This window comes from Biomphalaria glabrata, chromosome 11, assembly GCF_947242115.1.
Source record: "Biomphalaria glabrata chromosome 11, xgBioGlab47.1, whole genome shotgun sequence".
Classification (NCBI taxonomy): Eukaryota; Metazoa; Mollusca; class Gastropoda; family Planorbidae; genus Biomphalaria; species Biomphalaria glabrata.
This window is the reverse complement of record NC_074721.1, coordinates 43,026,465-43,098,553: the sequence shown is the minus strand read 5'-3', so window position 1 is coordinate 43,098,553 and position 72,089 is coordinate 43,026,465. Positions and strand designations below refer to the sequence as shown.

General features: G+C 35.8%; 1 protein-coding gene and 1 long non-coding RNA gene across 8 annotated transcripts in view; both read right to left on the bottom strand.

The window, feature by feature from the left end:
* LOC129921644 (uncharacterized) overlaps positions 1–24,389 on the bottom strand; it is a 26,093-nt gene extending 1,704 nt beyond the window's left edge. The window contains exons 1-16 of one of the 2 annotated variants that reach the window (XM_056003775.1): positions 24,292–24,389; positions 22,743–22,885; positions 20,814–20,967; positions 18,651–18,710; positions 18,433–18,492; positions 16,426–16,548; positions 15,023–15,047; positions 11,093–11,147; positions 10,512–10,571; positions 9,049–9,120; positions 8,733–8,795; positions 2,676–2,780; positions 2,443–2,514; positions 2,103–2,177; positions 1,813–1,875; positions 1–325 (exon numbers count right to left, since the gene is read on the bottom strand). The exon at positions 1–325 is cut by the window's left edge and continues 1,704 nt beyond it. In XM_056003775.1, coding sequence (XP_055859750.1) covers positions 302–325; positions 1,813–1,875; positions 2,103–2,177; positions 2,443–2,514; positions 2,676–2,780; positions 8,733–8,795; positions 9,049–9,120; positions 10,512–10,571; positions 11,093–11,147; positions 15,023–15,047; positions 16,426–16,548; positions 18,433–18,492; positions 18,651–18,710; positions 20,814–20,967; positions 22,743–22,757 — 1,026 coding nt within the window. In that variant the 5' untranslated portion in view covers positions 22,758–22,885; positions 24,292–24,389 and the 3' untranslated portion in view covers positions 1–301. Of the gene's footprint in view, positions 326–1,812; positions 1,876–2,102; positions 2,178–2,442; positions 2,515–2,675; positions 2,781–8,732; positions 8,796–9,048; positions 9,121–10,511; positions 10,572–11,092; positions 11,148–15,022; positions 15,048–16,425; positions 16,549–18,432; positions 18,493–18,650; positions 18,711–20,813; positions 20,968–22,742; positions 23,090–24,291 lie in introns of those variants that run through there. The other variant, XM_056003776.1, reaches the window with a different exon arrangement.
* A 21,356-nt stretch (positions 24,390–45,745) lies between these two features.
* Positions 45,746–62,091, bottom strand: LOC129921648 (uncharacterized). 6 transcript variants are annotated; one of them, XR_008773604.1, is made up of 8 exons: positions 61,696–62,088; positions 57,888–58,060; positions 54,961–55,384; positions 50,782–50,931; positions 49,723–49,807; positions 48,805–49,150; positions 48,164–48,273; positions 45,746–46,143 (listed from the first exon to the last, which is right to left on the bottom strand). It is a non-coding gene; the product is annotated as an uncharacterized LOC129921648 (long non-coding RNA). The 6 variants fall into 6 exon arrangements; XR_008773605.1 differs by lacking the exon at positions 54,961–55,384 and having other exon boundaries at positions 61,696–62,091; XR_008773606.1 differs by lacking the exons at positions 54,961–55,384; positions 57,888–58,060 and adding an exon at positions 53,629–53,714 and having other exon boundaries at positions 61,696–62,089.
* Between the last annotated feature and the right edge of the window lie 9,998 nt (positions 62,092–72,089).

Genomic DNA, 72,089 nt, shown 5'->3' with positions numbered 1-72,089 from the left:
GTATCAAAAGGAAATATCTCTATGAAATACTGAACAACTTAACAAGACTTATGCATATGAAATTAAACAACTCAATTTTACAGTGATAACATATAGATCTAAAACACACAAAAAAATTATTTTAAAATTAAAAAAACACAACAATCATTCAAAAAGACCTGATTCAGACATTTTTTAAAAATTGTCCCAAACTTGTTTTTTTTTCCATATAATTGCCCAAAACTTGTTTTTTTTTCATTCTGAAGGAAGTTACATTTTTGTAGAATAAAATTTCAGTATGTTTAAGGCTGCTCAAATGTTTTCATTTATTCCTTTCATTGACAGTCTGTGGATAGTTTAAAAACAAAATTTAGTGATATCAAAGACTCCAATAAAAGCAAGTCATTTTAATTAAAAAAACAAACAAAAAAAAACATAAAATATACTTTAAAAAAAAACAAAGCTTATATTTAAGTGTGATTGTATCAGTTAGTTTGGATCAGTCATGTAATTATATGAATGGCCAAGACATAGTAAATCTGTGCAATTAGAAATATTTTTACAAATTGCTTTTGTTTAGCTTTCTCAATGTGCTATGATCCTATCACTTGTTTGGACCAGTTGTGAAAGGGGGAGGGACTATCTAGGTGAATGATTCCATGATTGTTATCTAAATGCATACAAATAATTTTCACTCATGTCTCAGGAGTTCTGAGGGGGACTAATTCAACTTATACCACAACATCTGTCAAGTAGGATTTCTTTTTTTTGCTCAAGATACCCAACAAAATAATTAATTACAGTAGCAATAGTTAATTAACTAATTGGTTCATTTTTTAAAATTGATTCTTGCGTTCTCATGTAAAAGAAATAATTTTGCAAAATTTCAGCTTGACCAGAGATTAGGTGTACGAGAAAAAATGTGTACAAACTTTTTACCATACAGACAGATGGAGTGAGTGTAAAAAAAAATAACATATAAGTGACATCACGTTTAATTTTCTATAGAGTAGCAGTTAATTGGATGGGTACTTGGTCATGTGGTACACACTCTGAACAGATGTCATGATGGTCCTATGCACAAACCTGGCCCATCCCCTTGTCATCCTGTAAGATTGGACTAGGATGTCGAAATAATGTTTTAATGTTTAATGTTTGCAGTTAAATTTTTTTTGTCAATGTATATTTTTTTCCACCTCATCTTAAGGAATAAATGTTTTGAGATGACAGGGCATTTTGTAAAGAACTCTTTCTACACTATAAAATCGTGGAATTGAATAGCTCTTTTTTATATACACATACACACACAATAATGTGTAGTGGAACATGTAGCCGTCTAGTAACCATCATAAAAAGGGCATCAAAAATTACACTCACAACATTGCCACATTTAAAGGTACTTTTTGAACAAAAGTGTTTAAGGAAAATCGAAAAAATCTTGGAAGACAACAGCCACCCGCTCCATCAGAACTATGTCAGGTCGTCGTGAAGTGGGCGACTACTGTCAATCAAAACAAGAACAGAGGGGTACAAAAACTCGTGTGTACCTCACTCGGTCAGACTATATCAATGCCACTCATTCAGGAAACATGAATAGGACCAAGATGCCTGTGTGTAGTCGCTGAATGAACTTTCTATGTTGTGTCTGTTGTATTTATGTGTATGTTTCTGTTGTGTTGTCTTTATATGAGAAAAAGAGTCCTTGTAATCACAACAAATTTCCATTAGGATCAATAAAGCAGTCTTAGTATTTCTTATAATTGTGGCATATAAAAATAGTAGCATGTTTATATAAAACTTGAAAGACTTTACAAATATTGTTAAATCACTCACAGTTTGGCAAGCCATATTAATATAAACTGGATCAGTTTCAGTTGGGCATTTGGAATCATTAAGCTGTGGAATGTTCAAACAAGAAAATCAAAGAATGGAGATTAATTCACTGAACAAACTTTAGAGAACTCAATCCTATAAAATCATAAAAAATGATAACTTCACTTTGTGCACAAACACAGTATTATGTAGGATTTTTTTTTATATTAGCCTGAGGCAAATACAATTATAAAAAACAGCATGTTGATAAACTTGAAATAAGACTTTACAAATATTGTTCAATCACTTACAGTTTGGTCAGCACCACCACAGGTAGAGGTTCTACTAATAGTTGCAGTTTGACACTCTGAAGTCTTGGGCTGGAACTGGAATGGTCAAATAAAAAATTTGAGATCACAAACACTCTAATGAAAAAGACAGTCATTTTAACAATAAAATAACATGAAAACTGGACAGCCATTAAGAACACTATCTATCCTATAAGATTATTAAAAAAAAAAATAAACAACTACTTTACACAAACACACATATTACCCTATAGGAACTTTTTTATAATAGTTTGTAGCATATAGAATTAATAAATATAGCATGTTGATAAATTTAAAATTAGGATTTTTAAACATGACTCACAATTCGGACAGCATTGTTTGTAGGTATTTTATAGATGCTTTCAATAAGGCACTCTGAAGATTTGGGCTGGATCTGGTGTTGTCAAACAAAAAAAAAAAAGAGAGCTCAAACATTCTAATAAAAAAAAACAGTCATTTTAATAATAAAAAAAAAAAATTGAAATATAGAAATAATAAAATAGCATGTTGATAATAAGCTTAAAATAAGACTAGAAATATTGTTAAATCACTCACAGTTTGGCAAGCCATATTAATATAAACTGGATCAGTTTCAGTTTGGTCAGCAATACGGGTGGAGGTTCCATTAATAGTTATAGTTAGGCCCTCTGAAGTCTTGGGCTGGAACAAGAATGGTCAAATAAAAAATTTGAAATCACAAACACTAATAAAAAAAAAAGACATCATTTTAACAATAAAAATACATGAAAACTGGAGCTCAAACATTCTAATAAAAAAAACAGTCATTTTAATAATTAAAAAACAACTTTAAACTCATTTAAGAACTCTATCCTATAAAATCATAGAAAATTATAAATCTACTATATGCACATATTTACAGTATCAATTTTATTATACAAGTTTGTAATATATATATATATATATAGAAATAACAAGATTACAAAGAGAGTTTGTGTGATCCCCCATTGAAGTCACCAATGGACCAGGAATATTTAAGCCATAGTCTTGTTTTGATCGTTAAAATTAATAAAATTGTAAAAAAATAATTTGGCTTTATTTCCACAAACAGGACACTTCATCTTTGATAAAACTCTTCTGGAATAAGTAGAGTAGAGATCCAACTGATCACCTAAAAACAGAATGGAAACCTCCCAGACAGTGTCTGTGGCACCTGGTGTGGTAGCTCAGGGTGTCATCCCTTCCCATCAACTTTCTTCAAATATGTTCCAATAAACACTATAGCTGGTTAGTTCTTTTTGTGGAACAAATAGAGTGAGATGATTACCTACTATTATTGATTTTTACTCAAACGTAAAATGAGTCTCAATTCTTTTATAAAATCCCAGTTTATGACATTTATTTTACTCAAAAGAAGCTATTTCCTTGTCCCATGGATATTCCGGTTACAGTCTTCAGACCTAGATGTTTCCTTTTATGTCAGTATTGGAGAAAATTGCCAAGACCGAAAACTCCCTTAAAATGCGGGGACTATATATTTATATATTGTAAAAAAGCCTGAGGAAACACCCAGCCTACACTAAATGCCAAGGACTTTAACGAAAAATCCATAGGAGCTCAGATGTCGCCTCGTAAAAGGTCTGCGCATGGCAGTTTCTTCCAGGACTGCCTGTGATAAGTCAGCTACTGGAAATAAAAAACAGACTAGCAGCAAACACCTTCTAAACCTTTTGCAACTCAACATCTTAGGCCTACAAAACAAGACAACAGAACTCCAACACATACTCAAGAAGCATGATATACACATAGCGCTATTACAAGAAACACTAGTGCCCAAGAAAAAAATAAACATCACAGGCTACACACAGTACATATGCCTTTGCACCAAATGCCAGGGAATTATGACCCTCATAAGAAACGACACACAAGCCACAGTAAAACAAATACAGAACAATACAGACATCGACACGCAGGAAATACTTCTTTGGAGAGGAGGAACAAAGTACACCATCAAAAACTACTATTGCCCACCATCATCAACAGCAGAAATAGACATACAACTACCACACTACAAAAGGACAATAATAGCTGGCGACTTCAATGCACACACACCTTCCCTAGGCTACCCACACTACAACAAGCGTGGCAAAGAAATAGAGGATGTAACAAATGCCTCTAGCCTACACCTTCTGCAAAACAAAACTACACCTCCAACTTTCCTCCACAGAGCACACAACACAACTAGCAGACCTGACCTAACTTTTATCTCTACAGACATTACCGACTCTTCTAAAATAACAGTACTCGAAGACATAGGTAGTGACCACAGGCCTATACTCCTCAATATTGGAATGCCAGGTAGATATCAATCCAACAAAACAACTAGATGGAACTATAAAAAAGCTAACTGGGCAGCTTTTTCACAAGAAACAGACACAAGACTATCAAGCATAATTGAGACAGACGTCAATTAAACCTACACAACTATAGTCTCCAACATCTTACAAGCAGCAAAAAAATACATCCCTCGAGGCCAAGTTAAGAAATACAAACCTTTTTGGACACCTGAATTAGATAAATTAGTAAAAGAAAGAAACATGGCCAGGAAGACTATAGAAAAAAATCCTGCTAGAGAGAACAAGACAACGTACAACAAATTGACAGGGCTTATAAGATACAAAATTAAAACAGAAAAAAAGAAAAAGTGGACCACAACATGCGAACAACTAGATCTAAACAAGGATGGTCAAAAGGCCTGGACCCTTCTGCACCGGCTAGCAGGAAAGAAACAAATAACAAACCCCCAACCTATAAAAGACACTGACGACATAATAACAGAAAACCTTAAAAAGGCTGAAACCTTCAATAAATATTTCGCCAACATTAACAAGTCAAAGCCAAGAAAACAACTGGACCAGGCCTTCAGTAATATCTTAAAGAAAGAAGAAAAAGCTCCAACAGTCAACTGTCAGATCTTTGACACTCCCTTCACTCTACATGAGCTCAATACTGCCCTAAAAAGCCTCAAGTCAAGAAAATCCCCTGGACCCGATAAAATAACAAATGAAATGATTCGGGGACTAGGACCACAGGCCCAAAACTGTATACTTAACTTTATCAACCATACACGGAAAACTGGAGACATACCACAGGAATGGAGAACCGCAAAGATAATACCCATTTTAAAGAAAAATAAACCACCTGGAGACCCAAAAAGTTATAGACCAATATCTCTAACATCCAACATTGGCAAAATGGCAGAAAAAAAGATCAATAACTGACTTTATTGGTGGCTAGAAAGTACTTGCTCACTCCACAATGCACAAGCTGGCTTCAGGAAAGCAAGTAGAACAGAAGACCACCTCTTTCGTTTTATCCAGGACACAGTAGAAGGGTTTCATGAAAACAAGCACACTACAGCAGTATTTATAGATTTGCAGCAAGCCTATGATAGAGTGTGGAGAAAAGGTCTATTTTTGAAGATGAAAAAAATGGGCATCCATGGAAAAATGTACAGCTGGATCAGAGCATTCTTAAAAAACAGAACCATCCAAACCCGATTCGAAGGTGCCATCTCTAGTAAAAAAGGTTTGGAAGAAGGACTACCACAAGGTTCAGCCCTTAACTGCACTCTCTTTCTAATCTTCATGAATGACCTCCCGGACCTCATTTCGGTCAATAAGGCACTTTATGCAGACGACCTTTTAATTTGGACTACAGAGAAATATCCAGTGCTGACTAGATCCAAACTAAATAGAGCCCTCACAACTATCTCCACATATTCAAAATTATGGAAAATGGAAATAAACAAAGAAAAGTCAGTTTATTCAATCTTTAGCCACAGCAACAAAACAGCAAAAAGAAACTACATCCTAAAAATAGACTCTCAGCCAATAAATAAAGAAGAAAATCCAACATATCTTGGTGTAAAACTAGACCAAAGACTGTCTCTAAAACACTTTATGGCAGATTTAAAAGAAAAGGCATCACAAAGATTAAACATAATAAAACACCAGCAGGAACATCCTGGGGAGCTGAAAAGAAAACCTTAAGACAGTTATACACTGGATATGTCAGATCTGTAATGGATAACTGTCTCTCCATACAAGTAGTTGCCAACAAAACCTATCAATCATCATTAGATACAATCCAAAACCAAGCCTTGCGGTTAATTAGTGGAGGTATGAGAACTACTCCCACAGCAGCCTGTGAAATAGACTCCAATATTGAACCTCTTAAGTTAAGGCGCAACAGAGCAGCATTAGAAGCTATTGAGAGATACAGAAGGTTGGAGGACGATCATCCAAATAAATTACTAACACAGAGAAATAGGAAAAACAACCAAAAAAAAGCAAAGGACTCTGATCCAACTTACTGACGAACTAGCCCTAAAACACCACCTACCCAATAACAGAGAAAAAATTACCAGGTTTTCAAACATTACACCCGGACTAAACTACAAACAACCAACCATCAAAACACATTTACTAAATAACACCTTAACAAAAGAATCAAAAACACTGGAGCTCAAAGTAGGCACGCTTGAAACAATCGAAAGCTATCAAAAAACAGCTATCCATATTTATACAGACGGATCGGCTTTCAAAGCTACCATCAATGCTGGTCTTGGTGCCTTCCTGGTCTTCCCTAAAAATAAACACTTTGAGATAAGCGCACCCTGTGGTGATTACTGCTCAAACTTCCAAGCCGAAATTGAGGCAATTACCATAGCACTCCAGACAGTGGAAAACAAATTATATGAATTGAGTGCAACCACCATCAGATATTGTTGTCTTTACAGACTCCCAATCTACTCTTCAAGCACTTAACAGCAGCACCTCAAACAGCCCAAGAGAGTTGACAACACTCATTGTGATAATCCACCAGATGATATCAAAATTAAATATCAATATTACACTACAGTGGATCCCTGGACACATTGGCATCATGGGAAATGAAAAGGCAGATAAGCTATCAAAGGCAGGTTCATCTATGGAACAACCAGATAGACCTGTTAACTACCTCACCCTAAGGTCAATGTTAGTCAACAATCACAAAGAGGAGTGTTTCAACCAATGGGCATCAGGAAACACAGGCAGAGCCATGTACAGAGAAATGACTACGCCTAACAAACTGGACAGTATTAACTTCCTCCCCCGCAAAGAACAATCTACAATCTTCCAACTAAGAACAGGACACACACCACTATTAAATTAACACCTGAACAAAATAAACTCCACACAACTACCCCTTTGCAGACATTGCGCCCACCCCTTTGAAACCGTAAACCATATCCTCTTTGAATGCCCCTCCCTAATCCACCCTAGGCAGACCCTACTTCCACTACAGCCCAACATAACCAACACCCTGTACGGCAGTGCTGAACAACTGAAGAAAACAGCACACTTTTTTTCCTTGGCACAGTCTGCAAAAGAGCTCACAGCTCAGCAGCAATAAAGTTGGCTAGAAGAAGACGAAGAAGAATGGAATCTAAAATTAAAAAGAGGGGGGGGGGGGCAAAAATTGGCTGTTCTAAGCTAACTTTGTACAGATCTAGATCTAGTATTTCACAGCCTACGATTCTGTGGGGTTGATAAAATACCTTTAAATATCCCTATGCACATTAAAAAATAACTTTATGAAGCTGCTTACAGATCTAGATTTATTCTAGATCTGAATTAGATTTTTTTTTTTACATGAAAGTGAGAAGGGCAAAGGTTTTCATTGAAGAAATATTGGTTGAGCTTAATCTCTCTTTTAACATGATAAAGGGAATCAAACTGATGTTCCCTAACTTGCAGAATGTATCTTCTGTGGTAGCTACTGGAATAGTCACTAGCGACTATCTAGGTTCCATTACTTATGAAGGCCTAAATTCAAATAATGAAATCAGGGGCATTTTAGGCAGACTCAATTACTTTTTTTATATTAGAAACAAGTTCAATGACTAATTAAAATTATCTGCCTGAAAAACAAATGTTTAAAATGTTTGTTATTAGTGATTGTAGAGGATGCCAAAGCTTTCATAGCTAACTCTGCAAAAAAAGGTATGGAAGAAGAAAATCTGAATGATATATTTCCAGTGTTTGGATACCTTGTAAAGAAATTGCCTATCAACAAAAATTTTTTTTTTACAAAACTAGATGTCACTGATCCAGCTAAGCAAACCATTACATCTGGTTTAAGTCTATATTCACTTGTAACAAAAATTCTCATTCTTTTGAATAAATTTTCTGTTGCTGCTATTATAGAATGTGAAGTACGGTACACAAGAGGCATTAGGATCAGTAAATCATTGCCAAGTGACACGAACGTTTTCATTCTAACATAGTCTAGAAAAGTCTAAGACAAAGACTACAAGTGTAAATATTTTGACAAATGTACAAAATGTCTTATGTAACTTTATGCTGTGTTAACTTTAGGATTGCTGCCTTTTGTGTATGTTATGCGCTTGAATGATTTAATTTTAGTCTATCCTTAGTATATTTCTTGATATTTAAGAAAATACACATTTGCCCCTCAAAATACACATTTCCAGGTCTGGGAATACACAATTCCCTTTTGGCATGTAAGCATCTCTGCATATACAAACATTAAAAACAGAGTGTTGATAAACTTGAAATTAGACGTTATTAACATTGTTAAATAACTCACAGTTTGGTCAGCAATACTGGTTGGGATGCTTTCAGTTAGGCTCTCCGAAGTTTCAGGCTGGATCTGGTGTGGTCAAACAAACAAAAAAAAATAGAGCTCAAACACTTTAATAAAAAAAAAAGTCCCCTTAATATTAAATAAAAAACTTGAAAAACTGAACAGTCATTAAAGAACTTTATCCTATAAAATCCTAGAAAATAATAAATCTACTTTATGCACATACAGTATTAACATTTTTATATTAGCTTGTGATATATAGAAAAAATAAAAACAGCATGTTGATAAACTTGAAATTAGACTTTATTAAATGACTCACACTTAGGTCAGAAATACTTGTAGCATTTGAATTAATCGTTTCAGTTAGGTCCTCTGAAGTCTTGGGCTGGAACTGTAATGGTCAAATAAAAAATTTGAGATAACAAACACTCTAATTTAAAAAATAAAAACAACATGAAAACAACTGAATGTTAAATGTTGTTAAAAACCTCAATTAATTGGATGGCTACTTAGTCTAGTTATAAAAACATATTGACTAATAATGTAGTCAATAATAATGTAATCTTTTTTTATACTATAATTTCTTGTTTAATGCTTGCTTGGCCAGTAATTTTAAAAAAAAAAAACTTTCAAAAACCAAATAAATATATACTAACTAAAGTTGGGCAGAAAAGCGCTTGGTTTCTGAACTGGGGATCCTGGGTTCAAATTCTGTTGAAGGCTGGGAATTTTAATTTCGGGATCTTTGGGCACCTCTAAGTCCACCCAGCTCTAATGGCTACCTGACATTAGGTGGGGAAAAGTAAAGGCGGTTGGTCGTTGTGCTGGCCACTTGACACCCTCATTGACCGTAGGCCACAGAAAAAGATGACCTTAACATCATCTGCCCTATAGACCACGAGGTCTGAAAGGGAAACTTTGTAGTCTAGTGATAAGTGCTAAGTGATGATGGTCGCTATATCAAACCCACCTAACGGCGGTCATTCCCTTGCCATCCTGTAGAAGGTTTGGACTAGGATTTAATAATCTTCATTTCTGATGTAGTACCCAAACTACAAAAACAGTAAAAAAAAAAAAAAATTTAGTTCAATCTTCCTCCATTGTCTGGTGTGAATTTAAACTGCCTATACAAGTTTTGCTTTATGTCTTGGATGTGAAAGTTTGTTAGTTAAAAAAAGTAAAAGGTTTGCAATAGCATTTTTTTAAATATCTTTTTTTTTTTTTCAGTTCTTTTTAGGGATGTAATGTCTGGAGATTAATTAAATGGTCGCCCTGTAAAGAACTTTTTCTATCCTATTGAGGATTTTCATACATGGCAGAACAACTAAATAGCTAAGTGTACAAAAAGAAGGAAGTTTTGATCAGTTTTTGTTTTTTTAAATGTATAAGTACTTTTTAATGCAGCAGAATGAAATTTTCTTATTTTTCTGCTTGTAGCAAAAAATAATGTCAATATGGAAGGACATGTAGACTTCACTCTATGACTTAAAAGTATTTAAAACAAGAGGGGATCTAACGTAAGATAATGTAATTAATATATTGTTAAAATTATATCTTAATCCTTTTTTTAGAGTTGGCAACTGTAATATCCAATTAAGCATTCTTGACATTGTTTATTTATTATAAAAAATTTTCGGTAAACTATAAATTGTTATAGAACTAATAGCTCTACTTTCTACAGGCACAAATAGCCTTACAAGTATACATTTCTTTGCACCATAGAGAGATAATGAAAGCAATAAACTTGAAATAAGACTGTTCAAATACTATTTAATGACTTACGGTCTGATATCCTGTATATATTACTAAGTCATAAACATGGTTTTCTTCTGTACTGTTCGCCTATGGAATGAAAAAAAATCTAATAAAATTTTAACAAGTTAAATATAAAAACATTTTTCTTAAAAAGCCATGCATCTCAAATAGCCTCTGAAAACCAGACCTTGGACCTGGTCTAACTATTTATCACTAACAAGAGAAGGGGAAAAGGCGAGTACTGACACTTAAGCAAGTAAGATTTGGGTAGGGAGGGGCTAATTAGCCTGGCTGGTTACCCACATGGAGAGGGTGGCATCATTCCATCCAGGATTAAGGCATAAGCTTCATCTCACTTCCATAAGATGATCCATTGTCATTTCTCGATTTAAAGAGGCCATACATATGGTTGACAGAATCAATGTAGGCAATGACCAGTTGAAAATTCTTTTAATAAGAACTCTTTTTTCATCTCTAAGCTTTTCACATGATGAATCTCTCCCCCCCCCCCCCCCCCCCTCATTGCAATTCTTATATGTTTGTGGAATACAGAAATTAAAAAGTAAATAATGTTGATACAAAATTTTAAATGGTATTTAAATACGTACAATCTCTATTTCTTCAGCAGCATTGGAGGTGCAGACCACAGCATTGCTTTGAATACTGAAAGAATAAGACCATTTTAAAATTGTTAAAAAAAAAAACAATAAGAAAAATGTTTAGTGTTAGTGTTGTGCTGGCCACATGACACCCTATTTGTTAACTGTTGGCCAAAGAAACAGATGACCTAAACATCATCTGCACTATAGATTGCTAGGACTGAAAGGGGAACTTAACTTATTCTTTTTTTAAATTGCCATTCAGGGTTTTCATTATACTTGTTTTCTTCAAGGGGAGATAATATGGGACATTTCAAGAAAGATGTTTGACATCCCATAAGGATGCAAACTGTGAGCGAGTAAGTAAATAGAATTCCATTTATTGAGTATGAGTACTTATTGAGTACTTATCTTCTCTCTAAAGTAACATCTGTCTCTGGACACAAAAAAATGATCCTTATTAAATTAGTTCATCTAATAAGAGAAGAGACAATTCTCCACACTTTATAATGTCTTATATTTTGATGTTATTGTTCTCACATCATTACCTATATGTAACTATACCGGCAACTCTTGCTAAATCTAGTAAATCTAAAATAACCAAGTAAGTTAAAGCTAAAATAGCTACACATCTTAAGACTACAGAAATAAACTTTCTAAGTATTCAAAATAAATCACCAGCTTTAGGAATTTTATTATAAAACGAATGGCAGGAACAGAAACTTTGACAAAATCAGACAATTTAAGTTAGAAAATTCTAATTGGTACTATGAAATTTTTTGTACAAAATTTGACATAATCGTAGATGAGTTCTTTTAAGCCATAAAAATATAAAAAGCACAGTAATAGCAGAAGAAATTACTTCATAATATTGAGTACACAGATCATCACACTCTAGCTTAAGAGTACATGCAAGAACTATGTAACCAATTATCAGAACTGAAATTAAACATAAAACGTTTTTTTTAAATTATGGGTGGCTGCAGTCATTATGACATCAATGGGAAAATATTGACCATAGACCAACATAAAACCTTAGGATATGAATGAACTATTTTATAGAGACATTACACCATTTAAGTTCATACCAAATTAAAAAAAAAAAAAAAACTAGACTAAACAATATCAGAGAAATTAAGCACTGGTTGTGTGTGTGTATATTTCATGTTTGATATTGTTAGTTTTTTTTTTTTTTATATCTATTTTGTTATTGTAATAATACTGAGGTAGGCTATTGAATTGAATTTCCTTTCTCTCAGACTAATACAATTATTCTATAGTATCTTACAGACATGAACTAGTGGTAGATTATGACATTATAGAAATTAACATTAATTAGTACATGGATACACAAACAAGGATGTACTTATCTTATCTATAAAGTAACATCTGTAATTTATAAGATATTCTCTCTGGACTATCTGACCATGATGTCAATAATACAGGGTGCGTCAAAAAAATGTATACACACTTTGAACTGTCACAGACAATTTATTTCCCCTTCTACAATCCTAAATTTCTTGACATGGAAAGCTTAATGTCCGATTGGAAAAATTAATGTGAGTAATGTTCAAACTGGTGGCCTTCAGCATTGCTGAGTATGAGTCAACACTGATTTCGTACATCGTACCAAGTGTCCACCGAGATTTCTGCGCACACCGCCTGAATCTCATTCCTCAGTGTGTCCAGGTGACATGGTTTACGTTTGTATGCCTCATCTTTAACTGTGCCTGATAAGAAGAAATCCAGAGGAGTGAGGCCTGGAGAACATGCAGGAAACTTGATTGGTCCCCTGCATCCTATCCACTAGCCTGGCACATTGTGATCCAGGTATGCACGTACTTCCCTATAATAGTGCGGAGGGACGCCATCTTGTTGGTAATAAAACTCATCACCGTATAATGCACGAATGGAAGGGAATATGGAGTCAGCAAGCCAACGTCTCCAGTGTCTTTGAAACGCAGCTACATTCTCAAACTTCCAGTGCCACATCATTATCTGCGTCCGCTCTTCAAAACTCAAACGCACGTCCGCCATGTTGCGGTTACTTCCTTGTCACTGCTGCAACTTGTTGAAGAAACATAACATTACTTTCTCACAGAAATTTAACCTTGTAGAACGGGAAATCAATTGTCTATGACAGTTCAAAGTGTGTATACATTTTTTGACGCACCCTGTATATATTTTCAAATAAAAGCAGTTATGACTTTAAGAAATTTAAGTCATGTGAAACTCAACTAATAGTTCTTATTGATGGATTCAAGATTTCCAGCTAGGCAGAGAACTAACTGTACTAATGGCAATGTCTTCGATTCCCAAGATTAAGGATGAGTGCTGTGTAATAATATGAAGGCTCCAAATCTACATCAATAACATTTAACTCAAGATTAGTATGAGAAACAGTCTTAGGCACACAACTGTTTCAAATGTTCTTAAATGATCTCCTTAATTATAGAACAATATAAACAACACAATATGACAACATGATGAATTTTTACATTATGGAACTAGATACCTGAATCAACCAAGAAAAACCAAAGTCTTATCTAGTTTAGATGAACCAAGAAAACTGAAGCCATAGCTGAATGTCTGTAATATATGTCAAATGAAGCTCAGAAGATTATAATAATATGTGAGATGATTTTTTTTTTTTAACATGAAAAATTTATTAGATTATGCAATAGTTAATTTTTGTAAACCAATTATTCTTTGAATTTACAGATGACAAAAAAAAATTTGAAAAGAAGATAATCTTACTAGACATATCTGCCCATCTACCCACCCATTTTTATATTTGCTAATTGCATTTAACAAACAACATGAAAATAGTGCAAATAAATGTGAACATCATTGTTACGGTCGTAGCGCAGCATGGTGCGAAAGGTGCAAATTTGGGTATTGAATGGAAGGGATGTTGAACAGGAGCCGGAAGGAGATTTGACAGGATGAGAGATGAAATGTTCATATTCCCGTAAATTGTTATAATATTAAAAGTACTTCTAGAGTAAAACCTGAGAGTGTCTTGTTACTTTGAAGAGTCTTGTGTCGTAACAAGTGGCACCCAACGGAAAAGGCAAGACCTGCATTATATCAGTATCTAATTCCTGTCTACTGAGGTATTACAATTACTACAAAGTGTAACAAAATCTATAGATCTCTAGATCTATTAAGATTGAGAGAGTGAGCGTCATCTAGACCTCTAAAGCTACGTGCCAAACTCACTGGTAAACATAAACCTTTAGTTGAAACTTAACTAAAAACATTATTGCTGAATTAATCAATTGGCTTAACATTTAAATCTAGATTTATATCATTATAATTATTATGAAGGCCAATTTGCTACATTCACCAATTTGAAAACATCAGGGATTACCCACTGTATTTGGATGTGTTATGAATTTATTGTAGGTGTTAAGGTCGTAGCGCAGCATGGTGCGAATGGGAAAAAAGGTGCGAATTAGGGTATTGAATGGAAGGGATGTTGAACAGGAGCCGGAAGGAGATTTGACAGGATGAGAGATGAAATGTTCATATTCACATAACTTGTTATAATATTAAAAGTACTTCTAGAGTAAAACCTGAGAGTGTCTTGTTATTTTGAAGCGTCTTGTGTCGTAACAATCATAAAGGCCATCTGTTTCTGTGGCCTATGGTTATCGAAGGTGTCATGTGGCCAGCACAATGACCAACCATCTCTACTTTTCCCCAACTAATGTCAGGCACCCATTATAGCTGGGTGGACTCAGAGGCGCTCGAAAATCCAGAAATTAAAAATCCCAGTCTTCACCAGGATTTGAACCCTGGACCCTGGTTCAGAAGCCAAGAGCTTTACCGCTCAGCCACCATGCCTCCAAATATGTCATTGTACATTGTTCAAATGATTCATGCATAAGTTAGGTTTGCAAAAAAGAAACATTAAAAAAATAAATAAATTCTTACCTAAATTGAACAGCTGTTGGGGAGCCTGAGAAATGAAAAAAATGAAACAATATTGAAAGAATCTTTTTTGTTGTTATAAAATTGGTTTCAACCAAAGTAACAGTGAAAATATATTGTGAATTTGTTAACCGGTACTTAAAGTTTATTTATAACTATAATTTTTTTTAACAAACAGTAACTAATAAAAATCAAACAAATCTTACATTACTAAAACAGTTAGAGACAAAAGGGCAGCCACAAAGTTTTAAAAGTAATGTAAAAATGTAAGTAATGCATATAAATATGTAAGTGCATCTCCTGGGGAGATAGCGTCTCCAATCAGGAGTTTTGAATTTGGCCTAAATATATAGTGTTTTTGCTTTATAGAAACTTGAAACAGAACATTATGCTAGTTTAGACATTTCACCTAGATGCATGTTTAATATTTAAAGAAAGGGAACAGACTAAAAGCAGCTGTCACATTTTTTTTAAGCACATTTAAGGCCATGGTGAAATAAGTTTTTCAATAGCATTTCTAGTTTCTGAGACATTAGCATGACAATAAGCACAAAAGGCAGCTTTTCAATATTGGTGCTGTTAAAAATGTACATGAATGGCTGACTTATGAAACAGAAGGTATTGATATACAAAAATTCGTGAATGATTTAGCTAACTTAAACAATGCTAGGAGGATTCTATCAGCTTTGAAGATATAGGATGATGAATATGTTGTATTTAAGCAAAAAAAAACTTCAAATTTCCTTTTGCTTTTATTTTAGTTGAACAAAAAGGAATTATATTTTATTAATATCAAACTTCCGCGAGTGATATCTTAAACAGCTAAAACCCTTTCCTTCAAACGTCCTGGTGAAGAATCAGTGGATGGACGTTGGGCTTATATTTGACAAGTGGCTTCCTTAAATAATAAAAACACGCACTAGGTAAGTTGGAAAAATTTAACCCAAAATCAGACATGATTTTCCATTGCGCACATAAAAAAAAGTTTATGGTGAGTAATACATTTAGCATCATTGTGAGAAATAGGAACTAAAAATACAGAGGACTGCTCTAGTTTTTCCAGCCAGCTTTTTGCCCTGAGTTCTTTTGCGGTCTGTACCAAGGATGAATAGCATAATTTGTTTTTTTTCAGCTGGTTATGCTGGGTTAATGTGGTAATAGGATTTGTGAATTAATTAGGGGCATTTAAAGACTAAGAGGGCCTGGTTTAGAGTTTTATAAAGATGGGAGTAGTGTCTACAAAGGGGTGGGTTTATTTATGCCCAAATAGTAATCATCTTCTTTTTTGAAGTACTGTCTGTATTTATAAGTACCAAACATGGGAAACATAAAAAGGATGAGAAAGTTGATTTAAAAATCAAAACAAATGTAGCTTATAATCCTTTAAATACAAAAAATAATTTCACCGTAACCGACATTGAATACTCTTTTCCAAATGTAAATTAAAATGCCAGTACAAACCAATGCAACAGCAATCAAGAAAGTTGAGCAAATTGAAATGACCATTAGGATTTTTTTTTCCATTGAGCCTAAGAGAAAAAAAGAACAAAAACAATATTATAATTATGAAAAACATTTAGAAAAAAGTAAAGTAAAAAAATAATAATTCTGAAATCACAATATTTGTCTTAAAATCTCAACCAATCTATAATACTCTTCTAAAAACCAATTGTCAGAGAAGTACTACACTGTTGCTATTAATGACTGTGGTGTGTCAGTGGTGTGTACTTATATTTTCTGGCACCAAATCTTTTTGTGTGCTGACTCCTAAAACACAATTTTGCTGCTGTATTGCTTTTAGTTATAGACCCTTGTTCTCACTATGATAAATGTTGGTTTGATGGCTCTATAATGGTACCTTACACACTTTTGCTGCTGTATTGCTTTTTGTTGTAGACCCTTATTCTCACTATGATGAATGTTGGTTTTGTGGCTCTGTAATGCTATCTTACAGCTCTGTTGGTTTTGTGGCTCTATAATGCTATCAGTGATACATATTGGAAATCACACACTTACGGTGGCGCAGGAATTCACATATTTGCGAACAACAATAGCCAGCAACCTAGATTTAGACACTGAGCTGGCAAAAAGAATAGGAAAGGCTTCTGCAGTAATGGCAAAACTCTCCAAGCATGTGTGGGAAAATACCAAATTGACCACAGTAACAAAAATCCTTGTCTACAATGCCTGCATTCTGAGCACACTTCTTTATGGCAGTGAGAGCTGGGCAACTTACATGCCTCAAGAACACAGATTAAATAGCTTCCACCTACGCCGCCTGCGACGCATAATGTGCATCTCCTGGAGGGATCAAGTCACCAACCAGGAAGTTTTGACACAGGCCAACATGCATAGCATCTATGCTCTCCTTAAACAGAGAAGACTACGCTGGATCGGTCATGTCACTCGCATGTCAGATGGAAGAATTCCTAAAGACATTTTACACGCTGAGCTTGCAGAGGGAGCCAGACCCAAGGCTAACCTACAGAGATGTCTGCAAGCAAGACATGAGAGCCACGGGCATTGACCAAAGTGTGTAGGAGGAGATAGCCCAAGACCGGACAGCATGGAGACAGATTGTACATGCTGGTACGAACTTTGCCGAATGCAAAAGAAACTAAGCTGCGTCAGCCAAGAGAAAGAAAAAGAAATCTGCCCTGTCAGCTAGCCCTAGGACAGATGTATATACATGCATGAACTGTGGCAAACTCTGCTGCTCTAGAATTGGCTTGATCAGTCACTCCAGATTCCGCACCATATCAAGACATAACCAAAGCCAGTGACTCATCTGGGCACATCCATTGTCTTCTGAGACAGAAGGAGCTATATATATAATGCTATCTTGCAGTACTGTTGGTTTTGCGGCTCTATAATGCTATCTTGCAGTACTGTTGGTTTAGCGGCTCTATAATGCTATCTTGCAGTACTGTTGGCTTACCCTTGTTTAATGTGAGTATGCAAACTGTTACTACAATCTTGCAGCAGTTTTGATGCCATAGTTTTGTACAATAGTATTGCAAGGATATTGCCTTTTGCCTCTCTAAAGGGACTGAACTTTAGGCTTGTATTGGAACTAGAGGTGGCTCATGTTTGTTATTTTTATTATCATGTTACAATCTAAGAAAGGATTGTGAGTCTGTATCATCCTTACTACTTCTGTGAAGAATGCTGTGAAAGGTACACCCATTGTTTTAAGAGCATTTTATATAGTGATTCATTGTTAATACACTTTTACATATAGTGTGATACATTTGCATCACACATGAAAGTCACCACATGAAATATTACAATGAATTTGCTATCACCTTGTCCATGATTCATTATGAAGCATGAATGTGTACTAGAATTTCCGGGGTCTAAGAAAATAAGGTAAGGCTTAAACATAGATTTAGTAGATAAAAAGTAAAACATACCATCAGCATTAGTTGAATAGGTTGGGTCAGTGGTCTCATTAAGTCTGGTTGTGTTTGAGGCTATGAACAAAGAAATTGAATAATTGTGTTTTATTTTAAATCAAATATCAATTAATTTAATTTTTTTTATAAGTTTGCATCATTACAAAGTTGAAACATTATGGCTTTCATTTTTCTAGCTTACTACATAGACTTTGTAGATTAAAAGTAAAACATACCATCAGCATTAGTTGAATACATTGGATTTGTAGTCTTGATAAGTCTAGTAGTTTTTGAGGCTATAAATAAAGAAATTGCAAGTTTCTAAATCAATTTTTTTAACTATAAAAAATGTATTCCAAAATAACACTATTGGTGCAAATATCTTTTCAATAGTTTGCTACTGTTTTTATAATTTAGAGAAAAAGAATATAAGGTTCCAGTTTGTTAAAGGTTCTAATGTTTCAAATGCTTTTTTGCTATTGCCAGCTTTCAAGCAACTACCGCTTATACTTCGCTGGTCAAAGATTAATTTTTCTTTTGTTGACTTCATTTTCATGCATATTTCTTTGTTGGTTGAACTGCATTCTTCTGCCAGAAAGGGATACACCTTTTTTTTTTTTTTAGTTCTCTACTTCCATTACATAAATCAAGGATGTTTGTGTAACCCATGGCTTAATTTTCCTTTGCTTTGTTCCTATGATCTCAGAGGCTGACTTGTGCAATATTTTTCTGATAGTATCCATGAGTTAATATCCTCATGTACGGTTTAAGGTTGAGAGTTCAAATTTACTAATACTAGGTCTGGGTGGACACAGAGGCGCCCCAAAGATCCAGAAATTAAAAATCAAAGTCTTCACCAGCATTTAAGCTACAGGACCTGCAGTTCAGAAGCCAAGCACTCAGCCACCACACTTCCATGGTCAAGCCAAGTCACCAATTCAAAAATCCTAAAAAAAGATGTTGGATTTCTTTTCTTTCTAAATATCTTTGTGTTTGATGCTGTAGACCAAGGTAATCCATGTTTCTGTTTAAAGGGCCAACCTGTGAATGTTTGTATGTGGCTTGGACAGGAGAAGATTCAGAGGTAGAGCAGAGAGGCAAGTTGGGGTTTTAGTGTGAGTTTGTTTTGGACGTTTTCAATGCTTGTAAATAATGTGATCTATTTTCAATGAGACTTGATACGTTACATGTATATGTGTGTTGACCTGTACTATTTCAAGAGCATCACACACAAGTATTCAATTTTTTATTTCAGCTAAAAGTGAATTAAAGTATTTCCCTTGTTGTACTAATATATTAACAAATGTTTTTACTTTTCAATAAAAAACAAGGGTGAAATTTGTATAACTGTATATCTATTTTTAAGTGTAACTGTATTCTTAAGTCTATTTAATTTACCATAAATAAAAACTTATTGGTGTGATTAATATCTCAGCCAACCCATACCCTCATGTGTTGTTGTTTTAAACTTTTTATAAAAAAGCCAGTCAAGGAATGTATTTTATAAAAAGCTAACTTATGTCTGTTTTAGAGAATACTTCCAGTTGGCCCCCTTCAGTTGTAGAGTGACTATGGTTCATCTCATGTAGCTGTGGAGCCCTATTTTGGAGAGACATTCCCGTCCACAAATATTGCAGGTTAAGGTGATTTTCAATTAGGTGGTAGAGGAGCTGGCCATTTTTCACATGGCATGCTTTTCTTCCAGAGCTGAGGCCCATGTTTTTTTGCTGTCCCTAGTGAAGGCTAAGGCTATGTCAATGGTCAGTATCTATGTTTGCTGATTTTAGGTCCCATTTTGTTACATCCATGTAAAGGAGGTGGGAGCGACCAGTTTTCAAACTCAAGTGGCCCGCAGAGAATAATTTTCAGGATGCGATTGTCTTCCATCCGGCAAACATGTCCAAGCCAGCACAGGTGGTGTTGTCTGAGGACTGTAAAGATACCTATTCGTGCAAGAAGGATCTCTTTCTTTCCATGTGATTTTCAAGATTCTTCGGAGAGAGCGCAAATGGAATGAGTTTAGTTTTTTCTCTTGCTTTGCGTAGTGCTGTAGTGAGCTTCTAGTTTTCCCAAACTCTTGACTTGAGTCTAGCGAATGTTGAGGCAGTCTTCTGTAACCATTTCTCCTCTTCTAGAGACAGGTCATCCTAAATTGTGGATCCAAGATAGCAGAATTCATTAACAGCATCCAGTTTGTTATCGTCTATGAGGATGGAGGGTGATGTTGTAGCAGGTGGTCCCATAAAGTTTTTTTTCTTCATACTAATTGTTAAGCCATACTCTTTACAGAGAATACTATATATATGTATATAATCACACACACAAAACCTCAAGTAAATGTACAAAACTAAACTATATGAGTAATAAGATATTCACATAAAGACTGTACACAAAAATACCTTGGTCCTCCACATTTAGTTTGTTTTCTTCATTCACCGGAGAATTCACAAAGTAACATCGCAAGAAAGGTAAGAGCTTTGAGAATGTGTCTAGGTCCAGACTTGTGTTAACTGTAATCACTTCCTTGGTCTTAACTGAAGGTCTTTCTTGATTCTGCAATGAAAACTTTTTTTTATAGATGTCTAATTAATACATTAATATGTGCATAAAATCATATTAATGTTTTCCTGGCTGAAGAATGAGCACTTATTGAATTCATCCTAGCAAATAGAATCAGAATTGTGCTTATCTCTTTGTGTTTCTTAGTGTTATATAAGTTTGCTTTTTTTTTTTTTTTTTTTTTGTATTAGAAGATTTTGGTTCAGTGTTTTATGTATAATTGCTACTTTAGTCTTCTATCCTGAAGGGTCTCTAAATTTAATGATTCTACTAATGGTGCTATTCTGACTAAATGTGAATATTGATTTGTTATGAATCTCACTGCACTATTTTGTGTCTCTTCTTGTTTCTAAATGTTTTTTTCTCAAGTAGAGGGGTCCCAAACAGAGGATGCATATTCTTTTAACCCTAATCAAGGATAAATAACATTTTAGTTTTTATTGGATTTGTAAAAAAAAAAATATTTTAATAAAAACTTATTGCTTTGTTTGATTTTTAAAAATTTCCTCAATATGAGGTTCCATGATAATTTTTCATTTATTATAACACCTAGGTATTTGGAGTTTTTAGTCCATGTAACTGATTTACCATGACGATGATATTTGGTATTTATTTGTTTTAAATTTTTTATTACTCTTAATAACTGACATTTTTCTGGGTGGAAAGACATGCTCCAATTTGATTTCCATCTCTATAATTCATCTGCAAATAATCTGACAAATGCAACTAATGCAAATTGGTAATTCATTTATGTAAATTATACTAAGACTGTTCCTTGATGTACACATGAGTTGACTGTTAATGTTGGTTTAGAGCCATTTTAATATTACAGTTTGTTCTCTACCTTTCAGGAAATCCTGAATCCATTGATGTAATGAACCAGTGATGTTTTATTTTAAAAGCTAGTTTCACTGATTTTGAGTTCCAACCCAAAGGGGATAGGATGAATAGAGGTGTTAAGAGTAAATCAGATAAGCAGAGGTGGAAATAAAACCTCTTAACATAATAAAACACAAGAATTAAAGAGGAGCTGAATCTAAAAAGTAGATTGTGTTGATAGCAAGAGGAAAGTAGTGATTCTAATTGGCTACTAGTCAGTCAGTGGCAGTAACCAATAAAAAAAAAATAGTTCACAGTGAAATAGCAAAGAAAACCTATCTTATATGTCTATGAAGACACTTAAGATTAATTCTGCAAGAAAATTCTCAATGTTACAAAAAATGTCTAGACTTTTTTTTCTAGACTATGTTGCTCTAAAGATGTTCAGGATGGGACTACATTCATTTCTGGTATTACATCTCCCGAGTACGCTATTCTGCCTCAACGTGGTACCTGAGTGGAAACGATCATTTGAGGAAGTGATCAGGCTAAATGAATAGCAAAACAAACCTCCTGTGGGAGTGTTCAAGGGAATGCAAGAGCTTTCCCATTGCACTGAGTGGAGTAGAAAGAGAGCTCACATGTCCATGTCAATAATCCATGCGCCGCTCTTCAAGGGAACGTTACACCAATGGCGAGTCCTGCACGGTTAGCTTGGCACAACAAAGGAAAGTGGCGGCGGTTTCTGGTGTACTCGGCCTTCGGCCAGATGAATTGGAAATAGCAATGCTTTACATAGGCATTGACTTGGATCTCTTCCAGACAGAATGGTTGTTCAAGCAGGCTTACAAGCTAAGCTCTTTTGACCATCAAACAGTATTACATGTACCTATAAAGATGTTATTCATTGACCAAAACCTAGGCTAAAATGTCAATCAAAGTGTACTCACCATAACATTTTTCATACTTTCGCTCACTTTGGCTGCAACTAGATTTGGATTCAGTGATTTCAATACCAGATTCTCTGTCAGGTCCAGTGAACAGTGGAGAGATAGCTTACTTTTGGTATTTCCGCAAAGGGAAATCTGAAAAACTAAAAAATGTTATATACAGTTAGGATACATATTTAGTAGAATATACAGTTAGGATACATATTTAGAAGAATAAAGAAATAATTTTGTGAATAGAAATCTCAAAACCAAAAGTGTAGCTAGAATGAAACTGTTATAACATGTTATAACAAACATAGGTTAGCCAAGAATAGTGTAGTGACACTTGAGACACTTAATCTTGGAGACTTAATGACATATTCCCATGGTAAATAAATGTTTTAAAGTACTTTGAAGTCTTATCTAGAATGCATGGTTGAGAACTTGCATGTTTGTTAAGCAGTCTTCATTTAAAGCACAATAAAACATGGTAAGAAACTAGTTGTTTGAAATAAAACTAAATAATGAAAGTAACGAGGAGTGAAATAGTGATTCTATTCATCTGGGATTTCTTTGTATGTAGATAAGTCTGAAAAATAATGTATTTTTTAAATTTTAAAATATCCAGCTTAGGGTCTAAAATTCTTGGTGACTACTATAAAAAAAATTAATTTACCATAGTTTATATACTACAATGTATCTTAGTCATCAATAGCACTAAGATGAGTTTGCGCAGGAGCTCATTTCCAGCTCTGGCTGGATAACTGGCCATGTTTTACTCCAGCAAAGCATCATTGAAGGATAGTTGCCTAATTTAGGTATAGGATGGATTCCTTTACTGTCTAAAGCTACAGTGTGTAGTAATATTATCAACACACACAACCTTGCATCACACCATTCTCTACAGAGAAATAAGCTGAGAGGTCCCTATTAAAACTGATTTAACCTTTCGACCCACATGCAGTAGCTTCAGAATAGCAATGAATCTTGAAGGGCATCCGAGCTGAGATAGAATTCACCACCAGCCATCGTGACTCACTATATCTCACTGGTGAGATCGATAAAGTCGGCATACAAATCAGCTACCTGCATTTTTCCTGCATTTGATGCTAGAAAATATCATGTCAGATGTGTCTCTCCCAGCTCGAAATCCACACTGACTTGCAAAGAGCCTATACATGCTTTTCTAAAAAGCATATATCATATATTTGAAAAGATATTTATAGTGCCAAATACCTCCAAAAGTATCATTATTTAATTAGTTTAAAAAAAAAAAGAATCTTTACAAAATTCATTTTTATACATCTAAAGGCAGACAAATGCTAAATTATATACACATTGTATTGATTTATTATGATAAAAATTATTATAAGTATTGTACTAAAAGGAAAAAAAAAGTCCTATCTTAAAGGAAAAAAGTACATTTAATTATTTTTTTTTAGCAAAATAGTTTATGTTAGTTTTAGAAACCAATTCCACAGAGACTCAGTACTTGTTACAATATACTGATCAATCACACTTCATTGAAATACACGAGACAGCACAATTTTTTATTTTAACACACACACACTTAAGGAACACTCCTTGTAACCATGTATTTTGCAAAGTTTCGGCTGTCAGAAAGTGTTGAATAGTGTTAGATACTTGATACTAGATAAATGTTCTCAGATCCAAATAGTCTGCACATAGATCTGTTTTTACATTTTAGCTTTAAATGTTAAATCTCAGACATGCCTAACTAGAATATGGAATACTCAAATTCAGAAATAATTTAATTATAAATTAAAACTGTAGATGAAAACCTGCCATTTAAGTACGACCTATCAAAATTGTCCTCTTATTAAGTTTTTATAGATGCTTGAATATAGAAAAGATCTAGATCAAAGATCCATGGGCTGTAAACTTTTTATTTACCTACTGACTTCTTTTATTTTATTTTTTCTATAAAATAGTAATTGTAGTGCCACCTTCTTTCCTGGACACATATAGGTCCAGAAATGTTGTCATTGCCAAAAGTGGTAATGGATATTATATTTAATAAGCACGCCAATACCTATTAAATGTCGAAAACTAGTCCAAGAAGTGTGGCTTAGATGTTGAGCCAAGGGAAACTGTTTTCAATAAAAGGTGAAGGACGAAGGCAGGTAACTGGGTCTGAACCAGTAAGATTCAGGGATGAGAGGCTCATTAACAATGGCTAGCTACCAACCTAGGAGAAGAAAAACTCTTAATTCAAACTTCTGCAGCCTTGTACCTATTCCAAAACATGAAAAAGCTGCCTGGCCAAGTGGTATGTGTGCTGGATTGCCATTGGTCCAGGATTCATACCTGTTCACTGCCATCCCCGTCATCTTGCAAAGGTTTCGCCTAGGAAGTAGATTATCTTCATTCATTTCAACTCTGAAGGAACATCTGAAACATGTAAAACAAAGGCTTTAGGAATCAACCATGAAAAAAAAATATTAGTGGATGATGACATCATCCTGACCATTGCTAATGCCCAGGTAGAAGCTTCACACCATGACAAATGAAGGGGGAAGTATAATTTAAATACATTTAATTCTAGAACCTATGATTAGTGAAGAAACAGCATATGGCGATCCAAACTAGTCTTGATCTAAGAATCTATAATTAAGCTCATCCATTGAAGTTCGATGATGTCTTTTGTCATCCAGGGGGCTGAGGGCTTTGCACTGGGGTTTTGAGCCTCCACATGTGGCTGGTGAGACCTTGGATGGCTGCCTGGTCATGCGGTTTGCGCGCTGGACTGTTGTTCAGATTTATCGATGGTCCAGGGTTCAAACCCTGCCCGCTCCCATCCCCAATCATCCTGTGGGAGGTTTGGAATCTTCAACTCTGAAGGAACACCCAAAACATGTAAAACATTTTACAAACATGTGAGCCCGGAAAGTTTGGCTGCACAATGGGCAGGTTATTCCAGCTGGAGCTAGTGTCATTGGCCTTTGATTTTTTTCTCTGGCGCTATTCTTCTCCCAGCAATGTTCTAGTGCCCCCTGCAATATGTGCGCCAGTTTTATGTGCTTCTGTCTCCCTGGTCTCAGAGTCAAGGCTGAATGCTTTCAGAGAAGCTTTGAGGGTGTCACTGAAGCATTTTCTTTGTCCACCTTGTGAGGGCTTTCCTTCCCTTAATTGGCCATACAGGAGTTGTTTAGAGATGCTGCGGTCCTCTACTGCGCAGATGTGGCCTTCTCATCACAGCTGGGACTGCATCGGGATTGCGTGCATGCTTTGTAGGCCCGCTCTTTGAAGGACTTCAGTATCTGGTATCTTTTCTTGCCATTTAACATTCAGTATTTTTCTGAGATGGGTCATGTGGAAGTATATATATATATACTGTCCAGGTTTTTTAGGCATAGAGAACTGTCGGGAGGATGACAGCTCAATAAATCCCTAGCTTTGTGTATGTAAGGATACCCGTCTATTCCAAACATTTTAGATATTCTGAAATAGGATGCACTAGCATTGGCGATACATAGTTACTAATGATATTTTGCAGATAATTTTCAGAGCAGGCATTTAGGGCACAGTTGTCAGCAAATAGCAAGTCCCTGATTACTGCTGATTTTTTTTTTTACTTTCGCTTTGAGCCGCTTCGGGTTGTATAGGCCACCATCAAATATAGATCTACATCTTATCTAGACTCTGTATATAAAATCTATAGATAGAGACACATTTCATATAAATTCCATATATATATGCTAGAACTAATTCATACAAGAGGTGCCTTTTCTTACCTAGTGACTATAATAGTGCCATTGATTGGAGAATGGAATGGGTTGCCTGAATCAGCCAGGAAAACCAAAGAGTTAGCAGAGTTTAAATTTAAGTCAATAATAATATTAGCATGTATGACTGTCAGACCTGTCACTATGACTAGTATGACTAGATTCTCTAGACTGTACAAATGAAATGTGTAGGTTTTGAAGGTTTTTGAAGATGCCACTGAATGTAAGAAATGATCATGTCATTTATGATTTATGATGTCAATGACGATGAGTCATTGAGTGAATCATGATTGCATGAATGACAGTTCCAATGATTTTGAATTATTATATATTATATACTATTCAACTAGACATAGATTCTAGATCTAGATCTATTTCTACAGAGTCATTAGAGACTAGACCTCTACATTAAATTTAAATGTAATAAAAAAGTAATACCTTACATCAGTGGACATCACTAATATTTAATATGTATGTAGATAATATTAATAATTAGATCTATATTGACTATATACTATATAAAGTATATAATATAGACATATAGTAGATCTATTACTAGACTATTATAAATTATATTTTATATATTTAATATTACCTTTAGGCTTGGCTTATGCCGGCTTACAAGTCTTAAGTAACAAGTTAGTTATGCCTATGTCGCTATGGCTATGTCACTATGTGTTGGTGTTGATATTCTATAGCCAGACAATCGCACAAGGTGCATTCAATGTTTCGATAAACAATCACCGGGCAAACGGAAGCTGTCCAGGTTAGCAGTAACTGAGTAAGCACCAAGAACACTTACTAAACACGATGCTAATTTGTTAATTAGCTAAATCTAAACGGGATAAATATGCAGTGGCAGTGGTTATCAAACTGTTATAGTAACTTCGTAGACCAAAAAAAAAATGTTTTCCCCATAATAGTCAGAAGTTTTCCGTCAGAAAGTCATTCTCATGTATGAACATGTGAGAGGAGGGGCTGTAAATGTAGGCACAAGCTATAATATTGTCATAAATACGACCATTCTCTTGGGTAGAATTTCGAATAACTATAGAAATCAAAATTTTCCGGCTTCAAACTTGTATTAAAAGGCTAATATTAATTTAATAGATGATATATATATATATATAGGGCCTATAATCACGTTAGGCTTTATTGGTGAAGAGAATAATCGAGTAACGTTATTTTATATTAATCCCATTTAGCCTCTTTTATTTGACATGCATATATTTTGTTAAAAAGTTTAAATTGAATTAAAGGTGAGGGTACAGGCCTATAGTGCGCGGGTCTTGCATTTTCGTAAACCCGTCATAAATATAAATATATGGTCTACAAGGGTGGCTGCCTTGTCATGCGTTATGCGCGCTGGACTGTCGTTAGGACTTGTCGATGGTCCCGGGTTGATACCCTGCCCACTGCCATCCCCGTCGTCCCGCGGGAGGTTTGGATTAGGTAGTAAATCAAAATTTTTTTTAACTCTGAAGTAACATCAGGAACATTTTTTTTTAAATTACAAACAATCTCATCTGCATACCTACTATATAATTTTATAGAAATGATGTCACCTACGTACATTAACACATTTTAACAGCGTACTTCAATTTATGGAAGAAGTCTACAATTTTACAATGCTACAACTTAGGAGCTATAGGCCTATAATGTAACCTACATTGTAGTCCAACTTATGGGAGTAGCATACGAATATTCGATGTTAGGATATAATGTAAGGAAGTAGCCTACATGGGCCTATATACAATGTTAGGCCCTCACCTCACGGAGGTAGCCGACAAAGATAGGGCTACATTATTAGGCCTACAATTTACGGAGGTAGCCAACAAAAATAGGGCTACAATGTTAAGCCCACAACTTACGGAGGTGGCCCACAAAGATAGGGCTACAATGTTACCGCCTTAACAGCCTTTCACTTCAAATTTTCTCACCCAATATGCCCATATTACTTAATGCGGCGACCCCCAACCGTAAAAATCATAAGCCTAAGTAGCTGTGCTTTTGATAATGTTCTAAAACAGTTCACTTGATGTAAATATTTGATATGCGTTGCCATGTTTTAGGTTTCAACATGAAACAATTGTCATTATAGTCTTGAAATAAATAGTTCTGATTATGATTAAATTATAAATAAATAAAATTGCATCTTTGTGACATGCATTTATTTACTATTCTATTTCTTATTTGGGAGACGCGGGGATCTTTGGGCGCCTCTAAGTCCACCCAACTCTAATGTGTGGGGCCCACCTGATATTAGTTGGGGAAAGTAAATGCGGTTGGTCGTTGTGCTAGCCACATGACACCCTCGTTAACCGTGGGCCACAGAAACAGATATCTTCCATTGATGCCGTGCCATTGACCGCAACGGAAACTTTTACTTTTTAACTTATTTCGTATTCACCATTTTTTGTGGTGCAGACTTATGTGACTATTTTTTTTTTAAGCATGACGTAGCATTTGCAGTATTAGAATTTATATTTTCAATGGTCTTAGACGACCCCTGGCGAATCGTTATTCGACCCCCAAGGGGGTCGTGACCCACTGGTTGAGTGTCACAGTCATGGTTGATATTGCCTGCTATATTTTCACCTCGGGTCAAGAAGGTGAAAGACATGTGAAACCTCTGATATAGAAAGAAGAAGTAAGAATGACTAAATTAACTTTTAGTAGTAGTAACCTTGAGTCAGTTGAGTAGGGCAGTCACTTGAAGACAGTAGTAACCTTTAGTCAGTTGAGTCGTTTATGGGACTTGAGACAGTACACGTATTTTGATAGTTATTTTCTGTACTTAGAGCTGGATACATATTATTGAAGTTTATTGTTACCCGCTGTGATGCGGACGTGATTTAATAGTAAAGTATATATATATATATATACACCTGCTCTTGAGGACTTAGTATATTGGATATATTTGGTACCGCTGTTACGCGGACGTAACTACATTTCTATGCATTTGATCATTTTTGTAACTACTATGAAGTGCAGAATATTGTCATTGGATAAACGTTATGTCTCGCCTGCTTCAATTCGGATTCTAGTCAATCCACGGAACTATACTATTTGTGCTTGTTACGTGTCAAGTGTGACTCCAGGCAGCACGAACCCAGCATTCTACAGCATTCGCGACACATTGATTGTGTGATACAAGTTTCTACATCTTAGTGACCAGCCTTATGTGTAATACTAATACCGCGTCAAAAGGCCAGTTACATTGAGAACCTCGGCTCTAGATGGAAAACAAAAAAGTATGTTGGCGCTGCCCTTTGTCACTTTTTAGTGGGCTTTGTGGGGGGGGGGGGTTGAGGGAACACTGCTTCTGAGTTGTAAAGAGCTTTCTCCTGGCGACGGTAGAGCAAGTTAAAATAAGCCCAAAGTAGGAGGAGACACTGGCCGATAATGTGAAGAACAATCGAGGCTGCATATTAATTTTTATTTGGAGGTGGGGGTGGGGGATCATCGTTTTGACTGTTGCAACGCAATAAATACTAAGACTAAGACTGCTTCATTGATCCATATGGAAATTTGGACTCTTTTCTCATATAAAGACAACACAACAGAAACATACACATAAATAAATAGAACAGACACAACATAAAGAGTTCATTCAGCGACTACACACAGGCATTTTGGTCTTTTTCATGTTTCCTGATCAACGACTGGCGTTGATATAAGTCTGACCGAGTAAGGTACGGACGAGTTTTTGTACCGCTCTGTTCTTGTCATGATTGACAGTAGTAGCCCACTTCGCGACCACTTCTGATGGAGCGGGTGGCTTCCAAGATTTTTCCGATTTTTCTTAGACATTTCTGTTCATGAAGCTCATTCAAATATAGCCATGTAGGCGGGGTAGAAATGGGCATGGCGGCTATGTTGAAATGTTTTCTTGAAAAGAATGTTTTGAATAAATTGTGTTGCTGGTCCAATTTAGAAGATGAAAGGACGCCTCTTAATTTTCTGTTTTTTAATTTCAGATTTTTATTTACACTCTTTGTTCTTTTTTTTTTAATTAATATGTCCCCCCCCCCTCCCTCCCCACCCAATCTTTATATTTATTACTTATATTTATTTTATATTTATTAATTATTAATTTTCAGATAAACTATCAATAGATATCGCTAATAATATAATATCGAATCTATATTTCTAAAACATAACAAAACATTGACCATTCTTTAAAAAGTAAAATAAGATGATTTTTGACAGATAGCCTACTTAAGGAACTGCAGTCCATATAATGTAAAATATGGATAGCTGCGTGGTCTTATGGTATGCGCCTCGGACTGTCGTTACGATGGTTCGTGTTTGAACCCTTCCGCCGTACAGTAAATTTGACTATGGTGTAATTATTTCTGAAAAAAAAAAATCCGAAACTCGAAAGACAAAAAAGAAATTACAGTTTCTCCTATTGTTGTGTTTTGGACTTTGATTATATACCAGTAGGCTACAATACTAAAAAAAGAGTAATCGGATGGATTCTCTAAAATGAACACACAATGAACATTAAAAGCAGACCTAATTGATTTGATAAAATGTTACTTACACGTTGATAGCAAAATTACTGAACCCAGAAAGGTCTCCATTTTCCAAATCATTTGCTGCTCTTATAGTCCTAAATGTGATAATGCGAAATAGGCTTGTAGACTTTCTTTCACGATATAAAGCTTGGTATTTTCCAATACAGTAGAGTGCCTTTACGAAAGTTTTATTGCAATTTTCTGCCACAAACTGATATTAAATTAGAAACTAGACAGTTTGTAGTTGCGTCCTTTGAAAAAAGAAAAAAGGAATGTCCCAAAAGAAAACAAAATAGAATCGTCAATTTCACACATTAAAATTCACGTAAGCTGCTTCCGAGATTCTTTTGTTTGGTAATCCTATGCAAATCAGATTAAAGAACCTATTTTTTTAATCGTCACAGCACCCGTGCGACAAAAGTCAAAGGTCAGTATGATGAAGATAATCACTATAAGCTTGATGGTGAAATAAGACTCAGACAGAACTTTTCAATAAATCCCTATACTTATGACAAAATGAAAGCAAATCAGTGTTACAAAACAAAGTCACGAAACTGTCACTAAAGAATATATAAAGCAACACAGTGGATTATCTGCGATCACATCGAATGCAAGTTCCGTGAGTGCCCTCGTTTTGTCACTGCTTTTTTTGTCACCTGCCTGGCGCACGCTGAACAGTGCGAGTAGACCTAATTAAATCACAAATTGGTCGTCATTTAATGCAGTAAATCCCTGTCTCTCCCCCCCCTTTTCTCTCTCTCTCTCTCTTTATATAGATAGATAGATAGATAGATAGATAGATAGATAGATAGATAGATAGATAGATATAGATATAGATAGATATAGGAAAGATAGATAGATAGATAGATAGATAGATAGATAGATAGATAGATAGATAGATAGAATGATAGATAGATTGATATATATATAGATAGATAGATAGATGGATAGATAGATAGATAGATAGATAGATAGCATGAGGCCTCGAAATGATAAGGCCCAATGTTTGTCTTCCTAGAAGTGAACAAAATCTGCTGTTTAACCAGAAACTGGCGTTCAACTAGTAACTCTGACGTTTAACTAGTAACTGGCGTTCAACTAGTAACTGACGTTTAACCAGTAACTGGCGTTCAACTAGTAACTCTGACGTTTAACCAGTAACTGGCGTTCAACTAGTAACTCTGACGTTTAACCAGTAACTGGCGTTCAACTAGTAACTGACGTTTAACCAGTAACTGGCGTTCAACTAGTAACTCTGACGTTTATCCAGTAACTGGCGTTCAACTAGTAACTAACGTTTAACCAGTAACTGGCATTCAACTAGTAACTCTGACGTTTAACTAGTAACTGGCGTTCAACTAGTAACTGACGTTTAACCAGTAACTGGCGTTCAACTAGTAACTCTGAAGTTTAACCAGTAACTGGCGTTCAACTAGTAACTCTGACGTTTAACCAGTAAATGGCGTTCAACTAGTAACTGACGTTTAACCAGTAACTGGCGTTCAACTAGTAACTCTGACGTTTAACTAGTAACTGGCGTTCAACTAGTAACTGACGTTTAACCAGTAACTGGCGTTCAACTAGTAACTCTGACGTTTAACCAGTAACTGGCGTTCAACTAGTAACTCTGACGTTTATCCAGTAACTGGCGTTCAACTAGTAACTCTGACGTTTAACCAGTAACTGGCGTTCAACTAGTAACTCTGACGTTTAACCAGTAACTGGCGTTCAACTAGTAACTCTGACGTTTAACCAGTAACTGGCATTCAACTAGTAACTCTGACGTTTAACCAGTAACTGGCGTTCAACTAGTAATTGACGTTTAACCAGTAACTGGCGTTCAACTAGTAACTCTGACGTTTAACTAGTAACTGACGTTCAACTAGTAATTCTGACGTTTAACCAGTAACTGGCGTTCAACTAGTAACTCTGACGTTTAACCAGTAACTGGCGTTCAACTAGTAACTGACGTTTAACCAGTAACTGGCGTTCAACTAGTAACTCTGATGTTTAACTAGTAACTGGCGTTCAACTAGTAATTCTGACGTTTAACCAGTAACTGGCGTTCAACTAGTAACTCTGACGTTTAACCAGTAACTGGCGTTCAACTAGTAACTGACGTTTATCCAGTAACTGGCGTTCAACTAGTAACTCTGACGTTTAACCAGTAACTGGCGTTCAACTAGTAACTCTGACGTTTAACCAGTAACTGGCGTTCAACTAGTAACTCTGACGTTTAACCAGTAACTGGCGTTCAACTAGTAACTCTGACGTTTAACCAGTAACACTCATCAAAGAACAACGTTTACCTACAAGATTTGTGTTCTGTCCAATTTGTTGAAGTTTTTAATTCAATTTAAAATTGTCCTATCTAACGAATTCTAAAGTAATTATTACTTATATGGCTATCTTTCTCTTGTTACAGGCTGACTCAGTCCAAAGATTATGTTATGATATATATACAAGAAAAATTAGCTGCATTACTGTAACACTTCACTGTCTCTCGTGTTGTTATGTTTTGTAGTTTTCTCTAATACAGGGGTGGGCAACCTTTTTGCATCGAGGGCCGCATTTAAAAAAAAAAGGGAATGGCGGGCCGCATATACGATTTAAAAAAAATTGAAGTTGTCTTTTTATAAAAACAATATCCCCGCAAATATGCAGTTGTACATATTGTGCAGTATTTTACTTTTTACACTCGTGCATAATGATCCGGAACTGTGGAACTAGCTTACTAGTTGTTGCCCTTGTGACTGCTGTCAAATAACAGTCAGTCAACTTCGAGCAGTGATTATACCTGTTTAGGTTTTTAAAAAACGTTTATTCACTGAATGAGACAATATATGTTCCGAAAGTTAAATGTCGGGACGAGCTAAGCCTGTCATTGTTAAACATCACCAGATTATGATGACCATGTCCTTCAATTGTGCATACTAAAACAAGGGACCCGAACAACACTCAGACCCCGAAACCCTTCCATATAACAAAACCTATTTGGAGAACTGCCAGATCTGGAAACCAGTACTATTACTATGCAAATTTTCCCAAATAGAAATTTGCAATTATATGCAGCTTTGTGCAAACTTTGCTGTTTAAAGTTTATGGTTGGGATATATACAAAATAATAATAAAACAAAACTATTTTTATATTCAAAGCACGAACTCCATCAGTTGTTACACTTGCCATCTTGTTTCAAGCATATTCAATATTTAACACATTTATTCATAGCATTTAATAAATACTAGCATGAGATTGTGTCTTTGACTGAGTGTATTGATGTATAGCCAATTAGCTTAATCTTAGTTTACTTAACACTTTTTATAATGAAACAGTTTCAATAATTTATATAGATATTATTTTTAATATATTTGCATTTTAATATGTATGTACTGTGGGCACACCTGATTTCTGTAGGTGTCGGCGGGCCGCATAAAACACTCCGGCGGGCCGCATGTGGCCCGCGGGCCGTAATTTGCCCACCCCTGCTCTAATAGAAAGCCCTTTGTGTACATTATCATCGTCATCCCCTGGCCATCAAATCATTAAATAAGAACAATCTGGTATAAACTTTGTCACATGTAAATTATGAGTGAGTCTGGTGTGAATGTATACTTTGGTTTCTTATAGTTATAATGTTTTTTTGTTTGGTGTAATGCACAAATTGTAAGACAAATTTCCATACGGACAATAAAGATTATTATTATGTTAGAAATGAACGAGTAGTCATTCCCTGGCGCTGCCAGGGTCGAGTTTCGCTAAAGAGAAACAAAATTCATCGTAGTCCCTTTATCAGTTTCCACCGAGGAATTTTCTGGTGATGTGGCAGGTCTGCAGAAGTACCACCCTCTGACAGGCAACGAGAATGTTATTATTATTATTATTATTATTATTGATATGCCAATAGATCGTAGACAGGTAAGGACTGTGGTTCTGCTCAAAGTAAACTAATTGACCTCGATTTTGAATAAGCTTCTTGCTACAAGATATATTTCAGTCTTTTTCCATTTTTACGAATTTTCGTTTACACTACAGCCGTGTCTCATTATAGTCCTGCAGGAGTGTTAAGCATGCTCTCTATCATTTCGTATTAGTTCAACGGAGACAACCGTGTTTCATCCTATTGTCTCTCTATTCGTGAGTTGTCCACCTTATTAAGTCATAAATCGTTTTCTTCCGGCTGGATGTCTCCTGTCCCCTGTGGCGTAGCTAGAGTGGGATGAGAAGGAGGGGGGAGAATTTGAAAATCCCCCAGGGCCTCACTTGAGGGGGCCCCCAAATTAGTGGTTTTTTTTACATTAAAAAATTAATATTACGCAAAATGCAGGGGCCCCCAAAGAGGTCAAGCCCCCCGGAACCCCAAGCAATGGAAAATTCATAGCTACGCCTCTGACTGTCCCGATTTAATGCATTGATATTTGTTATTATGTCATTCACACTAAATTTTTGTTGATTTTCAACGCGTCCACCTTGTTAAATGTTGCCTTATTTATAGATAGATTGTTTCGTTTGCCTAAAGCTCTAGGGTTATCTTTTTAAGGCGCTTTCACCAGTTTGGCCGGTGCATCTCCGGGTTTTCGTCAGTGAGTCTTCCAAGGGCTTTTCACTTCAAGAACTGAAAAATTATAGGCCTACACTTTTAAAACTAAAATATCCATCCATCCATCCCAGTGGCGCTACAGCCCATGGAGGGCTCTGGCCTGCTTTAACACATCCTTCCATTCAGATCTCTCCTGGGCCTTTCGTCTCCACGCCCTAACCCCAAGCTGCTTCAGATCTGCTTCCACGTCATCTATCCATCGCATTCGGGGTCTGCCTTTGGGTCGCCTGCCTTTTGGTTTTTGCCTGTATACGATTTTCGCCCCTCTGTTGTCTGACATTCTTTCAAGGTGACCTGCCCAACGTAGTCTGTTCTTTTTTATTTCGTTCACTATTGGTGGGTCTTCATATAATTGATATAACTCTTCCACCCTGTTTCATCCTGTATGGCACCATAGATTTTCCTAAGAATTTTTCTTTCCCAAGTGTTAAGTAAATTTTCAGATGTCTTTGTCAGTGTCCAGGTCTCACTTCCATACATTGCTGCTGGTCTTATTAAAACTAAAATATACATATTAATTATTGTTTAAAGGGAAAGTGAGATTAAATTTAAAAGAACTGTTTCTTTCTTCTAAAATATCTAAAATATAACATGCTTTTAGATATAATCATTCATAAGTGGATCTTAAAGCTTTTGAAAAATTGTAGGGGCTTCCACAAAATCTTGCCCTGGGGCCTCCACGTACTTAAATCCGGCCCTGGCTCCACCCGGTGCAGACAAAGACTTAATTCGAACTGGGGTCTATGTAGGCCGAAGTTATTTTTTAGTCCTCCGTGCATGCCTTTGGAAGGGGCTTTTCTTTGGGACTCTAATTTCTCTCCAGCGGCCTGTTCCCTGCTTTCATCTAAGCTAGTGAAGGCGAACATCATCATGGCACCCGATAGGCCTTTACAGCGCTTCAGCTCCCCTAAGCATGCAGTCACCCCTAGGGTTACGTCTAAAAGAGGACGGAAAGAAGGCCGAATATAAATATATATATTGTTGTAAACCTGGTGGTGACACAGATGGGGGTAGTGCTGTGTGTTTTTAGCCTACCCAAATCGCCCCAGTCCAGCGCAGGACGAGCGGTCAACTGTGACTAGTGACAGTACACGCCAGTTCAGCAACGACCTGTGTGTAAATATTACGCACGCAAGTCTCGGCTATTGTGATCAACTGGAGTGGTCAAGAACGTTCCATTCGATTCTAGAAGGCCAGTAGAGACATTATATAAGAGCGAGTGTGTCAGAAAGACGAGACTTCACGTTACCTCGCAATGTGACCAGTACGAGGCGAGAACCAGCACGGTGTGTGAAGTCAGGCGGAGCAAGACTAGGCTTTTGTAAAGACAGTGTTAATGTTGTTGCCAACTGTACAGTGTTTGTAATGTATTTGCAATTAAACTGACTGATACTTTGGAGCCCTGAGTTGTGAGGTTCTCTAAGTTCGTTGTGTCGTGTGGTGCAGTTAGAAGAGAGCCTGGATAGTAGGAGAGATACGTAACAATATATAAATTGAAATTGTATTGATGAAACATGACTATCATTGGCTGTAAAAATAAAATTTTATAGCTCTTAACTCTTTCTCTTCGTAATTATTTTTCTCGTTCCGATAGTAGGCCTATTATTCTTTTCCCTCATTTGTAATTCACTATCCTGCTATGATTAAACTTCAAATATTTGTGTGTATGTTATCAGAAAATGTTAGGCCTATATTTGTTATTGAATTATAGGAGCGGGCATGCTCTTTGTACACAACACAAATTAAAGTTTATAAATCAAAAAATCAATTTAGTTTAATGGGAGTCAAATCAACGTTGGCAGCATCCATTAGGAGAGAAAGAGTTAAAAAGTATCATAGTTATCGGTCGATGCGACTTTTTATTTTGCACTTGTCTAGCATTGGCCTGAGACAATCGTTGCACACTTTCTTTAGATTGTGTCAAAGTTAAGACGACTCAGTCGGGTACTGTTAATCCACAGCAAGACAGTGCGACGCAGGGAGTCCAGAGTCAAGTCAGTACGGACGCGACTTCCGTGACCCCTACATCGAAAGGTGTCGGTCCGGGACAGTCGAGACAGAGTCCAGTTCAAGTTGAGTACAACGGTAAAGGGTTAATTGTACAGTATTTGGATGTAATATATTACATTCGTTAGAGCATAAAGCTATAGTATTAAAGTAGCTTCTCATTTAGCCTCTATATCTCTTCTATACAAATTACGCAATCCATAAAGGCTGTCACGTGATACGTTTTTTTTTTCCAATGTTTTATCAATATTATCACGTGGCTAAATGTTGTTTGTTTACGATTGGTGAATGAGGTCCAATGGAGTTGTCAAGTTCTTGAATTGTTTATGTCGGGTTATGCACGTGTGTTAAGCAAACGTGATGTCAAGTGATGGTTCAAACAAACATCATAGAGACTTTTCTAGCTTTAGTCTTCCCACGCGTTACTAAAAAAAAATATAGTGCTAGATCGGGGACTATACAAGCCAACAGTCTTTGATTGAAAGAAAAATATGCAATGCAGTGGCGTAGCAAGCGTGGGTCTGGGTTGAAGAACACGTTTGTGGGCCTCCACACAGAAATAAAAGTGTGTGACAAAGAAATCGAGTAGTCTGTATGTATGGGTACATTGAACAAAAGACATTCTAATACCGTACTAGTAATGCAACAATTTTGTAAGTAATTATTTTAAAGCAATGTTTACTTTAGCTATGACTTCGTGCAAATAATAATGTCTTTAAAACTAAAAAATTGTAGACCTTCTTAACGTATCAATCGACTAAAAATGTTTTCAATTAACAAGAAAAAGTTTTCGGCTGTTACGTCCGCCCCCCCCCCCCCCATTCTACAAGTTTAATAACAATGTCCATGTCTTCTTTTCCAAAGATTAAGGATGAGTCCAGTGTTTCACATGACTACGCAAATTCAGTTGCGACCTGCATGTTTTTCCGCATCTCGTGCAGACAAAGCCGTTATCCGCCGGCGGTCTATTTAAATTTTCTTTCCGTCTTCTGCGCCTGTCTTCCATAAGGGCTTTCTTTTGGGTCTCAAATATGAGTCCCTCAACCTTTGTGGGAGCTCTCCGTCTCTCACAGAGGCCATCTGCTGCCAGCTACTTTCCTCTATGCCATTGAGGGTGAAATGGCGCCTGAGTTGATCTTTATAGTGCATAAGGCACCTCTTTTACGCAGTCTTCCATTACAATCACCAAAGAAGATTCGGTACTCGGGGTGATTCGAGACACACTGCAAGGCATCCAGCCTGCACTATCTATTTATAGTGGAATATGGAGTGCACAGACCAAAACCCTTCTTTATGTCAAGTGTCGACCACAGTGGCTCAGTAGTCTGAGATAGCTGTAGACATCAAAAGGCTGTAGGCTTTATTTTGGAGTTTCTATCTCCTAGACTGGCTGCCGACCTAGAGCCCAGTCCACCCCTCGATCGCAAATCTAATCTACTCTCTTCATCGCCTTTGGCATGCGGTCGTCTGCGTTGCAATGGTTTTCACAATTAAGGAAGAATAAAAATTGTTTACAAATCTTCCAACCAGACCTATTATTTATTTATATTATATTAGACACGACTCCATCAGTGTTAATGAGTGGCTGACAGGTCAGATGTGCCACAGTGTGGACTATATGCAAAGCCTGACCTATATTGCTGATCTAATGAGTCATTGGACTTTGTTGATTAGTTCAAAGCATCTCAGTTGTTAATGTCTGAATGTTGAGTGTACAGCACGAAGAACATTTTGTTTTTATTTACATCCTAGCATAAACATCCAACGGGACTGTGGGGGGGTGGAGGTGGGTAGGGTTCGAACCTTGACCATCGAGGCGACAGTTTAAATAGAATACCACATGACCAAGCAGACAACCAATACGAACAATCTCTGGCATTTCTTCCGTCCCTTTGACTATCGACCTAGGGTTGGACATTTCACTTCACCCAAATCCACTTCCCCGGATGTTCTTAGCAGGATGTCAAGGCCGTTCCCATAGTCCTGCCAACTTTTCGTTGGACGACCGTTCATTGTGCTCCCTTCAGTGTACCTTGAAGGATGACTTTTGACAGCCAACTACAATTGGATGGCTGCCTGGTCGTGCGGTTTGCTCGCTGGACTGTCGTTTGGATTTATCGACGGTCGAGGGTTCAAACTCTGCCCGCTCCCATTCCCCGTCGTCCTGCGGGAGGTTTGGACTAGGAAGTAAACTATCTTCAACTCTGAAGGAACATCCGAAACATGTAAAACATTTTACAAACAACAAACAATTGAACCGAACTTGCTCAGCTTTCGTCTATTCACAGTATTGAGAAGTTCATCCTTTTTGCCAGCCAGACTAGTTTAAAAAAACAAACTCATTTACTCTCAAAAGTTTGAATTCTTTCGGCCTCAGCGTTCAGTGTCCAACTTGCACCACCATATGGCAGTACAGAGACCACCATTTATATGTAACAATATATTACTGACCGGAGATGTCCAAACTACTAGTCATATCCAGCTCGTGACGTCATATCCAGCTAGTGACGTCATATCCAGCTCGTGACATGGTGCTATTCATCCTCTTGAAACGAATGTTACAATGTGTGTTGAAGACTCGATAAATTTTGTTGCTCATCCGGCCCATGACATGTGTTAGAAATTTACATGGCCTTAAAAAAACTGGGCGTCACTTGTTACAACTAATCCGTCTTTAGCAGCAGTCGTTTTTATTTTGAGAGGACGAAGGTTTACCATTAAAAAAAAAAAAAACAGTACCGGTATCAATAACATTTTTAAAAAGGATTTTTTGTTACAAATATTTTCTGAATTTAGAACAAATTTAAAGATGGTCAAATCTTGACTACACTGTTTTCTGTATTAGTTTTTATTACTTTTAGGACGCGTAGGATGTAATCATCTTCTTTTTTGAAGTAACGTCTGTATTATATAAGATAAGATTTACATACCTCTTCTTTATTCGAAGTTTTAACAAATTAAACTTACAATTATCTGATAAATAACGTAGATACCAATAAGTATTTTAGCTGTTGTGTAGATTTGCTTGTACAAAAATGAGGTGTATTAACACAAGTGGAATCAAACGTTAAATGATAAAGGAAAACATATACTGGCCTTTAATTAGTATTGTACATTCATGTCGTACACATATTTTGTTTCATTAAATGTTGCGTAACATCATGTTTTATCATTAAATTTTAAACTTTTTTTTCCTCTGCAGTCCCCATTTTATTATTGTAATTCTAAAAAAAGAAATTTAATGTCCAAAGACTATTATCTTATAGTACCAATGCACAAAGCCAAGAACTTGGGAAAATGTAATAGGTCTTCAGGTAGCCAAAGTGTCACTAGTCTACTGAAAAGACATGCTTCAATTAAGAATCAAATATACAACTTTGTGTAATATTTCAATATTTTCTTTTTGAGTTCCAACAATAGTCTAACAGTAGGCTTTCTAAATAAATTTGTTTTAGAAGTATCACATGTACCTTCAGTAATCAACATTATAATGTCCTAGCACATATTACAAAGCATTTACAAGCCACAGGGGAGGGAAGTGGGCAGTGATGACAGTGCAAAGCATTTACAAGCCACAGGGGAGGGAAGTGGGCAGTGATGACAGTGCAAAGCATTTACAAGCCACAGGGGAGGGAAGTGGGCAGTGATGACTGCAAAGCATTTACAAGACACAGGGGAGGGAAGTGGGCAGTGATGACAGTGCAAAGTATTTACAAGCCACAGGGGAGGGAAGTGGGCAGTGATGACAGTGCAAAGCATTTACAAGACACAGGGGAGGGAAGTGGGCAGTGATGACAGTGCAAAGTATCTGCAAGCCACAGGGGAGGGAAGTGGGCAGTGATGACAGTGCAAAGCATTTACAAGACACAGGGGAGGGAAATGGGCAGTTATGACAGTGCAAAGCATTTACAAGTCACAGGGGAGGGAAGTGGGCAGTGATGACAGTGCAAAGTATTTACAAGACACAGGGGAGGGAAGTGGGCAGTGATGACAGTGCAAAGTATCTGCAAGCCACAGGGGAGGGAAGTGGGCAGTGATGACAGTGCAAAGTATTTACAAGACACAGGGGAGGGAAGTGGGCAGTGATGACAGTGCAAAGCATCTGCAAGCCACAGGGGAGGGAAGTGGGCAGTGATGACAGTGCAAAGCATTTACAAGCCACAGGGGAGGGAAGTGAGCAGTAATGACAGTGCAAAGCATGTGCAAGCCACAGGGGAGGGAAGTGGGCAGTGATGACAGTGCAAAGCATCTGCAAGTCACAGGGGAGGGAAGTGGGCAGTCATGACAGTGCAAAGCATCTGCAAGCCACAGGGGAGGGAAGTGGGCAGTGATGACAGTGCAAAGCATTTACAAGACACAGGGATGGAAGTGGGCAGTGATGAAAGTGCAAAGCATCTGCAAGCCACAGGGGAGGGAAGTGGGCAGTGATGACAGTGCAAAGCATCTGCAAGCCACAGGGAGGGAAGTGGGCAGTGATGACAGTGCAAAGCATTTACAAGACACAGGGGAGGGAAGTGGGCAGTGATGACAGTGCAAAGCAATATAAGACACAGGGATGGAAGTGGGCAGTGATGACAGTGCAAAGCCTATAGCAGTCAGGCAACTCTATATTAGGAAATTTTAGATTTCTTGAAGTAAAAATTAAAAAATCCTTTCCATACATGTCAACACAAGAGGCTTAAATTTCATTGAAAGTGTTGAACTAACAAACTAACATCTCTTCTTCTATTATCCTTGCCTGTTCTGTGAAACAGAAGTCTGTTCTGTGAAGTAGAATGTTCTGTGAAGTAGAAGTCTGTTCTGTGAAGTAGAATGTTCTGTGAAGTAGAAGTCTGTTCTGTGAAGTAGAATGTTCTGTGAAGTAGAAGTCTGTTCTGTGAAGTAGAATGTTCTGTGAAGTAGAAGTCTGTTCTGTGAAATAGAAGTCTGTTCTGTGAAGTAGAAGTCTGTTCTGTGAAGTAGAAGTCTGTTCTGTGAAGTAGAAGTTTGTTCTGTGAAATAGAAGTCTGTTCTGTGAAGTAGAAGTCTGTTCTGTGAAGTAGAATGTTCTGTGAAGTAGAAGTCTGTTCTGTGAAGTAGAATGTTCTGTGAAGTAGAATGTTCTGTGAAGTAGAAGTCTGTTCTGTGAAATAGAAGTCTGTTCTGTGAAGTAGAAGTCTGTTCTGTGAAGTAGAATGTTCTGTGAAGTAGAAGTCTGTTCTGTGAAGTAGAATGTTCTGTGAAGTAGAAGTCTGTTCTGTGAAGTAGAATGTTCTGTGAAGTAGAAGTCTGTTCTGTGAAATAGAATGTTCTGTGAAATAGAAGTCTGTTCTGTGAAGTAGAATGTTCTGTGAAGTAGAAGTCTGTTCTGTGAAGTAGAATGTTCTGTGAAGTAGAATGTTCTGTGAAGTAGAAGTCTGTTCTGTGAAGTAGAATGTTCTGTGAAGTAGAAGTCTGTTCTGTGAAGTAGAATGTTCTGTGAAGTAGAATGTTCTGTGAAGTAGAATGTTCTGTGAAGTAGAATGTTCTGTGAAGTAGAAGTCTGTTCTGTGAAGTAGAATGTTCTGTGAAGTAGAAGTCTGTTCTGTGAAATAGAAGTCTGTTCTGTGAAGTAGAAGTCTGTTCTGTGAAGTAGAAGTCTGTTCTGTGAAGTAGAAGTCTGTTCTGTGAAATAGAAGTCTGTTCTGTGAAGTAGAAGTCTGTTCTGTGAAGTAGAATGTTCTGTGAAGTAGAAGTCTGTTCTGTGAAGTAGAATGTTCTGTGAAGTAGAATGTTCTGTGAAGTAGAAGTCTGTTCTGTGAAGTAGAAGTCTGTTCTGTGAAGTAGAATGTTCTGTGAAGTAGAAGTCTGTTCTGTGAAGTAGAATGTTCTGTGAAGTAGAAGTCTGTTCTGTGAAGTAGAATGTTCTGTGAAGTAGAAGTCTGTTCTGTGAAATAGAATGTTCTGTGAAATAGAAGTCTGTTCTGTGAAGTAGAATGTTCTGTGAAGTAGAAGTCTGTTCTGTGAAGTAGAATGTTCTGTGAAGTAGAATGTTCTGTGAAGTAGAAGTCTGTTCTGTGAAGTAGAATGTTCTGTGAAGTAGAAGTCTGTTCTGTGAAGTAGAATGTTCTGTGAAGTAGAATGTTCTGTGAAGTAGAATGTTCTGTGAAGTAGAATGTTCTGTGAAGTAGAAGTCTGTTCTGTGAAGTAGAATGTTCTGTGAAGTAGAAGTCTGTTCTGTGAAGTAGAATGTTCTGTGAAGTAGAATGTTCTGTGAAGTAGAAGTCTGTTCTGTGAAGTAGAATGTTCTGTGAAGTAGAATGTTCTGTGAAGTAGAATGTTCTGTGAAGTAGAAGTCTGTTCTGTGAAGTAGAATGTTCTGTGAAGTAGAATGTTCTGTGAAATAGAAGTCTGTTCTGTGAAGCTGAAGTTTGTTTTTTAATTTGAAGTCTGTTTAGTTCAGTAAATTTAGAATTTCACTTATGAAAATTATATGCTGTATCGGTTTTCGTTCTTATGTTTACATGTGATTGTAACTCGTCCGTAAGAATGTGTTCACAAAATGTGTGTTGTGTATTCATTCAGTGTATTAAAGCCATACTAAACTGGTTTTTGACTCTATTATCATTATGTTCATAACACTGAGGATTGAGAGCTGCCTTACAAAACAGAAAATGAATCTTTATCTAGAGAATAAATTGTACATTCATAGAAATATTATTGAACACACACACACACACAAATGAAATTGTATCAATATCAAATTCTGTATTATTTTTTGTTATTTTTTTATTATTGGAAACACACACACACACAAATGAAATGGTATCAGGTATTATTTTTTGTAATCAATATCAAATTCTGTATTAAATTTTTCATCAATATCAAATTCTGTATTAAATATTTCATAAATATCAAATTCTGTATTAAATTTTTAAAAATATTTAACATTTACAATTTAATTTCAATGTGGAGGCGTGGTCAAGAGGCTAAGTATGCTTGAACTTGGCTTTTGGCTTGGCTCAGCTACCTATCAAGGTGACTCTAGGTTCAACACACGACTCAAGCAGAGTTCTGTTTACTGAGTACCCGAAGGCAGCACGGAAAACCCTCTCCCAAATCCCCCCCCCCTACTGGTTCACACATAAGATTGCAACACAGCACTCTGAGCATGCTGTAAGCATGAAAGTAGCACTACATACAAGCTATAATTATTATTATTATTATTGTTAATCCTTTTAGCCTATCAAGCCAAGGTCAACACTAACTGATTACAAACTTAAATTTGACAATTCAGAGATTAATAAGTCAGTGATTAAATACAAATAAATTTAATAAAAATAAAAAAAACTACAACTTTGTGCATACATCATTCTCTCTCCTAAAAATAATTGTCACAAAATCTAGCCTTTAACGGAGGCATGTGGCTGAGTGGTAAAGCACTTGACTTCCAAACAGGAGGACCCTGGGTTCAAATCCTGGTGAAGACGGGTATTTTTAATTTTGGGATCTTTATGGTGCCTTCGAGTCCACCCAGCTCTAATGGGTAACTTCATAGAATCCTAAATGCTGCTGGCAAAATCATTGGCAAAAAAACAAACCCCATTTGGGCAGTTGTTTGAGACAAACATCTATAAAAAAGCTAACAAGATCCTCGAAATAAAGAATCCCCCTTTGTGTCAGGATTTTGTGATTTTACCATCACAAAAGAGATACAAGACACCGATAGCAAAGACAAAACAGACACAAACACTCTTTTGTTCCCCTGGCAATCAAATCGTTAAATAAGAACAATCTGGTATAAACTTTGTCACATGTAAATTATGAGTGAGTCTGGTGTGAATGTACATTTTGGTTTCTTATAGTTATAATGTTTTTTGTTTGGTGTAATGCACAAATTGTAAGACAAATTTCCTTAAGGATAATAAAGATTATTATTATTATTATATGAGTTAGGAAAAGTAAAGGCGGTTGGTTATTGTGCTGACAACATGGCACCCTTGTTAACCACAGTTAGTGATGTCATCTCAGTTATAAGCATTCTTGGCTACCAAGTGAAATACATTTTGACACTAATAATGTTGCCAACCAATGTTCTAATATTCCTTACATGTTTCAAAAAGAATAAAGATTAAAATCCTCAAGTTTCTTTCTTTAGATCAGTAAAAAAAATCATACATATAAGCATAACACATTATATAAACTTCCATTTATTAATTTATAAAAACCACAAAACAAAAACAATTTACTGAATGACTCAATACTAAACCTAACAGTATACCATACATTCAAAACCTTGAATAAATTCCTGTGTCGTTATGTGGCTTTCAGAAAAAAAAATATATAAAAGAATTACAAAATTAATTCAAAATCTTGTGTTTCAATTTGTTTTCTCAAAAGGGTCAAAGTTATCTTTAATCCTTTAAAGCAGCTTCTTTTTATGAATTGAGTATTCTTGATACATGTAGTTAACATAATGAAGTATACACACATAAATCTGATTAAAAGTTTTACCAAAAAAATGTCACAGACTGTAAAGCTTGGTGAGGAGTTGAGCTAAAGTCACTCTTTATATATTGTCAAAACAGAGCTGAAAGTATAAATATTTGTTGATCAGATAATGTATAAATGCTAAGTCATAAACTGAATAAGTAAATTCTAAGCTATAAACTGAATGTATAAATGCTAAGCTATAAACTGAATAAGTAAATTGTCAGCTATAAACTGAATGTATAAATGCTTAGCTATAAAATAAATGTATAAAGGCTAAGCTATAAACTGAATAAATAAATTATAAGCTATAAACAGAGCTGAAAGAATAAATATTTGGTGATCAGATAATGTATAAATGTTAAGCTATAGACTGAATGTATAAAGGCTAAGTTATTAAATAAATGTATAAAGGCTTAGCTATAAACTGAATGTATAAATGCTTAGCTATAAAATAAATGTATAAAAGCTAAGCTTTAAACCAAATAAATAAATTCTAAGCTATAAACTGAATGTATAAATGCTAAGCTATAAAATAAATGTAGAATGGCTAAGCTTTAAACCAAATAAATAAATGCTAAGCTGTAAACTGAATGTATAAATGCTAAGCTATAAACTGCTTGACTATCTAAGTGAGGAGAGCTTAAATTGAAATCACAATGTAAACTAGGTATTTTTAATGGATTTGATTTGCTTGCTGAGAGCCTAAAGGAAGGATTCACAGATATCCTCCCCCCCCCCCTTATGTCAACAAAAGATATTGACCCAGAATGCACTGTGCTTGCTATAGGAGCATGGAAGTTGTGCTGGCTGAGAGCTTAAAGGAAGAACTCACAGATATCCTCCCCCCCCCCCCTTTCACATGTCAACAAAAGATATTGACCCAGAATGCACTGTGCTTGCTATAGGAGCATGGAAGTTGTGCTGGCTGAGAGCTTAAAGGAAGAACTCACAGATATCCTCCCCCCCCCCTTTCACATGTCAACAAAAGATATTGACCCAGAATGCACTGTGCTTGCTATAGGAGCATGGAAGTTGTGCTGGCTGAGAGCTTAAAGGAAGGACTCACAGATATCCTCCATATCCTCTCATATGTAAACAAAAGATATTGACCCAGAATGCACTGTGCTTGCTATAGGAGCATGGAAGTTGTGCTGGCTGAGAGCTTAAAGGAAGAACTCACAGATATCCTCCCCCCCCCCTTTCACATGTCAACAAAAGATATTGACCCAGAATGCACTGTGCTTGCTATAGGAGCATGGAAGTTGTGCTGGCTGAGAGCTTAAAGGAAGGACTCACAGATATCCTCCATATCCTCTCATATGTAAACAAAAGATATTGACCCAGAATGCACTGTGCTTGCTATAGGAGCATGGAAGTTGTGCTGGCTGAGAGCTTAAAGGAAGAACTCACAGATATCCTCCCCCCCCCCTTTCACATGTCAACAAAAGATATTGACCCAGAATGCACTGTGCTTGCTATAGGAGCATGGAAGTTGTGCTGGCTGAGAGCTTAAAGGAAGAACTCACAGATATCCTCCCCCCCCCCCCTTTCACATGTCAACAAAAGATATTGACCCAGAATGCACTGTGCTTGCTATAGGAGCATGGAAGTTGTGCTGGCTGAGAGCTTAAAGGAAGGACTCACAGATATCCTCCATATCCTCTCATATGTAAACAAAAGATATTGACCCAGAATGCACTGTGCTTGCTATAGGAGCATGGAAGTTGTGCTGGCTGAGAGCTTAAAGGAAGGACTCACAGATATCCTCCCCCCCCCCCCTTCACATGTCAACAAAAGATACTGACCCAGAATGCACTGTGCTTGCTATAGGAGCATGGAAGTTGTGTTAATCAAAGGCAATAATAATGCCGGCAATAATAAACAGCATGACTACTGTCCAAAGATGAAGGCTTCAATTTAGCTTTTATCACCAAATTTTGAAAAGAATGAACTAAAAATGTGAGTCATTCAGTGTTCGCAGACATAAGCACTGTAATGAACTTCTTTACAATCACTTGTTCCATAAGTTTGATGGATCACTGGGTCAACAAAGATGCTGCCCATCAAAGCTTTTCTGCTTTTCTATAAGTGATAAATCTGAAATGTTGACAAATTACCTTTCTATGTTTCTCTGATGGCTCAAAACCAAGGACTTTACCAACAAAATAAAACTCTTCATCTAATGAGGTTTGTATGGTCTCTGCTTTTCGATAGCCATGTTGCTTCCCTAAAAATTCAAAATATTAAAAATTTCTTTAGAAAATGTTATGTTCTCTTGTTTTCACTATTTTTGTCTAACATATGCAATTAAAAGTAGCCTATAGCATAACTGACACGACCAGAGCGGCAATTTAAAGTCAAAACTAGGAAAGTTTATATCATACAAAGCAAGATAGAAAAAGGTTGGTCATGGTCCACTAGCAGGTTACTAGAGACAGTTATCTATTTTAGAAATAATTTTTTTAGAGTGATTATATGTGTAACAAAAAAAATATAAAAAATTATGTTTCATATCACATTAACAAGCAGTTTGTGACACTGTTATGCATCAATGAAGTTTCAAGCATAAAAAAAGATACTTCTATAGTATACTAGCATTACCCTTGGTTCTTCCCCCTGATTTGTTCTCAGGTTATACAGTGTTTATTTTGGCTAAAAACTCTTTTTTTTTTTCTGCACTTCCAATAAAATTTCCTGCATTTTATTTTCAGCCCAAAAAGCCTAGTATCAATTACATTGAATTCATAAAGACACATACTTTTGGTGTTTGAATTCTAAGATCACTTTTCTCCCCATCCTCAAACAAACAAAAATGGTACATACAATCTTCTTTCTTCTTCCTTCTCATTTTTTTATTGGAGCATTCAGATGACTGGACCAGTATATGAGATTATTTTCACAGCGTTTCCAAATCAGGGAACTCTCCATATAGTTTTCTTTCTATTGGGGTGTTTTGGGGCCAGTGTCATGTACAGCCTCTTGGTAAAGAGAGCAGTTTTGGAGAAGATGGTCAACATTCTCTGGTGACACTCCACATGGGCAGATTTCAGTTTCTGATTTTGAGCTTCCAATACATATGTTGTCAAATTCTGTTGTGTCTGGTCCTGCGGAAAAAAAAATGATTTTAGATGTTTTACTCCCATGAAACAGTTCTAAAGGCACATCACTATTCATGATTTAGTTTATCTTTACATATGATTTTTTTTTTAATTTGGTCAGTTGTAGCACCTTTATCTGGACATGCATCTTATACACATTAACAAATATTTTACACTTATATTTATAGCCTATCAAGATAAAATAGCCTGATTACCACAAACAGAGAGGTGCGGTGGCTGAGTGGTAAGGCGCTTAGCTTCTGAACCGGGGGTCCAGGGTATGAATCCAAGCTCTAATGGGTACCTGACATTAGTTGGGGAAAAAGTAAAGGCGGTTGGTCATTTTGTTGGCCTAATGACACCCTCGTTAGCCATAGGCCACAGAATCAGATGACATTTACATCATCTGCCCTATAGACCACAAGATTGGAAAGGGGAACTTTATTTTTTTTTTTTTTACCACAAACAGAATTACACAAAAATCCCCCCCCCCCCCCCCCCCCCCAGAAAAGAAAAAAACTCTTTTACTGCTTTCATAAATAAAAAGGATGGTAAATGTTATGTCTATAAAACATTACCTTGAAACAAACATTGCAAGAAGTCCTTTTGCTTTAACTGCCTACACCTTCAAGTGTCTTTCAATGAACAAATCCTGTTGATCCTCTGCCAACATAAACAAGTTTACATAGATATTAACATTTCAAAGTCATGGGCCAAAAGCTCAGTCATTTTTCATTTCGCTTCTATATCAATATTTTGATTTTTTTGTCGGCTAAATGATTTGTGTACCTCATAGGAAAACAATGGGGTCCTGGGTTTGAACCAAAATGAAGATTGGGATTTTGAATTTTTAGGGTGCCCCTCAGTCACCCAACTCTAATGGGTAACTGATTTTAGGTGGTGAAAATTAAGGCGGTTAGTCATTGTGCTGGACACATGACGACCTGCTCATTAACCACTAGCCATAGAAACATAACCTTGACATCCTTTGCTCCATAGATCGCAAGGTCTGAAAGGTAAACTTTACTTTTTTTTTTATTAATATCCACTGTGCATACTGCATCCCATTACTTCTTACTTATGTATAATAGATTTCTCTTTTAACTTCCTTGTGTTTCTTGAATCAAGTTCCTTTTTATAGGGCATTTTAATACCGCCACAAAGCTAATGGATTATATTATTTGTCATAATGTCCAAAAGTAGAAACTACTTATTTTATAATGAGAATGTGGGTATGTGTGTTGTCTATCCAGTATCCAAAACTACACATTTTTCAAGTAAAAATCAACAAATTAAACATATTAAAAAGATAATAAAAACAAACAGGGATTATGTGAAGGTCTTTACAAATGTCATTAAGATTTGCGGTTAAACAGTAGACTTCTTTTTATTTGTTTAAATAGATCATTGAGTGTGATACTTCAAATCTTTGGACAGGTGATCATGGATAAAATCTGAACACTTTCATTTAAATTTATGGTTCCCATGGTGGAAAGGTGTTCTACAGCTTCTGCAAAGATCAAGCTCTGTTTTATCCACCATGGTCAAACACAAACACCTTAGACAAACAGTATCCATTTCTATATAAAAAAATACATACATATAATTTTCTTTACCTATTAAAAGAAAAAGATTACCTGAGGTGACTAGACACCTTCAGCAAAGCGATATTTTTTTGAGATATCAGTTACTGCTTCGGAAACTGCTGATGGATTAGTCACTGTAAAAAACTTGGTCAGTAAAATTTGAAAAGTAGACAACTCCATGGTAAACAATAAAATCGCCACCTGAAAACACAAATAAACAATAAGAGGATATAGACACACACAAAAAGGATTACAATGTCTGATTTTAACTCAATGTGAGCCAGCAAACATTTGAACTAGTGGCAAATAGTGCACAACATTTTAAGCATAAATGTAAAATATATACAGCTATTTTATTTGAATAAATGTGAATACTAAAGTCAATATAAACAAATATGAGACTGTGTGACAAAAGTTTAACTTAAATATTACATCCTGTATATATATATATTTATTTATTTATTTATATCGAAGACGAACTCCATTCTTTTCAGATCAGGCAGCTTTCCATACAATTTTTATTCTAAAGGACTGTTGGAGGCCAGTATTTTGTTTGGGCCTCATGATAAAACAAGGTGATATGTTCTTTGGAGGAACTCCACAAGGCATGTTTCACTGGTTTCAACATCCAGAATAAGTGTTAACTCATTATGTTGTGCCCTGTTCAAAGGTGAAAAATAATTAATTGACTGTGTCCTGATAGAATGTAACATGCATCTTTGATCCTGATGTTTGAGCAACAACTGTTATATTTTTGGTTTATACTACTCTCTTTTTCTCTTCCGGATATAGTTGAATTTAAGAAAGAAAAAGTGAAGTACCCCTTTCAGACCTTGTGGTCTATAGGGCAGATGATGTAAAGCTCATCTGTTTCTGTGGCCTACTGTTAACGAGGGTGTCATGTGGCCAGCAGAATGACCAACTGTCATTACTTTTCCCCAATTAATGTCAGGTACCCATTAGAGCTAGGTGGACTCAGAGGCGCCCAAAGATCGTGAAATTAAAAACCCCAGTCTTACCAGGATTCGAACCCTGCACCCCAGTTCAGTAGCCAAGTGTTTTACCGCTTAGCCACTGCACCTTCCATGGAATTTAAGACTGCTTACTTATTCTCCCATTTTGGCAGTGTCAGCTTGTTCATATCCTCTATACGAAAGTGTGCCTGGGATCCATTGGAGAACAGTTTTTTTGCTATTATTGTTGAGATTTATAAGAGCTGTCTTGACTTGTTTGATAGAGGAGGCATCAGATTTTTTGAAAGATAGGAAAGAAATGTTTTTGGTATTCCTTAGAAAGAAAATCTGGCTGTTCACAGGTGGATGGTTTATTAGTGTGGTAGCTGCTGGTTCTAATACTCCCCTTTCTGCTCAGTGGCTGTCTGAGAGATCGCCAGTGGCTATTAACTTTTCTAATCTTTCTCAATTGAGCCATTCATTGCATAAGACATCTCCGTTACCGGTGGATTCTTGAGATGAGCCATCTGTATAATTGACCCACTGGTTATTGGTATATTAGATTTCTTCCTTGAGATCTTTCTGATTGTGATAAGATTTTTTTTTGGTTATAGCAGAAAGAGAGCTTAGGTCACAGGGAAGAGAGTCATTGCACTGTTTAACTAATTCATAAATTATATTTTATAAGCAGTGTTTCTTTGTTTGAGATTCTCGTATGAAATGAGGTATTTTCAGTTAATTTTGAGTGCCAGACTTGTGGGTTTAAGTTTTGAGTGGGAAGCTCTCTTAGGTTTCCATTTTAGTAAACTGAGTAAGGATTATTATTTCTCTTATTTTGTCCAGAGAAACCAGGGAAAAAATGATCTCTTCCATTGCTTTGAAGGTTGTTGTTTTTATTGTTTAGAGTTAGGTTTTTGTTTTACTTGTTTACTTTGTCTATTTTCTGTAGAATTGACTGCTGAATCATATGATGTAGCACTGTGTTCTATAGTGATGTAGCTGGTAAATTTCTTTTTCAAAATGTAATTTGCTTATGGAAGCTCACAGCCTGCTAGGTGGTTGGTGTTAGCCTTCCCTGGTTGTCCAAGAAGTCTACATCTGAGTGGCCAGTTACACTGATGTGATTTGGTATCCACTGCATGTTGTAGCTGGTACATTTCTATTTCAAAATGTTGTGATTTGGTATCTACTGCATCTAGCGTGTTGTAGCTGGTACATTTCTATTTCAAAATGTTGTGACTTGCTCCAAATTAATATTTCCATTTTATATCTTGTACAATTTCACTTTTTTTTAGTTGACTTTATAGACTATCATTTTATTCATACTGCCATGTAAGATCTTTAAATTTGTTGAACCATAGATTGGGCATTAGAGCTGGGTGGACTCAGAGGTGCCCAAAGATCCAGAAATTAGAAATCCCAGTCTTCACTAGGATTCATAGCCGGGACCCCCAGTATGGAAGTCAAGAGCTTTACCACTCAGCCACCACGCCTCCATCAAATTGATTAGGCTAAAAGTAGTCCTACAAGTTCTTTGAGTGAAAAGAAAACAGTGTTTAATGAATAAAAAAGGGAAGAAGAAACTTTTTTTTCCCACTAAAGTAAATCAAAGTAAAGTTCCCCTTTCAGACCTTACAATCTAGGGGGCTGAGGATGTAAAGGTCATCTGTTTCTGTGGCCCATGGTTAATGAGGTTGTCAGCACAACAAAAAGCCGCCTTTACCTTCCCCATCACATCAGGTACCTTTAGGTTGGTAGACATAGTCATGTGATCAGGGCACGGCAGACATATTGTTGGTAAAAATCTGGTTTCTATGCACAGTCAACACAAGCTTTTAGGCACTTACCATGGATAAGTCGAGCAAAGAATGATATAGTCAGAAACAAATATTAATTCTTACACTTTGAAAGCAAGCCAGCGTAATAAAGAAAATGATTTGCTGACCTCCGTGTGTTATCCAGATCTCTTCACTTATAATCTTGTTCTACTGAAAGTGCTTACACAATCACAAAGGATGAGTTCAAGGTATTCTGAATCAATTTTATTGTTAGACCTAGATTAGATCTAGATCTACTAATAACTAATCTAGACTAGATTCTAGATCTATATTCTAACTATTTAAGTTAGCATATCTAGACATCTATACTATATTCATAATATTGTTTGACATAAATGTAGAATCAGATTGAATAGTCAATATTTATTATTGTCTAGGGCAGTGTTTCTCAAACTGTGTGCCGCCGAAGATTTGCAGGTGTGCCGAGGAGTTTTCAGAATGCCACACGTGCAGCGTTACACAGGTTTGCCTACTATTAAATTTTTATTTTACCTTGTGACGACATCCCAGCTTGCAACGACCAGTAATAGTAGTGGATCGCTACATTATGACGGAAAGGGGTGTTAGCTCTTCAGGTTATGGAGTTGTCCACTATACATATATTATTATAATGACTCAAATGTAGGCCGCCTTAGCAGACGCTCAGCAGTTCTTGAATTGGTAACGATAATAATAAGCGATGTGTTTCATGTAAATTTTGTAGGTGTATGCTAATAATAACAAATTATTACTAAGCCTTAATCATTGTTATACATGGAGAAATACGTTGGTAAGAATGAAACTGCGAAAGCGTTCAATGAAAAGCATGGAACCAAACAAAGGTACAAAGAAGATTACATCGGATATGGTTTCATATCTTCAGGACCTGAAGATTCTCCATTGTCATTCTGTCTGATCTGCAATTCAGCTCTGTTGAATGAGGCGCTTGTTCCAAGTAAATTGAAGAGACACTTGGAAACAAAACATCCAGCTGTAAAAGCGCAACTGAAGGAATACTTCAAAAACATCAGGGCTCAACAAAATAAACAAGCTAAGAAACTTACGAACTACCTAAAGCTTTCAGAAAAGGGATTAATTGCAATTTATAAGGTTGTTCAGTTATTAGCAAATGCAAGAAAGAACACACAGAGGCTGAATCAGTCATTGCACCAGCTTTAGCAATAGTTGTTGAAACTATCCTTGGACCCGATGCTGCCGAAAAAGTTAAAAAAGTTCCTTTGTCAAATAGTACTATCTTGCGCAGAATTGAAGACTTATTGTCAGATTTACAAGATCAAATCTTCGAACACTTCGAAATGACTGACGATGAACTGTCTCTGTTGTGGTCCCTTCAAGTGGATGAATCCACTGACATTAGTGCAAAGCCCAGTTGTTAGCTTTTATTCAGTTCATAAAGGATGAAAAATGTGTCAACAAATTCTTATTTTGCAAAGACCTACCAACTACGACCAAAGGCGAAGATATTTTTAAGTGGTGAACGAAAACATTTTGCTATTCAAAGTACAGTGGAGACAAACTGTGTCAGCGTTTGCACCGATGGCTGTCCTTCCATGCAGGGAAATAGAAAGGGATTCTTCACTCTTGTGCGTCAAGAAAATCCAAATGTATTAGTTGTTCACTGCATGATCCACAGAGAAGCTCTTGCCTTCAAATATTTGATGTCTGTTCTGGATCAAGTGATTGAAGTTGTAAACTTCCTCAAATCTCGACCGCTTGCATTCTGACTTTCCTCAGAGCTTTGTGAAGCAATGGATTCAGACTACTAATGTCTCCTGTATCACACCAACGTTCGTTGGCTCTCCAGGGGAAAAGTGTTAAAGGGTGTCGTCCAACTCAAGGCTGAGCTGATTTCATTCTTGGAGGCTGAAAAAAAAAAGACTTTGGATTTTCTATTCATGACGAGATTTGGTGGGTTAAGGTGACATTTCTCTCTGATTAATTTGACAAATTAAATTCATTGAATTGAAGTCTTCAAGGACCATCGGAAACCATCATCATTGCATCATCAAAACTAATATCATTTGTTTAAAATTGATTGTCTTTGTGGCAAAGTAAAATCACGAAAGGACTGCTTTCCTACTTACAATGAATCTGCTTCAAATAAAGAAATCACCCCTGAAATTCTGGACACTTTGAAACACCTGCAGTCAGCATTGCAGCATTACTTCTCAACAGTTTGAAGTAATGAATATAAATGGGTCAGCTCTCCATTTGGAAACAATGAAGCTACAAATTTTACAACTAAAGAAGAAGAGCAGCTCAATGATTTAAAAAACGATGCAATTCTTAAGTCAAGCTTTCAGAGAAAGCTTGGATGTGTTTTGGATTTCAATCAACAAGTTATATCCTGTAATCAATTTAAAAGCAATCAAAATAATTGTTCTTCCATTTACATCTTTATGGTTTTGTGAGTTTGGATTTTCAGCACTGATTGAAATCAAATCTAAGAAAAGAGAGAGACTTCTTACAATAGACGATGAAATGCGAGTTTGTTTGTCAACTTTGGAGCCTCGATTAGATCGCATTTGCTCTCAAAAACAGGCACAACATTCACATTAAACATAATACTGAAAAACAGGCAAAATCTTTTTTTCTTTTTATTATAAAACATCTGTTGCTCTTCGTGGTGTGCCGCGAAATTTTGTAGTTTGTTTACTGTGCCGGCAGACAAAAAAGTTTGAGAAACACTGGTCTAGAGCTAGATCAACATTGTTGTAACATATAATGTAGGCCTACATAGATTGTGATAGAGATCTACTCTCTACTCAAGCCTTCAAGGTCTAGTATTCTAGATGTAGATCTATGGCTTCATAGATATATTATATACAAAATCTGGATGATGTCTCAGATTAGAGTGTGACTAGATCTAGAGTCTAGCCTACATAATGCTTAGGCTTAGTAGGTCATTCTAGATCTCATCTAGACTCTATAGAATAGATCTAGAAAATCTAGATAACATCTAAAATCTACATCTCTCTGTTGCTGCATATTTTAAGCATATGAAACTTAATTTTTATCTAATAGATATAGCTAGATCTTGTCTTCACTTCTAGGTCACTTGATAAGATAAATAAATTTAGCTTTTATGTAGCACTACTTTCATGCTTATAGTTATAGCATGCTCAGAGCGCTATGGTCCAATCTCATTGGTGGACCGGAGGGGAGGGGTATCTGGGAGTTTTTCAGTGCTGCCTTTAGGCGCTCATTAAACACATCTCTGCACAAGATATATTTGGACTATAGTTACAGATAATAGTTACTTATTATTAGATACTAGTATTATATAGATCAGATCTAGCATCTAAACCAAAGAAAACTTTACTATCCAGGCTGAAGACTTTTTAAAGTTTATTTTAGGACTAGGCTCATCAAGACTAGTAACTTGTTGATAAATCTAATGGTCATAGATCTGTGTTTCTTTTACAACTTTCAAATGCTCTTTAAGATTTGAAGCTAATTACACCTTAGCCCAAACCTTTTGGCTGTTGCGGCTGAAGCACTTCACTAGTCTCAATTGAATTTTTGGTGTAAACTAGGGTTTTGAATTTCTATATTTTTAGGATGCTTCGAAGTCCAACCAATTCTTTATATTACAAGAGTTCTACATCTATTATTAAAATGTTATTGCTATTTTTACTTTTGAAAATGTCTACAGGCTTACAAGAGTTTAGCAGCTTACAACCAGTTCCTAGATGGTTGGGTTCAAGATGTTATGGCTTTTAAACCACTAGCAAAGGTAAGTAATAAATATTGTTATATTATAGTTAATATCTTGATATTCAAAGGTATTTACATGTATACCAATGTCTTGATATGTACAGGTATTTTAAATAATTTTTTTTTCTTTTTAATAGGTCTTCACTCTCAGTGGTTAGCATGTACTGCAGCCCTGGATAGTAATAAGTCAAGATGGTATTATTCTATTCGCCCACTGTTCTTGTATAGTTGGACTTGGTGAGTCCTGCACTCATGTGGCAGACATGGATCCTTGAGTCAAATAACCTACTCACTGAAGCCCAGGCTGGCTTTAGAAAAGGCAGATCAACAGAAGATCAAATTGCCTTCATCACACAAGAAATAGAAGACGGCTTTCGAGAAAAGAAACCAACAACAATTGTGTGGGTTGACTTAGAAAAAGCATTTGACAAAGTCTGAGAACAAGGTCTCTTGCTCAAGCTAATCCAGCATCACATATCCCAAAGAATGTACAACTGGATAAAGGAATACCTAAATAATAGAAAAGCCTTAGTTTGCATGCAAGGACAAAGAAGCCACACAGTGGGTATAAAAAATGGCGTCCCCCAAGGAGGAGTCCTATCCCCAACACTTTTCCTAATATTCATAAACGATCTAAATCAAAACCTACCTAGAAAAGTTAAAAGCAGCATGTATGCAGATGACCTTGCCATAATTAGCACAGAAGAATATGTAGGAACATCGAAACTTCGATTACAAGATGCTCTTGATAAACTCAATAATTGGTCCAAAGACTGGGGCATGTCCATCAACACAAAAAAGACCACATATACCATATTCTCACTGTCAACAAAACAACAAACAATAAAATTAACATTTGATTTGGAAGCTTTAGAAAAAAATGACAGCCCTACTTATCTTGGAGTCACCTATGACCCGAGACTAACCTGGAAAAACCAAATAGATAAAACACAGAGTAAAGGCATCCAGAGACTATCCCTCTTGAAAAAATTAGCTGGCACAGATTGGGGAGCTAATCACAACATCCTGAACAAGACCTATACCAGTTATGTAAGACCTATATGGTGCCACAGCATGGGGCTCAGCAGCCCAAACCAACCTAAGAAAAATAGACAAGGTTCAAAATATTGGTCTAAGGATAATGACAGGAGCAATCAAAACAACACCCATAAGAGCTATGGAGGAAACCGCTGCCCTGATCTCTCTGGATAAAAGAAGAGAAATAAAAATCCTTTCCCAATTCACTAAATTGGAAACCTTGGAGAGGCACCCACTCAGAACAAAAATCCACAAAACTGGCACAAAAAACCGTCTCAAAAGGACCAATTTCATACAGGAATCTCTAAAACTAAAAAAGAAACACCAACTTGAAAAAATTACTCTGGAATCCTCAATACACTATAATGAATCTCTACCCTGGGACGAAAGCCCTCTTCCTACTATAAGGGACCATATTGAAAACATAAAAAGAAAATCTGATTACAGACCAACAGAGCTCAAGGAAATAGTGAACTGTTTTCTACATACCAATTACCCTAGCAATCAGTGGATCAGAGTTTACACGGATGGCTCATCCCATAAAGCCACCACAAATGGAGGAGCTGGAATACTTATCGAATGGCCAGATGGAGGAAAACTAGAAAAATCCATTGCAACTGGAGAGTTCTGACAGTCACAGAGCAGAAAGGGAAGCACTAGCACTAGCTGCTACCATGTTAGCAAATCATCCAAGTTCCCCTCACAGTCAGATTGTCTTTCTAACAGACGTGAAAACAACCCTCCAAAGTTTGCAAAACTCTGATTCCCCTCATATTAAAAACCTCAGAACAGCACTTACAAAGCTCAACAACAACAGCAAAAAAACTGTTATTCAATGGATACCAGCTCACATACAACTAGCAGGAAATGAGAAGGCTGACACACTAGCCAAGAGTGGGAGAACAAACTCACAAGTAAACTCTGCACTCTATCCAGAAGAAATGAAGAAATTAATTGTAGATAAAATAAATGAGAAATGGACGAGCTCCCATCCAAATCACAAGAAAGACGACGCTTACTATAAGCTATCCTGACAAGACCAACATCTAATCTTTCGATTCAGGACCGGACACAACAGAATGCGACAACACATGTTCCGGAAGCTCAAAATTTTGTAACCAGTGAAATCTGCCCATGTGGAGTATCACCAGAAAATGCCGACCACGTCCTCCAAAACTGCTCTCTCTACCAAGAGGCCCGTATAAGACATTGGCCCCAAATCACCCCAATAGAAAGAAAACTATATGGAGAGCTCCCTGATTTGGAAACCACTGCGCAGTTCATCTCATGTACTGGTCTAGTCATATGAACACTCCAACATAACAATGAGAACGATGAAGAAGAAGAAGAAATGTGGCAGACACTTTATTTAAGCTGGAAGCCAACACCAGGCTAAAAGAGAGTAAGACAGTTACAGGCTTGTTATCTTACTGGATAAATCCATCAGAGCTTAAAAAAGTTTTGCCAACTAAGGTTTCTGAGATTGATATCACCTCATTAAAAAACAAAAAGTTAAATTTGATTCTCTTGTGAACAACATCATTTCTAAAAATAAAAATTTAAAGGCTATTAAATCCAAAGAAACTATAAAGCTTAGTATAAATATTTTTAATTCATATATTGAAAGTAATGAGTTCCAATCAGATATTTTACTGTGTTGTGCTAATAGGAAGAATAGGTTTGTGCCTGTGCTTTAACGCTGCTAGGTCTCTCAATGAAAATTTCAAAACAGTCATTTATTACTGTCATCTTCCTGTCATAAGTACAAATAAATTTTTTGGGCCTGAGACTCTCCTTATTGGGCCAGAAAATCGGGTATGTCGACATACATAACATCCAAAACAGTACATGAATATCTTAGATCAGGGGTGGGCAACCTTTTTGTATCCATTATTTTTGTAACCATTATTTTAAAAATTGGGAATGGCGGGCCGCATATTTATATACAACTTATAGAGACACTCTAAGCTAACTGTGTAGAATGTCTTTTAATTCATATTTACACTGTATTATATTCACGTTTCTTTTTTTTCCCCACACTTCACGTTAAGGAATTACAACAAGAGTTAGCAATTATTTAAACCAATTTTACGATTTTTTTTTTCAAATTGCTGTTGTCATTTTACATTAAAATATCCTGACAAATATACAGTTGTACTTAATGTGCAGTATTTTACTTTTTACACTCGTGCATAATGTTCCGGAACTGTGGAACTAGCTTACTAGTTTCTATCCTTGTGACTGCTGTCAAATTACAGTCAGTCAAAATCGACCAGTAGTAATGCTTGTTTAGTTTCCACAAAGGAAAAGGCTTGTTCACTGAATGAGACAATATATGTTCTGGAAGTTAAATGTCGGGACTAGAGAAACTTGCCCATCACCAGAGAATGCTGACCATGTCCTTCAATGGTGCATTCTAAATCAAGAGACCCGAACAAGACTTTGGCCCAAAAACCCTCCTAAAGAACAAAAACTAAAAAAACAAACAATTTTTATTTGTTACTACTAGGTCTAAATCTATTGACTAGATCTAGTGAAATCTAGTCTAGATTATTCTAGATCTACTTGATTATCTATCCGTTTCTAATTCTAGGGCTCTACTCTAGTCACACTAGATCTTGTATATAGTTCTAGATCTAAAATAATTTAAGAGTCTACTAGTACTAGTCTAGATCTATATCTAATAAGTCCTCTATGTCTAAGAACACAGATTATAATAATTATATCAGAGATCTAAATATTTATGTCTAAATCTATAGTCTATAATAGACTTATTAAGAACTAAATTTACATAATGATACATAGAAATCTAGAATCTAGAGATCTATTATCTTCTAAGTCTATTTCTAGATAGATCTAGAGTCTACTTCTAGATCTAGTTATTTAGTGCTAGCCCTACTTCTAGATCTAGATACTAATTTAGACTATGTAATAAGAAAAGTAGATAGATCTAATAGCCTTATTTAGGCCTTAGTCGCCTTAGACTAAGTCTAAGTCTAAGTCAAGTTAATTAATTAATTTAGGTCTAGATCTTTAATAACGTTTTTTTTTAAAATCCTTTTGAAAGTTTCTTAGATTACTAAGTGATTACTTAGAAACCAGTTCAAGGAGTTAGTGTTAGAATTAGAAAAAGAATAGTCAGATCTAGATCTATTTGATCTATCAAATCATCTAAAATCTAAAAAACAATCTAGACTAGATTAGATCTATTGAAATCTATTCATTCTAATCTAAATCTAGTCTAGATTCTAGATAGTCTAGTGACCTAGACCTATCTAGTCTACTAGTAGCCTAGTCTGTCTAGATAGATTAAAATTAAATAGATGATAATGATGATAGATCTAGTAGAGTACTGTAGTAGAGCCATTGTCGTGAAAAGAAAGGGATTTGAATGGAATATTTGGCTAATTAGCACTTACTAGATTCTAAGAATAGATCTAATTCTAATATCTAGACCTAGACTACTAGATCAGTAGATCTAGAGATCTATGTCTAGAACTAGATGTAGATCTAGTCTTCAACCATTTCTTCGTAAATTTAGGACACACCGGGTCCGGAAGTAGATGAAATGTAAACAATAAACACAGACCTATATATATTTTATTTTGCACTCAGTATTTTCAATTCGCACTATTAATAAATAATGATAAAATGGCAATTTTTTTTTAGTGTCGGAATTCAGACTTGGCGGAACAAAAAATCGTGAATGCGGAACGGCGGAACATGTGAGCTTTTTTGATGATTTTGCGGGCCGTTTCCGCATAATGCGGGACTATAGGCATGTCTGCTGTAGGTGTCAGCAGGCCGCATAAAACATTCCGCTGGGCCACATCCGCCCCCCGGGCCGTAATTTGCCCACCCCTGTCTTAGATGCAGTTGTGGGATGAATTTTAAACATATCAGCTAATACATAGGCTGGTTTACCTAGAATATTTGAAATAATGTGTGTTAAAAAAAATAATTTGTGTACATTCATAATTATAGTAGTTAAATTAAATTATATATAAATATGTGTAAATGTGAGACAGTGTATTTTTTTTTGTACCTGTATTATATCCAAGCTATCCAATGAGAAATATTTATATAATTTAATATATAGATATATTTATTCAAATCATAATATGCATTCATTTATTTGTGGAAATAAAAGAAATGAATTGAAGTATTGTTTGTATATTAATTATTATTATCTTATCTATTAGTATGAAAATTGTAGATCTATTCATTCAAAAGAGGCCCTTAGTGAAACCTGCAGTACCAGGTTCGAATCTCGTTAAAGACTGGTATTTTGAATTTTGGGATACCTCTGAGTCCAACCAGGTTTAATTGGTATTTGACATTAGTTGGGGAAAAGTAAGGTGGTTGTTCATTGTGCTGGCCAAGACATCCTCGTTAACCGTGGTCCACAGAAACAGGTGACCTTTACATCATCTGCCTTATAGATCGTAAGGTCTTTAAAGTTGACTTGTTTATTAAAAAAACAAACATTTTATTTCAAGATCAATTCTTGTAACTATGTAACTGTTTGAATAACAATGGACGCCAAGAACTAGTTGTTTTTTTTATAAAGTAGGCCTACCTTAGTTAGTAATTCAAATCAAGATGTCTGCCTGGTCATGCATTTTGTGTGATGGACTGTTCAGACTTACCGATGGTTCCGGGTTTAAACCCTGCCCATTCCCATCCCTTGTGGAAATCAGTTCTAAAAAGTTAAATCTAAATCTAATCTAGATTGAAAGATTTTAGTCAAGATTATTTTCATAATTTGCCTGTACAGTATTATGCATACAACAAAAGAAACAATGAAGTTAATTTTAAATAATAAATCAAAATATTTAGAAAAACAACTTGCCTTAAATTTTCTTCTTTGCTGCTTGTTTTTTTAATATGTAGTTTTCAAGTCCTTCCTGTTACTCAAAAGAGCTGGTTTTATTAATCTGTATGTGGCTCTGTTCCAAAAGCAATATAATGAAGCCTGCTATGCATCTTCATCTGAAAAATATAAAATGTGATGAATGTTTTTGTGCCAGTTTTTAGTTTAGAATTTATAACTCTGCAATAGTTTAACTTATTAAAAAAATGAAAACATCTGCGGACTCCTCAGCTATTGGGCGATAAAATTAAATTTGACTCTTTTTTCCATATCAGCTATTAAATTTATAATTGAAGTCAACTTGCAGTAGGGGTCGAACCTAATCAGCGAAAGCAATTCTCGCGGGAGTCATAATGAGCGAAGGCCGTTAAAAATAGCATGTTAAAATATTGGAAATTATGCTTCACTTAGTTCTATCATCTAACTTCTTCCATGAAGCATTATAACTATTGTCCTCCTTGTCGCATAAAGCCTAAATTTGTTTTCACTTTCTCATGCTCCACATCTCCTTTCTCTGCTTGGAACTGATGTCTATATAGCCTACGAAACTTGCGATCAATTTTTTTTCTTAAAAGAAATAAAGAAACTACAAAATTCTATCACGCCACCTTCCTACAGGCTACTCCACGTCGTACTACTCTCCATTTCATAAACTCTCGTTACTGCAACTATTTTTTTTAAGAACTTATGTTCAGTGCACTTAATCACCATCAACTCAATCCCCCCCACACACACGCTGATTGACCCAAAGGCAGATCCCGAATGCGATGGATTGATGATGTATGGAGACAGATCTACAACAGCTTGGGTTTCGGGCATGGAGACTAAAGGCTCAGGAGTGAACTTGTAATTTTATAAATGTATATTATATGGTAACTCTTATATTTATTACTAAATATATAGTTCGCGTTGAATTCTGCACTTCTTTTAAACATTTATACACATATTAATCTCATTAATTAGTAACAAGAGGTTAACCAGACAGTTAAAAAAAAAGGAGGAGGGCAAAACAGAGGTCCCCCCCACCCCCACCCCGTATAAGCAGTGTTAAGATCAACTGAAGCGTCATTTCACCCTCACTGGCATAGAGGAAAGTAGCTGCCAGCATATAACCTCTGAGAGACTGTTGGAGAGCTGCGAGTCAAACATTTTAGACGGAAAGAAAATGCAGGAAAATATGCTGGTCGCAACTGGGCGTAGTCATGTGAAACACGTAGTGATGCACTCATCCTTAATCTTCGAAATCGAAGACGTTGGGTTAAGGTTAAAAATAGGCCTATTATTTTAATATTTCAGTTTACAAACAATAACAATAGATAAGACAAAAAGAAAAACAGATTAAATCAGTAACTAAATTATTATTAATGGCTTTTTAAGCTTATAATAGGGGTTTCGCTGAATAGGTTTTCAGTTAAAAAGGTCATTTTGAGCGAACACCCCATAATATTTTTTTTTCAACGGAATGAATAGCCTTAGCTATTCTAGCTAACTATTTCCTCGTCAATTTAGAAGCATAATATGCAAATCGCCTTAAGTTCGGACTATTCTCGTTTATCCGGAAATGTTTTGAGAATGAAATTTCCATACATGTCAACTTTGACCTTTAGCTACGCTTTACTATATGAGGGAAAACAAAAGTGAATATGTGGGAAATGTAGAAAAATGTCTTTGTAACACCATTTTATTAGTTCTGCAGTTACTTTTGAAATAAATAAGAATGGATAAAAAATACCGGGAGGTGTTCGCTTTGTATGCCATTTCGCTGATGGGCCTTTCCTATAGATCTAGATCAGATCTTGTACTACAACTTGTAGTAGTTATACTTATAGATCTAGATCTAGTAGTGAAATCAGATCCACTGAAAGTGAAAGCGAACTGTTGATAATCTAGATAAATCTATAGATCTAGTCTAGAATTAGATCACATGTGTATTGCAAGCTTTGATAGGCTTTACTTTTCTAATTATTTCTAAGTTTTGATTGAGAGGCATCAGTTATGGCAAGGACTAAGGATAATTTGTTTAGTTGATCATCGACGTCAATTCAATTGCCTCATTAAATTTAATAGCCCGGAATAACTTCAAGTATCATAAGGCCTCTCTCAGACAACTCTGACAAGCCTGCCACTGCCGGCTAAGTCTTGGTCTTATAAGTTCTAGATCTAGAATTACAAATCTACAAGGTCTATTTATTTTTAAGTTTTTTTTGCCTACATATAGATTTAGAAGTTGAATAATAAGTCAACACGTAGTGTACAAGAAAACTTTATCAGCAGTCGTCAATCGAACGTAAATCAATATGGTTGTTTATATTGATAAGGGTGAAACCAAATACCGGAAATATCCAAATGTCGGAAATAATACGATACTAGATCTATAAATAAATATTAGGAGATTATAAGACTTGTCTTTGAAAATCAAGATATCTCTTAAACTGTCGCTTCTATTTACGTGAAATTTCGTACACATGTTTCTTTTACCTCCTAGATGCTTACTAAGAACGGGTTTCGATAGAATAAAAACGTTGGGACCACAATTTGCGAAAAACCACAGGCTTGCTATCAAAGCTTTGTATTTTGTTATTGGTATTTCCCAAATCAACTTAATAAGGAAATTATAAGGCTTGTCTCCTAAAATCAAGATATCTCTTAAACTGTCGCTTCTATTCAAGTGAAATCTAGTACACAGGTTCCTTTTACCTCCTAGATGCTTACTAAGAACGGGTTTCGATAGAATAAAAACGTTGGGACCACAATTTGCGAAAAACCACAGGCTTGCTATCAAAGCTTTGTATTTTATTATTGGTATTTCCAAAACAACTTAATAAGGAAATTATAAGGCTTGTCTCCGAAAATCAATATATCTCTTAAACTGTCGCTTCTGTTCAAGTGAAATTTAGTACACAGGTTCCTTTTACCTCCTAGATGCTTACTAAGAACGGGTTTCGATAGAATAAAAACGTTGGGACCACAATTTGCGAAAAACCACAGGCTTGCTATCAAAGCTTTGTATTTTATTATTGGTATTTCCCAAATCAACTATAAATAAATATTAGGAGATTATAAGACTTGTCTTCGAAAATCAAGATATCTCTTAAACTGTCGCTTCTATTTATGTGAAATTTCGTACACAGGTTTCTTTTACCTCCTAGATGCTTACTAAGAACGGGTTTCAATAGAATAAAAACGTTGGGACCACAATTTGCGAAAAACCACAGGCTTGCTATCAAAGCTTTGTATTTTATTATTGGTATTTCCAAAACAACTTAATAAGGAAATTATAAGGCTTGTCTCCGAAAATCAATATATCTCTTAAACTGTCGCTTCTATTCAAGTGAAATTTAGTACACAGGTTCCTTTTACCTCCTAGATGCTTACTAAGAACGGGTTTCGATAGAATAAAAACGTTGGGACCACAATTTGCGAAAAACCACAGGCTTGCTATCAAAGCTTTGTATTTTAGTATTGGTATTTCCCAAATCAACTTAATAAGGAAATTATAAGGCTTGTCTCTGAAAATCAAGATATCTCTTAAACTGTCGCTTCTATTCAAGTGAGATTTAGTACACAGGTTCCTTTTACCTCCTAGATGCTTACTAAGAACGGGTTTCGATAGAATCAAAACGTTGGGACCACAATTTGCGAAAAACCACAGGCTTGCTATCAAAGCTTTGTATTTTAGTATTGGTATTTCCCAAATCAACTATAAATAAATATTAGGAGATTATAAGACTTGTCTTCGAAAATCAAGATATCTCTTAAACTGTCGCTTCTATTTATGTGAAATTTCGTACACAGGTTTCTTTTACCTCCTAGATGCTTACTAAGAACGGGTTTCAATAGAATAAAAACGTTGGGACCACAATTTGAGAAAAACCACAGGCTTGCTATCAAAGCTTTGTATTTTATTATTGGTATTTCCAAAACAACTTAATAAGGAAATTATAAGGCTTGTCTCCGAAAATCAATATATCTCTTAAACTGTCGCTTCTATTCAAGTGAAATTTAGTACACAGGTTCCTTTTACCTCCTAGATGCTTACTAAGAACGGGTTTCGATAGAATAAAAACGTTGGGACCACAATTTGCGAAAAACCACAGGCTTGCTATCAAAGCTTTGTATTTTATTATTGGTATTTCCAAAACAACTTAATAAGGAAATTATAAGGCTTGTCTCCGAAAATCAATAAATCTCTTAAACTGTCGCTTCTATTCAAGTGAAATTTAGTACACAGGTTCCTTTTACCTCCTAGATGCTTACTAAGAACGGGTTTCGATAGAATAAAAACGTTGGGACCACAATTTGCGAAAAACCACAGGCTTGCTATCAAAGCTTTGTATTTTAGTATTGGTATTTCCCAAATCAACTTAATAAGGAAATTATAAGGCTTGTCTCTGAAAATCAAGATATCTCTTAAACTGTCGCTTCTATTCAAGTGAGATTTAGTACACATGTTCCTTTTACCTCCTAGATGCTTACTAAGAACGGGTTTCGATAGAATAAAAACGTTGGGACCACAATTTGCGAAGAACCACAGGCTTGCTATCAAAGCTTTGTATTTTAGTATTGGTATTTCCCAAATCAACTTAATAAGGAAATTATAAGGCTTGTCTCTGAAAATCAAGATATCTCTTAAACTGTCGCTTCTATTCAAGTGAGATTTAGTACACATGTTTCTTTTACCTCCTAGATGCTTACTAAGAACGGGTTTCGATAGAATCAAAACGTTGGGACCACAATTTGCGAAAAACCACAGGCTTGCTATCAAAGCTTTGTATTTTATTATTGGTATTTCCCAAATCAACTATAAATAAATATTAGGAGATTATAAGACTTGTCTTCAAAAATCAAGATATCTCTTAAACTGTCGCTTCTATTTATGTGAAATTTCGTACACAGGTTTCTTTTACCTCCTAGATGCTTACTAAGAACGGGTTTCAATAGAATAAAAACGTTGGGACCACAATTTGCGAAAAACCACAGGCTTGCTATCAAAGCTTTGTATTTTATTATTGGTATTTCCCAAATCAACTTAATAAGGAAATTATAAGGCTTGTCTCTGAAAATCAAGATATCTCTTAAACTGTCGCTTCTATTCAAGTGAGATTTAGTACACAGGTTCCTTTTACCTCCTAGATGCTTACTAAGAACGGGTTTCGATAGAATCAAAACGTTGGGACCACAATTTGCGAAAAACCACAGGCTTGCTATCAAAGCTTTGTATTTTATTATTGGTATTTCCCAAATCAACTATAAATAAATATTAGGAGATTATAAGACTTGTCTTCGAAAATCAAGATATCTCTTAAACTGTCGCTTCTATTTATGTGAAATTTCGTACACAGGTTTCTTTTACCTCCTAGATGCTTACTAAGAACGGGTTTCAATAGAATAAAAACGTTGGGACCACAATTTGAGAAAAACCACAGGCTTGCTATCAAAGCTTTGTATTTTATTATTGGTATTTCCAAAACAACTTAATAAGGAAATTATAAGGCTTGTCTCCGAAAATCAATATATCTCTTAAACTGTCGCTTCTATTCAAGTGAGATTTAGTACACAGGTTCCTTTTACCTCCTAGATGCTTACTAAGAACGGGTTTCGATAGAATCAAAACGTTGGGACCACAATTTGCGAAAAACCACAGGCTTGCTATCAAAGCTTTGTATTTTAGTATTGGTATTTCCCAAATCAACTTAATAAGGAAATTATAAGGCTTGTCTCCGAAAATCAAGATATCTCTTAAACTGTCGCTTCTATTCAAGTGAAATTTAGTACACAGGTTCCTTTTACCTCCTAGATGCTTACTAAGAACGGGTTTCGATAGAATCAAAACGTTGGGACCACAATTTGCGAAAAACCACAGGCTTGCTATCAAAGCTTTGTATTTTATTATTGGTATTTCCCAAATCAACTATAAATAAATATTAGGAGATTATAAGACTTGTCTTCAAAAATCAAGATATCTCTTAAACTGTCGCTTCTATTTATGTGAAATTTCGTACACAGGTTTCTTTTACCTCCTAGATGCTTACTAAGAACGGGTTTCAATAGAATAAAAACGTTGGGACCACAATTTGAGAAAAACCACAGGCTTGCTATCAAAGCTTTGTATTTTAGTATTGGTATTTCCCAAATCAACTTAATAAGGCTTGTCTTCGAATCAAGAAATTTCTTAAATTAATTGTTGTTTGTAATCCATTTTTTTTTTTTTGTGATTGCTTTTTCGGAATCGACTTTTTTGTAATGACTGTTTTGAATCGGACCTATGTTGGGTTTTTTTTTTTTTGTGGTTACTTAGAATCAACTTCTACTCTTTTGGTGGTGGCTGATTGAATAGACTTGTGCATTTTTCATAACCGCTGCTTGGACTCTATATGAACATTATTCGTAGTTTCTGTTTTGAATCGACCTGTTTGTTATTTGTTGTGGCTATTTGAAATCGGCTTGTGCTTTTTTTGGGGGGGATAGATCTTTAAAATCGGACTTCTGAGTAGTTAAGGGGGATGCACAGTGAGAAAACATCGATCTAGGTCAAAAATATCGATATTTTAAAATTAATTGATTTTAATAGTTTAAAATGTCTAGAAAACGAATTCCCTATCAGAATACTAAAAAAACTGCGCTTTATACATCAATTTTGTATTTTAAAAGTAGATGTATAAGCAAAATTTTGATGTTTTGGTTAAAAATCAACATTTTGTAAGCTAAAGTTGATAAGCTAATGTACGCTCTTATCCCTAACAGATGGTATCGATACAAAGGTCTACTTTTCTAGTTCCGATTATGAGCATGGTTTCTCATTCTATAAATATAAACTTTCAAAATACGTCACTACCTCTTTTTTTTTCCTATATCCTCATATACACACTCACTAAGCCATATTTACGCATGCGCACTATCAAAGCTACATTGGTAACTATGACAACAAAATTTGCACGCATGCGCACATGACGTGAACCGGTCCTCCTTCTGTAAACAAAGCTTCCTTCACATCAACACTCGATTCATTATTCAAACTCAGAAATGCCAACAAAAGGTTAGATCTATATGTTTGGAAAGAAAAAACGTTACTGTAAGCCCAGAGGAAGACATGCTTCAAAGACAAATGCATAATTACAAAGGTAAGTCTAGATCTAGAGTTTTTTATTTACTAGACCAGCGCGTGCTTACACATAAAATATTAAAAATACAGAGTAGAGATAATAAAAAATCATAATGAAACCTTTGCTTCATCAATCTTTGAATTAGACAAACGCAACGTGTTTATCATATCAATGAATCACATCTAGATCTATATAATATAGATCTAGACATTAAATAAATATCATGAAAGTGATTGCAAACATAGAGATCTATCCTTTTCTAGATCTAGTATAGATTAGGGACATAGATCACATTAGAACTAGTTTACTAGAATGACTAGATATTCTAGATTGACTAGATCTAGACATCTATATAGATCTCTAGATTCTAAATCTAGATTATCATGTAGTTGTAGGACTTCAACTTGGTCTTTTTTTTTTTAAGATCTAATACATATATCAAGGTTCGTAAGCGGTCTGGAAAAAGTCTGGAATTTCAAAATTCAGATTTCAGTCTTAAAAAAGTCTGGAAAATTGCTACTTTTCGAGGCAATTTTGTTAAATGTCTGGAAAAAGTCTGGAATTTGAAAAAAAAATTAATCCGATGTCATTCAGCCCTCAGGCGCCGTAACGTAAAATGCTAGGCTGCTAGATGTAGTTGGGCATAGAGGCTTCCATTAATAGGCCTACTAGATCTATCTATTCATTATTGTGAAAGCACGCGCAATCCACGGCATGTCGGTGAAATGCCAGCCAATTTCTAGACGGTGTACTGCAGACTTAAATCAGATTTAGTAATAGATCTAGTCCTAGACTAGTAACTAGTTTATTATGACTGCTGTTATCTTATATAATACAGACGTTACTTCAAAAAAGATGATGATTAGAAGATGTTATTCTATATTATCTAGATGGTCGATCAAATTTCAGTTAGGCTACCAAAGGTCGGGAAGTTTTTGGCCTAGATTTATTTATGCGTGGGCGAAACTCCCCCCCCCCCTTTTTAAATAAAGAAAACAAATATATCTCGTCAATGACGTCAATATAGAATATATATAGAGAGAGAGTCTAGATCTAGATCTTGAGTCTAAACCAAAAATATTTGGCAACAAGAATGACTTACTAGATCTAGGTCTACTACTAGATTTAAAAGTCTCGATCTATTCGCGACTTAGATAGTTTACTAGATCTAGGTCTACTACTAGATTTAGGCTCGATCTATGACTATGCGCGACTTTTATTACTAGATCTATATCTGTTCTAGGTCTACTAGATCTACTAAATTCTACTAGACTAGATTACTAGATTTAGTCTTGATCTATGCACCACTTCTTAATAGATCAAGGTTTTCTACTAGCCTAATGTTAGCCTCGATCTATGTGTGATTACCCCCCCCCCCCCCAATTAAATAAAGAAAACAAATTATATTATAATATATCTAGTCAACATAGAATATGCCTATAAGATCGGTAAAACTTCCCATCGAAGGCCCCTAGTTTTTTAGGTTAATTATTTGGCAGCTGTCTATGCGCACTTGAGTCTAAACTAAAAGACTAGGCCTTTAGAATGACTTCCATTACTAGGTCTAGAATTAGATTTAGTCTTCATCTATGCGTGAATTAGATTACTAGATCTAGGTCTACTACTAGATTTAGTACCTAATTTAGTCTCGATCTATGCGCGATTCCCTCCCCCCCCCCCCTTCCCCAGTTAAGTAAAGAAAACAAGTTATATTATATCTAGTCAACATAGAATATAGATCTAGATCTTAGTCTAAACTAAAAGATAAAAGACTAGAGCACAAGAATGACTTAGATTACTAGGTCTGCAACTAGATTTAGTCTCGATCTATGCACGA